The sequence below is a fragment of the Astyanax mexicanus genome, chromosome 7 (genome assembly GCF_023375975.1).
Source record: "Astyanax mexicanus isolate ESR-SI-001 chromosome 7, AstMex3_surface, whole genome shotgun sequence".
Taxonomy (NCBI): domain Eukaryota; kingdom Metazoa; phylum Chordata; class Actinopteri; order Characiformes; family Acestrorhamphidae; genus Astyanax; species Astyanax mexicanus.
The window spans coordinates 14920916-14993004 of NC_064414.1; the positions used below are offsets into that span (position 1 = coordinate 14920916).

Below are 72089 nucleotides of genomic sequence, written 5' to 3' on the forward strand. Positions count from 1 at the left end.
AGAAGAAATTGAAGAAATCAGTTTTTGCCGTGGCCGATGCAACCGGGTCCTTATTGCTGACAGTGTGGGGAGATGCTGTTGTAGAAGTTGGTAAGTGGTACAACTTGCAAAACGTGTCCGTGCGACTCTTCTACGGAAAAGCAGCGCTGACAACCACAATGCAAACTACTGTACAAGACGCTCCAGATGCTGGGCAAACAGTAAAAGCAGTCAGTGATGAAACTCAGACAATCAGTGGAGAAATTATAAGCGGACATGTAACAGTTCATCATTACTGCCCAAAATACCACATAATGGAGGGTGTAAATGCCAAGGCACTGATGACTAAATGTGAGTCTTGTGGAACATTCGTTAAGAATGTTAAACTGCACGTAGAAGTAAAAGGCAGAATTTCAGTTGAGGATGACAATGGAGAGGAAAAGTCATTTGAGTTAAATGACCAGATGGTGCGTTCTGTGTTGCACTTTAAGTCAAGTGCAATGCCTAATGCTGATGAGCTTGTGGCACAGTTGCTGCAGCATAACAGAGCAAAAATCACATTTTGCCATCATAGAGCCACAGAGCTCGTTCTGTTGAAGGATGATCTAGTTGGTGACCAACATACTGCACAGTTTAGCAAAGACTGTGCATCACCAGCATTGGCCTGTAATGACAATGATGAGTCTGCCAGTCAGCAGACTAAAGCAGTTGAAGCAGGAAAACTGCCACATGAAAATGAAGATGTGGAAGACATGTTGGTTATGCTTACACAACATGACAAAACAGAAATGAGTAAAGAGGCAAAAGAATCAGGTTCTGGAAGTTCTAAGCCGTCACTAAAAGCAAAAAAAAAAGGCAGATACTAAAGGTAACACGCTCAGTGACATTGGCTAATGTCTGAGGTTGATGGTGTTGTTTCTTACAGTCAGTACATCTTTTTGCAAAGTTTAGTTTTCTTGAATATGTACAAGTATTATTTTTGGTTTTTGGTGTGTTTGTATGTTTGTGTGATTTTGAAGATAATGCTTTTGAGTTATTGTTGAATTGTAAATAGTTTTCTTTTTAGGTGGTGTCATTGATGTCGACTGTGTTTATTGTTTAACTATCTGTTCATATTTTTGCAACATTTTTCTTGAAAGGGTAAAAGTATTATTTTAAATATATTTATTTTATAGTAGTTAAAAATTATCTTTTTTGTTACAAATGTTTATGTTGCACAGTTTCCACTGTTTCAGTGTTTCAGTTATCACACAGAAAAGTTACATAAACACAACACCTTTATATTATAGTAGGATTACATGTCATCAGCTTTTGTGTGTAGTTTGAGTTGTAATTATTAGTTTAAATCAGCTTACAAAAAATCTGATTTTCTGCTGCATTGCTGGTAGTGTTTCACACTGATGAAGATGAGTAAGCACATTAATACAAAGTGAAATATTGGTAGTCATAAATCTATGTTTGATACATTATTTACGCTGTTTGACAGTACAGTAAATAAAACGTAAACTTGTATAATTGTACAGTTGTTTGTATGTGTTTTGATAGTATAAGTGTTGCTGTGTGTAAATGAGCAAGCGGAGGTCAGTATCAGAGCAGTGTAGTTGGTGTTCCTCTCTAAATAAGCTAAATAATTGGGAGAAAAAATGTACCAGTGACGTCACTGGCACTGTGCACTGTCCTCAGGTGAGCATAGAACAGAGGCACAGCGTTACTTAGTGCTCTTTGTAACAGGACAAATGTAAAAAAAAAAAAAAAATGTGTAAACTAATTAAGTTGTGATTATTATTGGTGTATTAAACAACTTGTTAATTGTACAGGGTCATCTGAAAAAAATAGAATATCTTTGACAAGTTACTTTATTTTCAGTAATTCAGTGCACAATGTGAAACATATATTATATAGATGTGTTGCACACATGGTAATCTATTTTAACTGTTTATTTTATTATTGATGATTATGGCTTACGGCCAATGAAAACCCAAAAATAAGTGTATTAGAAAAGTAGAATATTATGTAAGACCCATTGGTACTATTGGCAGTGTGGGCAGTGTGCCAAGTGATGCTGGGAAATGAAATCTGCATCTCCATAAAAGCTGTCAGCAGAGGGAAGCAAGTGTTGTAAGATTTTGTGGGAAAACAAAACTGCACTGACTTTAGACTTGATAATAAAACACAGTGGTAGTTGTGGGTTAGAGGTGTTGTTATTGTGTGTAATATTAGATTAACTTGCTTGTCTTTTTTCCTCTGTTTCATGAGCAGTTGTCATATATGTGTGCAGGTTGTTTGTAGAGCGTGCTCAATATGAAATTTTCACATTGCGAACTATACACATTGCCTTTGAACTGTGTATGGTGTTAAAATGAGTCCAAAGTATACTTTCTTTTTTGTCAGTCATTTTCCTCACTTTTCCACTGTGTAGTCTGTGTAAAGCCAGGCGGACACTGTGCGATTTTAGCCCGATTTTAAGCCCGATCTGGTCGGATGCGACTGAATTTCATGATCGGGCCGAATTTTAGCTTGATCGTGCGTCGTTTGTCGTGCAGTGTGAGAGGGGAAGCCATGTCCGATTAATTGCCCATACGAGCTGCGAATGAGCAGTCGGACGCGACCAGGGATTTCTGACATGCCAGAAATTTTGGTCGCTTGTCTCACAGTGTGAGCTGTTTTGCGGGCCGATTTCTTAACGTCACGACCTGTTTTCCCAAAAATCTGCACAGTAACTATATATAATTATTAGTCATATTTATTTCTGTCAGTTATAAGGATTTATATTTATGTTCGGTACACAGACTTATAGCTTAATATAGCAGACACAGGCATTCTGCTGTTTAAGAATTTCAACAGATGCTTATTCTCAGTCAATAGCTGGAGTTTTTGAAAAGAAAAATTAAAAGAGAAAATATCTTTGACAAACATAAATTTATTTTATTTCACTTTGCTATTATATCTGAAAAATAAAGCACATTGTCAGCCTCTGATGCTGCCCGTCAATTATATAAAACCTAAAACATGCACAGACATATAAAGCTATATTTTATTATTCGTTTCTTTTCGCCAGGGCAAATTTATTAAAATTATAAATATGTTAATTTATTAATTAAAATCTCGTCCAGTGCTCCAGAATATTAGCCAAAGCCAGCTTAGCGCAGCGCGTGGCATTGCGCGCGGCATTGCCCGCATAATAACCTCTGTCTTCTAAAATAAACGTTTTAATAAATAAGGTCGGAGAAGTGTAGTAAAATTAGTGCTATTAAACTTACTAAAGCTAATAAATGTACTGATAATTAATCAAGATAAATCAGACAAAATGCGCTGCGCCTCTCTCTCGCTCTCTTTCGCAGCGCGGAGCTGAATTCAGCGCGAGGCTACAGAAACTCAGTTCAGTTGAATAAAAATAAGTAAGGGCCTGTAAGTACAAGCAAAGGGCCTGTAAGTAAATATTGTCAAATATAAAGAATAGTTTGAGGTTTTGGTGAGCTGTTTTCATGATTTGAAACTGAAACTAACTGAAACTTTGATTAATCTGCAGAAAGCCTGGGTTATTTTAAACAAATTTTTAATGAGTTTATATTGTATATTTATTCATTTTAATTATTTTTCTTCTTTTATTAATCAAATCATTAAATATATATCTTTATAAGATATACATTTTTTACCTTTTATGTCAATTTTTATTATATTTTTTTAAGGTCCTATTTTTCCTTTTTTACGTATATATTTTATTCGTCTATAATAAATGTCAGTTTTTATTTATATTTTTTATATATTTTTTAAATCCCTTTTAAAATGTTAATGCTCAGCGGCACTGTAAATGAGGGTCCCTATCCAGTGTGAATAACCTATTGCTTGTTTAATATTCAGTGTTTCAAAACCAGTTTTTACATAAACAATAAACAGAATAAAAAATAAAATTATTTTATTTTATTTAAGCTGCTGGTGTTTCTTTCGCAGCCTGACGCGCAGTCATTTTTCTATGCGCTCTCCTTCTGTAAAACGGACAACCCGTAGAGTCCACGTCGCCTCAGCCACCTGCGAGTCCATGTACGTCTCTTCCGTGGACTTTCAGCGCACAACAGGGCACAAATAAGCAAAGCTAAGCGCTTTCTTTTGCAAGGCGTTGTGTTGAAGCGAGAGTTTGTACGCAAAGAAAGCTCCGCCTACGGGCTGCGTTTAGACGTGCAGTGTCAGCTCCCCTGTCGCAGCCGGTCAGTCGGACCGTACAGTGTGTGCAGATGAATCGCAGGCGTTGTTCATACACGACAAACGATTCAAACGTGCAGTTTGAGCTCTCCAGAACGCATCCGATTAAAAAAATCGCACAGTGTCCGCCTGGCTTAAGGAGTTCTCTGTTGTTGTGAGCTAACTGTGTTGTATTTGTAACCAGTGTCACGTGGTCCCTGTCTGTTCTCGTGTTTCTGTGTTTATTTACCTTTTCTGTGCCTGTCTCTGCTTGTGACTGTGAGTGTGTCTCCCGCGTGATCCGTGTTCCTCAGTGTTTCTTGTTCTCACCTGTGTTCATTTGTTACTCCGCCCCTTAGCCCCAGGTGTTTTCTGTTTCCCGTGTGTGTGTTACACTATTTATAGTCCATGCTCCCTTTCCCTCGTGTCGGTTCTTGTGCTTTGTTAGCCTGTTATGGTTGCGTCTCTGTGTCCCGTGTTTCTTGTTTTCAGTTTAGTTTCAGTTTATTTGTTTATTTTTGTCTTTTGTTTATTGTTTAATAAAATCTCTCGCATTTGCATCCGCTCTCCTCATCCCTCCTTCACGCACCCTGACAGAAGAACCGACCAAACAATGGATGCATCGAGTGGCGTCTACCTGGGTTCCAGATTGGCGATCCGCCGCACCTCCCTTTCTCGCGGCGTGCTGGAGGAGCAGCCTTCTCCTAACTCCTCAGCTAGCCGGCGCCGGAGGAGGAAAAGACGGCAGCGGCGTTCTCAGCGCTCCCGCTCGCCAGAGGAGGATCCTCTCAAGGGGGGAGCACTTTTTGGGGGGGCGCACCGTGTTGGCAGGGACGCAGGTTGTGAGGAGTCTTATTTCTGGGACTATGTAGACTTCCTCACACCTGCGTCCAGCTCGGAGGAGGAGGAGGGAGATTACCTCCCTACACCAGCCCGTCGGCCGTTGCCTCCAGGGGCAGTTCTGCCTCCCGCATGCCTTTGTCCGCCCTGGTTCCTGAACGGTCCCGAGCCGGACTTCACCGGCGATCCAGCGCCCTCCGAGCCGATCTTCACCGGCGACCCAGCGCCCTCCGAGCCGATCTTCACCGGCGATCCAGCGCCTTCTGAGCCGATCTTCACCGGCGACCCAGCGCTCTCCGAGCCGATCTTCACCGGCGACCCAGCGCTCTCCGAGCCGATCTTCAGCGGCGACCCAGCGCTCTCCGAGCCGATCTTCAGCGGCGACCCAGCGCTCTCCGAGCCGGTCTTCAGCGGCGACCCAGCGCTCTCCGAGCCGGACTTCAGCGGCGACCCAGCGCTCCCCGCGCCGGACTTCACCGGCGACCCAGCGCTCCCCGCGCCGGACTTCACCGGCGAACCAGCGCTCCCCGCGCCGGACTTCACCGGCGGACCAGCGCTCCCCGCGCCGGACTTCACCGGCGTACCAGCGCTCCCCGCGCCGGACTTCACCGCGGACCAGCGGTCCCCGCGTCGGACTTCACCGGCGGACCAGCGCTCCCCGCGCCGGACTACACCGGCGGACCAGCGCTCCCCGCGCCGGACTTCACCGGCGGACCAGCGCTCCCCGCGCTGGACTTCACCGGCGGGCCAGTGCCCTCCGCGCCGGACTTCACCGGCGGGCCAGCGCCCCCCGCGCCGGACTTCTCCGGCGGACCAGCGGTCACCGCGTCTATTCCTGTGCCCGTGGCTCCCGCCGCCACGCCCACTCCCAGGCCCCGCCTTTCCAGGCCTGCTCTGAGGCCCCCTGACTTTGCCCCCTGTGGTGTACCCAGGCTAGCCCCACAGACTTTTTCCAGCCCTGGGTACCCATCTATGTTTTTCGTGCCCCTGTCTCTTCCTGTCATGGTTCCTGTCTCTGTCTATGTTCCAGTCTCTGTCCCTGGTGGTTTTTCTGTTCCGGTCCCTGTCACCGTGTTTGTTTCTGTCCCTCTTACTGTTTTCATCCCGGTCCCTTTGCCCAGTAATGTCCAGTTCCCGTTTTCTGCTCAGTCTCCTCTCTCGTGTTCTCTGTCCTAGTCTTGTGTTCTGTTTTTTTTTTTTGGTTTCCACCCTCTCCTGACCGGCTCCTTGGGGTTTGTTTTTTCGCGCCCCAGGAGTTGCGTGTTAAGGGGAGGGTTCTGTCACGTGGTCCCTGTCTGTTCTCGTGTTTCTGTGTTTATTTACCTTTTCTGTGCCTGTCTCTGCTTGTGACTGTGAGTGTGTCTCCCACGTGATCCGTGTTCCTCAGTGTTTCTTGTTCTCACCTGTGTTCATTTGTTACTCCGCCCCTTAGCCCCAGGTGTTTTCTGTTTCCCGTGTGTGTGTTACACTATTTATAGTCCGTGCTCCCTTTCCCTCGTGTCGGTTCTTGTGCTTTGTTAGCCTGTTATGGTTGCGTCTCTGTGTCCCGTGTTTCTTGTTTTCAGTTTAGTTTCAGTTTATTTGTTTATTTTTGTCTTTTGTTTATTGTTTAATAAAATCTCTCGCATTTGCATCCGCTCTCCTCGTCCCTCCTTCACGCACCCTGACAACCAGTCCCCTCCTCCTCCGCTTATGCTCACTTGCTCAGTGTATACACACAAGCTGTACCACACATCTTGAAAGATCATGTGCGGCAAAAAACAGAATGTGCCTGTTGTTCAGTTCAAACAGCCGATTCTTAGAACCGGATCATTTGTGACCGACCCAACACAAGTTTAGATATGTTTAGGACTGCAGAGAGATCTCGTGTTTTGAGACAAACCAGGTGTAATGAGTGTAATGGTTTGAGGCTCAGTGAGGGACGGGCCGATTTTGTAAATCCACTGATGTACAACGAATGGCAAACCGACTCAAAAGGTGGAAGCATTGAAAAAATGGCAGCAGCAAATGAGTTTATTAGTAATTATGATTGTGTTTTCTTTAGTTTATGGTGAGTTACTTAGTACACAGGAAATTTGGCAGTGTTAAATCAACACTGTTAGTGTTAAATTAACACTGAGAGTGTAAAGTTTAACACTAGTAAGTGTTAATTTAACACTAACAGTGTTGATTTAACACTAACAGTGTTGATTTAACACTGCCAAATTTCCTGTGTAGTTCTGTTGTAATCAATCTTCCGTTTTAAGAAGGGGAGACACAGAATATTTGGCATCCAAGCATATTATGCTAACAAGCAGTTTTGGTGTTTGTTAGAGTGAAAAATAAAAAATGAATAATTTGCACAGAACAATAATATGTGTTGACTTATTGTTTATTGTTATATTATTATTATTATTATTATTATTAATATTATCAGGGCGCTTTTAAGTTTTGAAGTTTGGTGGGAGTTGTTCAGAGGGGGGGATTTCGGGGTGCACGCAGTTCTTCAGTTGTTAAAGGCGGGGGAGAGGGTGTTGCTGCCGTTCTTTGTGCCTGACACTCTGTCTGAAACTCCACCCTTTTTGACTAGGTCTGCCTAACAACAGAGCGATCTATATACTGATTGGCTCAACCCTTCTGAAGGGAAGTGCTCTGATATGTCCACAAGAAACCCCGCCCACCGGTTGCTATGGACCCAGCAACACCAATGGGATGCGTTTCAGTGGTGGAGTGATATGGAGCTTCCACCAATCACTGGCTTGCTTCTGGTCCTTGTCCAGGAGTTATAAGCCCTATATAACGTATAAAGCCCTACACAGGCTCGCTCCTGAGTATTTACAAGACCTCATCTCCTGTTATGAACCACCGCGATTACTTCGATCACAGGGTGCTGGTTTATTAGTAGTTCCTAAAATTCAGAGGAGCTCTGCAGGAGGAAGAGCTTTCTCTTATAAAGCGCCTCAACTCTGGAATAATCTCCCCGAATATGTTCGGGACTCAGACACAGTCTCAATCTTTAAGTCTAGACTGAAAACTTACTTGTTTAGTTTAGCTTTTGGCAATTAATGTTTTTCCCTTTAGATAAGGCTGTAGATTCAGGGGTTCATGGACAGAGGAAATTGTGGTAAACTGAGATGCTGGTGCTGCTGTTCTCCCACTGCACACGGTCACTCAGGTTTGTGGACGGTGGAGTGGGTGGACGCCAGTGTTTCAGGGAGCCTCCATGTCTATGTTACCTTCTGGCTCTCTGCCTTTAGTTAGGCTGTTTTATTCAGTTCTGCCGGAGTCATTAGCCACACTCTGATAATGTTTTATATTCTCTGTTTTACATAAATCCAGTCAAAACTAATTCCATCTCTCTGCCTTCCTCCGAGTTACTGACTGCCCACCTGTCTGACCCGATACCGAGGGATATTGGACCCTCAGGCTCTCATGTCCTCTGTCTGGCCAGACTGGAAGTTTCTGAAGTCAGCTCTTCTCCATCCACCACCACAGATCAGCTGCTCATCATCCATCTTACTCTATAAGCCATTAGTGGAGCTGCTATACACCTGAATATATAAAACCTATGTGGATGTATGAAAGACTTTTTAAAATTAATTTAAAAGCCATTTGACCAGTGGTAGGATGGTCCCCCCTTTAATGTGAGTCTTGGTCCTCCCAAGGTTTCTTCCTCCTCCTGCAGCTCTGAGGGAGTCTTTCCTTGCCTCCACGCTCACTGGCGGTTCTGTATCATGTATATTCTATGTTTAATGTTTTGCCTGATTCTTTGTCCTGTAATCATGTTTCTGTAAAGCTGCTTTGTGCCAACACCAGTTGTAAAAAGCGCTATACAAATAAATTTGATTTGATTTGATTTGAGTTATGAAGAGTAGTTTGTAGTGGATTAGGGCGGTTGAGTGTTGTTGGACTGGAAACCCCGCCCACAGGTTGCTATGGACCTAGCAACACCAATGGGATGCATTTCACTGGTGGAGTGATATGGAGTTTCCACCAATCACTGCCTTTCTACTGGTCCATTCCAGGAGTTGTGAAGAGTAGTTTGGACCGGATTAGGGCGGTTGAGTGTTGCTGGACGGGAACGTTAGCCTTGTCCGTTGAGATTGAAGGTTCAACTGTAGCAGTAAGTATATGTTTGCATCATTGTAAATTTTTGAGAAATGAATACAATGCACAGTATACGATGTTTTAAACAAACTACCTATTTGTTCTTGGGCTATAGATAAACCCCAAGTGATGAGGGGTTATCGTAATTTTTCAGGGATTTGCGTAATGTTCCGTGCTAGCATTAGCTTCCTCAGACAATTTAGAGAGAGAATGTCGCGTCTTGTGATACAGGTGGGACAACACAGATAAATGTACAAAGAAAATGATACATGAGTTGATAAACGTGTCTATGAGTGAGAGGGAACAATGTAGTTATAGTGTAAAAGATTCGCTGTGTGTGAATAAGCAAAGGTATTTTAATGAAATAGAAAGTACTCCGGGGTTGTGTAATGGCAGAGGTTCAGGGCTGTTTATTATGATAAGGTTGTGGTGCTGTATAAGAGACAGTGGTGTAAATGTTTATACATCCTCTGCTGTTCTAGTAACGTCAAAACGGCCGAAAAGTAGGAAGGATGCTATCAAGTCTCCGCGGGAACTGCACTCAAAATAATAATTCGTTGGATTTACTTAATCCAGTTATGTCAACAATTTCCACTAAACTGAGTTGTGTTTGATATAATTAAATCATTTATTTAGGATTCAAGTGACTATTTTTTGTAATACCAACATGGCTGTATTATGTAAACACAACATAACTGTATTATGTAAATTCAACATGACTGTATTAGGTAAAACCAACATGACTAGATTATTTACAACCAATATATTGGTGTCAAAGTTAGCTTGGATTAAATTAATAGGTTTGTGTATAGATAACTAAATCGACCAACATAAACTCAACAAAATGCTCTTTCTTTTGTTTTAATTAACTGTGTTGATTAATGACAACAGAAAGGTATTTCATTATACTGAACTAAGTCACTTATGTAAATGTAACATAACTGCTGGTTTACCAAAACTTAAGTCAGTTAAGTATATCTTATGAAGAAATAAATAATTTGATCAATGAATAATGAAAATATTTAAAATGAATAAAAAATAATTAATATAAAATAAAAACTCATTTAAAACACAATCAAACGTTTCTAATAGTGCGCAGAATAATATCAGTTTCAGTTAGTTTCAGTTTCAAATAATTGAAACAGCTCACCAAACCCTCAACCTATTCTTTATTTTTGACAATATTTTATTAACCTAACAGGTCCTGACTCATCTTAATTTATTTAACTAAACTGAGTTTTTATATTATTTGTTGTCTTGCGATGAATTCAGCTCCGCGCTGCGAAAGAGAGAGAGAGAGGGAAAAGAGAGAGAGAGCCCGCGCAGCGCAGCGCATTTTGCCTAATTTCTTTTGATTGAATATCAGTAAATATTTTACTCGCAATGCCGCGCGCGCGTTCAAGCTCGCTCTGCGTGACTGCGGCATTTTAAAGCGCTGGATGAAATTTTAGTGAACGAATTAATATATTTAATATTTTTATAAATTTGCCCTGGGGATAAGAAACAAACGCTAACATATAGCTTTATATTTCTGTGTATTTCAAATGTTTTAAGTTTTATATGCACTCAAAAAAATAACTCATTGGATCAACTCAATTGAATTGTGGGCAGGATTTCCACACATCGACTTTGTGTAGCCCCAACCCAACCTAAATACCTCCATGGAACACAACATAATTGAGTTGGTCGAACCTATCTTCATTAAATGTAGCCAAAATAACCGAAATACCCCAGTGTAATACAATGTAATTGAGTTTGTCAAACACTACTTTATCTAATGTAGCCACAACAATATTCATATATTAAATGGCCTAAACTGATTTAAATTTATGCAATGAAACTTAAAAGAGTTGATCCAAAATAAATTTGTTATATTACCTTAGATATTCCCCCCATCCCACTTCAGACACAACACAAAATTTGGTTGTTGCTTTTTTATTATTATTTAAAACAGCAAAGAGCACAACTCTGCCCAACTAGAACTTGGGCACCATGTGACATCAGCCCTGAAGTAAAAAAACACAAAATCCCTTCAAACATTTCAATACTTCAAACAAAGAGGCACTCAGGATAAAGGCAAAGCCAGGCCACCCTCATTTATCGTTTGTGTCTGTGTGTGTCCGAGTCTGTCTGTCTGTAGGTGTCTCTGTCTGCCCCCGTGCGTGTGTCTGTCTAGGCGTCTGTCTGTAGTGCGTGTGTATGTGTCTGTCTCTCTCACTTGTTCCCGGGTGACAAGTCTGTACACTACAAAAAATTAAATCTAAGCAAGCTTATTTTTCTAGTTTCAAGTATAAACATCTAGTCAATTTTAAGTAAAAAAAAAAAAAAAAAAAACTTTTTCTCTCCTTAACAATTTCAAAAATCTATTGTTTCAAGTAGAGTATTTAGACTTTCAAATTTGTCCAGAAGAAAGCAGGATGCTCCATGCCAGTGCCCTGCTACAGACTACTCACCAGCACACACGCACGCAGAAAAAATGGTGTGCGTGCGTGTGTGCTGGTGAGTAGTCTGTAGCAGGGCACTGGCATGGAGCATCCTGCTCTGAACATGAAGAACATCAAGAAAACACTTCTTCAGTGTAGCCCAAAAAGTGTTACCCACAGGACTCCATGGGTATAGCAAAACGGGTAACTCTGTGGTCTGTGTGCGTGTACGCTGGTGAGTAGTCTGTAGCAGGGCATTAGCATGGAGAATGCTTTCAACATCAATTAAGGGATGATTAAACACCACAAATAGTCAAAGAAAAACACAAGAACATTTGTGTTAACCAACCACATAGTAAATAGCAAAAAAAATTACAACAGTGTGCGTGTGTGCATGCACATGGGTCTCTGGTGTGTAGTCTACAGTGTGGCTTTGAATGTGAATGACTAATCATTACAAATAATCAAGAAAAACACTACATTTGTATGGACAAAAATGTGTTCCCCACATATCCAAAATTATAAGAGAGTGTATGTGTTTGTGTATGTGTACGCACTGGTCTCTGGTGACAAGTCAGGACATTGTAGCAGGGCATTGGCATGGAGCATCCTGCTCTGAACATGAAGAACATCAAGAAAACACTTGTGTAGCCCAAAAAGTGTTACCCACAGGACTCCATTGGTATAGCAAAACGGGTAACTCTGTGGTCTGTGTGCGTGTACGCTGGTGAGTAGTCTGTAGCAGGGCATTGGCATGGAGAATGCTTTCAACATCAATTAAGGGATGATAAACATCACAAATAGTCAAAGTAAAACACAAGAAAATTTGTGTTAACCAACCACATAGTAAATAGCAAAAAAAAATACAACAGTGTGCGTGTGTGCATGCACATGGGTCTCTGGTGTGTAGTCTATAGTGTGGCTTTGAATGTGAATGACTAATCATTACAAATAATCAAGAAAAACACTACATTTGTATGGACAAAAATGTGTTCCCCACATATCCAAAATTATAAGAGAGTGTATGTGTACGCACTGGTCTCTGGTGACAAGTCAGGACATTGTAGCAGGGCATTGGCATGGAGCATCCTGCTCTGAACATGAACATCAAGAAAACACTTCTTCAGTGTAGCCCAAAAAGTGTTACCCACAGGACTCCATGGGTATAGCAAAAAGGGTAACTTTGTGGTCTGTGTGCGTGTACGCTGGTGAGTAGTCTGTAGCAGGGCGTTGGCATGGAGCATCCTACTTTCAATGTGAATTGAGGGGGGGGACTTTGTAATACACAAAAAGCTGAAAGTGGATAGCCTCTTAAACAAATAGCTTGATTTTCAGTTGCTGAATTTTCACATTAAGCTTGTGTCCATCCAGGTTCATGAGAATCTTCTGGACAAATTCGAACGTGTACTTCATGCTGTCTGGGTAGGCAAGATCAAGGGCATAAATCAGCCCAAACAGGACAATGAAAGCGTTGATGACGGTACTGATGTTGTGCACAACTTTGACACCCTCGATTACCACTCCAACGTCATCTGGCTCTTGATGTCCCTGGCTCCTGATGCTGTAAATCCCCATGACTGTGGCTGTGATGTCCCCTTCTGCCTCCTCAGTGGACTGAACAAAACAGAACAAGTTTGACGAAAGCATTAAGAAATCAGAAAGTCATAAACTACAGTGTATACCAGAAGTGAGTACACTCGTCACATGTCTGCAGATTTGCAAGTATATCTTTTCATGGTACATTAAAGAAATATCACTGACAATGAAAAAGTCAGCGTACAACGTGAATTATTCTTCAATTTATTGTTCACTCAAAATAATAAAAAAATTCAGCCATTGGTGTAAAAACAACCAAAATGCAGCCGTTTTTTCTTGATCAGTTTTTTTTTTTACTCGTTTCAAGCAAGTATTGCAGTAATAAGTAAAAAGATCTCACTAAGAAAATATGACTCACCCAATGGACAAATGTCTTGAAACAAGTCTAAATAGTCTAAGTTCTAGTTAAAAAAGTACTAGTTATTAGGTGATTTTTACTTAAATTAAGATTGACTTTATTTGAAACTAGAAAAATAAGATTACTAAGATTTCATTTTTCCCTGTGTGGTGTGCCGGTAACCAAGTGAGTAGCACAAAGAAAAGTGTCCCACCCTTACAGTGAAGCATTGTAGTGAGACTGACATGGTTTGGGGCTGCATGAATGCAGTCAACACCGGGAAGTTGAATTTCACCAATAGAATCATGCATGGCATTGTCAACATGTGACTACTGAAGCAGATCTTGATCCTCTCAATGGGATTTTAACATATGGGTGTACTCACTTTTGTGGGTACATTTTGAGACCTTAATATTGAATTAATTTGCGTGAACAATAACTTGAAGCATTATACAAGCACTATACTACACAATAAAGAACTGAAAGACACTTACCTCATATTCCTTGAAAAACGCATCTGGGTCTTCATTTAGATAGACAACCAGACTGCGCAGGACGCACTCCCTCCTCAAGTCGATGTCGCTATACTAAAAGATGAATGACAAGACAAAGAAACAATAATGACTGTTAAAAACATTCACAAATCCCCAAATGATTGTGCAATTGCCCACAACTGAATTGTGCCTCATTAATTTGACCAATCCATTGATTTGACCATTTGTTGCAGTAAGAGTGAACAGTTTTGTGAAATACCAGTTGAGATGTGAGTAGTGAGCTGTTGTATAGAAGTGAAAGACAGCCTGGCCAAACAGTCTTTTAGTTTTAAGAATGCAATTGTCATTTCTGGAAATAAGCTAAATCAGAGAAAAAAAAAAATTCATGTAATCATACTAACCGAATCGGCCATTTCCAGGATGCGCTTGATCCTTTGTCCCTTGACACCTCCTTTGCTCTGGAGGATCTGCATCAGTTTCGCTGTGAAGTTGTCAAACTGGGAGAGGAACTTGGATCGAAGTGGTTTGGTTGTGACTCGCAAGAACTCTGCATTTACCTGGAAAAAAAGGAAGAAAGACTTACTTGCACTGCCATTAATAAATGGAAACACTGCTATTGCAAAATACAAATGACAACCATTGATTCCCCTGGAAAATAAAACACACACACACACACACACACACACACTTACTTCACTCTGCTCAAAAAGGGCAGGCCATCGGTTTTTGAAATCCTCTATCCTGGGCCTCTGGTTCACAACTTCTTGTCGTCTGTAGGAGAAGGTTTTCTCCATCTTGGCTTTTATTACAGCTTCGTTGTCACGCTTGGCTACTTCTGTCAGCAATGCAATTCGTTCACTCTCCAGACTGTCTTCAGTTTCACCTTTGGGATGTAGTGGGATGTAATTCACTTCAGCCTTTCTAGGCTTTTTGATATGAGCAGCAGATTTCCCTTGGCCTTCGCGTTTATGTTTTAAGGAATTGACTCGAATTTCGGGGTGCCCAAGTCTCCCAAGTTTGGTTCTGTAATTTTGCATTTTGTATTTTAAAGACTGCTTCCATCCAGAAAACCCTGACTTGCATCCTAACTGCCCCAAGCAAGGATGGGCCTTTGTCAAAGCAGCTGCTACTTCCTCACACTGGTAATCCTTCGGATACTTGGTGTATTTCATCATCTCTTGTGCCAGGCCATCAAGGATGATTCCTTTAAGTTTCGGGCCAGGATTGAAGTATGTTCCCTTTGTTTCAAATTCAGTGTTCTTTTGTTGTAGCTCCAGTTCCGCTTCATAGGAAAACTTTGGGACAACAAAAACCAGGGGCCAGGACAATCCTGATGTATGAACCTCTGGGGAAGAGTGTGGAGTTGATGTACACAAGGTGGCATCACTGCTTGATGAGGCCAATGATGAACTCTCAGTGTTCGGGACTGGGGAACACAAAGCAGTTGGTTCCACTGTGTATAAAGAGATGTAGGGCTCCTCGAGTGGTGTGTAGATTACTTTGAGTGTCCCCATATTTTGGATTTCAGACACTGAGGTGAGATTCATGAACTCTTTGAAGTCAGAATCCATATACTGCAAACGAAAGTCTTGATGCAATTGAAAGCTTGCTTTCACAAGATCATGTACTTCGTCCACAGTTTTTGGAATTCCAGAAACCATGTGCAATTTCCTGGAGTCAGTTCCATCACCAAAAATGACCCGTAGAACAGCTGGATTGGACATAGTTAAACACCTCCTGTCCTGATCTAAAACAAAAGTAGAACACGAAAATACTACATTAGTAATATACAGTATATTAAATGCAAATAGTTCATACTGTACAAGAGCAAGGTAAACACCTAGGTTATTTAGTGGCAACCAACTGATATTAAGGTCTGAGACCAAAGCCACACACAGTTTTGACAATACAGTCATCAATAAAAAAATTTAAAATGACCCTTATCGTTTCCAACCTAAAAATATATTTTAAAAGCATCCATTTTCACCATTATCTTCTGTACAGAGATCCAAAAAATTATCACCACATTGGACAACACTAATAGCGATGTATTTATTATTGGGCTAATATCAAACGATGCATCAGTTTGGCTACACCGTTTATTAACAATGTCACTTACCCTTGACAATGTTCGCAACAAGTGAAGTCGGGTCCTTCAAGTCACCAAGCTCAATCAGGCCAACCTCTCTAGTGGGGAATCACAGTTCAAAGCCAACGGAATGCTCCCTGTATGAAGCACCAACACCTTCAGTTCTGATCTGAAACAGAAGTACAACAAGAAATACCACATTAGTTTTATAAACATATATATTAAATGCAATGCATTTATGATTGGACTAATATCAAACAATGCATCAGTAGGGTTACACCATTTAACACTAATAATAATAGCCTTATTTGTATAGCACAATTCATACAATACATGGCACTCAAAGTGATTTTACAGTTTGTGAAAAAAAAAAGGTTTGTTAGCAACTTGTATGCAGGTGGATAGCTCAACAGTATTAAGCTGTTGAATAATAAAGTCAGAAAATAACATTGATGTCACCAACCTTTAATAATGACAAAGTACGCCACAAGCGGAGTCATGTCCTTCAAGTCACCAAGCTCAATCAGGCCAACCTCTCTAGTGGGGAATCACAGTTCAAAGCCAACAGAATGCTCCCTGTTCCAAACACCAACACCTTCAGTCCTGATCTGAAACAGAAATACAACAAGAAAATGTTAGCAACATACAGTATATTAAATACAAATAGTTCATACTTTAAATGAGCCAGATAAAGACCCAAGGAATTTAGTAGCGCCCAACTGCTAATGTTTGAGGCCAGAGCCACACACAGTTCTGACAATAAAATGTTAAATTTCCGTTACAGTTTGCAACTGTATTGGAAAATACAATTGAAAAAAAGTAAACAGAACATCAATCAGCATATTTGGAACCAAGATTTTCACTTACCTTTAACAAGGACAAATCTTTTCAAAATGACCATGCGCAAACCCGCTACGATGTACGCCACAAGGGGATATGGGTCCTCCAAGTCACCAAGCTCAATTAGGCCAACCTCTCTAGTGGGAGACTCCGATAATTCAAAGCCACCGTAATGCTCTCGGTACCAAGCACAAACACCTCTAACTATAAAAATTGGATTATCCTTTACAATGCACAGCTGAATTATCTCATTAAATTTCGGAAGTCCATCTGCAGATCCATGCACAATAAGCATCCCTGTTTTGTAACATATGCCACTGTACGACAAATGTTTTGCCATATGAACCTCAGTAGTTTCTGGGTATTTTTGATTTAGTTTTGACCTAACTTCCTCACTAAGGACATCCATAGGCAGAACTGAAATATCTGAGACTTCCAAGGATGACTTCTTTAAGTTGGAGCCATGCGTTTCATAGGCTAGCATAAATTGATGTTTAGTAGCTAGTGAACGAGGTATATTTTTAAAACAGTTTGTATATCGAGCAACCTGTTTAAAGAAGCTATGCTTAGCCTCGAACCTCATAGTCCATAGTGCTACCAGCGGCCCAAAGCAGCGTATCATTTGCGGATAATGCTCTAAAAAGTGATGTTTTGGCAGGAGCTTTACATGTGGAAAGAGTTCAAGATAGCGTTGTCTGTGATCATAGATCTTAGCCTCAAGATATGCAATGGTTTCACTTGTGTGTACAGGGGCTACTGCCAACTCAACAATGTCCTTCAGGTCCAGAATCAACAGCCATGATGGTTCATTTTCTGGTACAATAGACCCAATGAAAAAGGGAAGAAATCGCAACAACGTCCAATTTTCATGAGCATTTCCGCCTATGGTGTTAGTGGATGTGAAAGAACGCGGTATGGCATGTGGGCGATTGGTTTTGTCTCCCCATTTGAATGGAAACGTCTGAATCAATGTGTTAAGTAAATCAAGAGTGAAGTATTTTTTTGAGATCAATAAGGAAATACAGCGTGCAAGTTCAACTGGCACAATACCTTCAAAGAGGTCGTGCACAATATCAGGAGGATATCCAGTGCTTACATGAAAATGGGAGAGGTTCTCTGTTAAAACACACTGTTTCTTTACACCGCAGCAAATTGCTGCACTTTCCTGGGCAGATTGGACATGAACATCATGAATATCTCGGGTTCTAAGCCGGAAGGCACCAGACTTCACATCTTTGGTCTGAAATTCTGACTTATCTCCTGTACAAAATCTGCAGACTGACCCACCAGAAAAACTCTCAACAAATCCAGCTAATCCATGCGCACCAAGATTGTCAGCAATAACACATTGTACTGTACCTTTAACAAACTGACCAATTTGGGAAATAAAAACTCCGTGCTGCTCTAGTATACTCAAATCTTGCAAGAGTGGTTCTAACAGTTTTTCATAGCCATATGTCTTAATGTCATCAGATTTGGAAAGAACAGCTAAATAAATTGAGCTTAATTTTGAATGTGAACCTGGTGGCAAATTTCCCAACACCCAGTAGACACCACAGAGTTTGTGCTTTTTACGAGATGTCCCCAAAGGATTGCAGACTTCAAAATCATCTACATAAAGATGTAGTGCTATTCTAAAGCCTTCACCTGACAGAAAGTTGTTTTGTTTATAGTAGTCCCCATCTCTTATGCTTCGATACTCTTGTAAACAAGATGTGGTTGGGTTGTTTTGCAAACCTGGAGTTTTAAGATGATCACAGATGCCTTCGTCAGAGAGCAAATTTTGCAAAGATTGTAACAGTGGTATATATTGAAATGACCTTTTCTTTTGGGTATCTAGTATGTATTCAACAGGCTCCACAATCCTAAAATGAGCTTTATAATATTCTTTACGCTTATAAGCAGTAGCAAGAGGACTATCCTTTGCAATTGCTACACCTAATGCATTAGTCTTACATATGACATTGGAAAGCTCGTCAACGACTGAATCTTCAATTTGTAGATTATGGCTCTGAAAAACATCAGAAACTGTAGCTTTTGTCAAAGGCAGAGATTCTGTACTTAATATAAAGTGAAGTTCAGAGAGGACCTGGTCTATAACAGTCTTTGGAGTGTAGCGGCTCAGTGGTTTAATACCTGGTGCTAATTGAGATGTTGAAATATTTTTTAATTGGGCGCCAGTTATTAAATTAATTTAATTAGATTAATTAATTAATTAATTAATTAATCAAATTAATTAATAACACAAGACATCTCAGGGTGTGGTTTCTACAGGTGACAGAAATTTTCATAACCAAGTTATCCAGAAAAACACACTGAAATGACAGGTTTTGTAAAATAAAAGTATTTATTAAATCACACAGATATGAGTAAATAATTCATTAAAAAGTCATAAATGTAGCCATTAGCTATCAAATCATAGTGTAGAATGATAAATGAGAAATAAAAGAACAAACACGTTATAATGCTGATATGAAAGGAATAAAGATTAATATAACTATTAAGTGAGTATTTCTAAATAAGGGTCTAAGGCATTTTAAGTCTACGAAACCAATTCTTATTTCCAACCAAGACACTCAAAATGAGTCATCTATACTAAAGACGCTCTATTAAAGACCCGACCCAGACCATGACCAACAGAACACCATCTGCCGAAAGATTAAACCCAGCTCTGCCTTACTCTGAGTTGTTGAAGTGGGCCTTGGTGACGTCCGCCTGGGTTGGTCGTCTGATGCTTCACCCCGAAAAAGGATCACGTGAGCCTGTCTGCAGGGTGGTTTGACTTCCTGTGTCAGCACGGAGCCCCATTAGAACCCACAGGGTAAATCCCCACTCTCAGCTGGCTTGCTGGTGGCCTCCGGACCGCAGGTTTCTGGGTTGGATCTGGCGGATCTCCTTTTCAGCTGTACTTTAGCTAAACTTAGATGGAATAATGCTTGGCTTCGTAGATTGTAAAATAACCTTAGATATTTTAACTAGGATAGCTAATATTAATATACTTGAAGATTAAATGCACTAGTCTAAGAAAACTAACTTAAGATGACTAAACTAACAGTCTATCCTTTCTCCATCTCTGGGCTCCCTAACCTCTCTCCTCTAACTGTTTTCCTCAACTCATCTTCTCCAACTCCTTCTCCCACTCCTTCTCTAACTGCTTCTCCTCCAACTCCTCCGAACTGAACTCCGAACTGGAAACTCTAAACTGGAAACTGAACTGTGTCTGCCCAGTTTAACTATTAGTCTCTGTGGCCTGTTTGGCCCCTGAGCTATGATTGGCCCTGTGGCCCAAATGTCTGTGTTTTGATTGGTCTAGGAGCAATTTCAAACTTTGGTGGGGATTCACAAAGGGCCATAAACCCCCCCTCGCTCACATGGTCAGCATGCATCAGCTAGTGGTCTATTTTTCTAATAGACCCAACCAAAAGAAAACTCAACTAAACAGTGGATCAAAATACATTTTTCAGCATATCAGTTTGTGATGATAAATTCAGGAAACACAATCTTACAATTGAATCACAATAAATGTAATATATATATATTGCCCACAAACAGTTTTGTAATACTCAAGATAATCTTAGAAATACAATGATGGATGGTACTCTGTCAGAAAGAGATCAAGAGTCATGATATTATTTAAACCCAATTAAATCACTTAAAAGAAAATACATGGTTAAACCACTGATAACCAAATAAAGCTAAATTATCAAATGCTAGTTAAACCTTGTTGATTCAGACTTGAATGTGTAGGAAAATTTAAATCAGGACACATCCAGACACATATACCATATACCAGACACATATACCATTATTTAGTAAACATTCTATAAAACACCTTTTTATATAGTCAATTTATATGTATTTTCAGCAAAATCTTCTTAGTGAGAAATTTCTCCCCCCTCTGCTGTGTTTAGATAAGCGGCTGGTCCTTGCCTGTCTGAATTTACGACGGTGGGGGAAGGAGTTCTTTCTGCACCCCACAGAATTTGAGCCTGCAATGTTGAAAATGGAATCCCAAGCTTAGAACATTTCTCTTAATTTCATTAATCTTATTTCTAAGTGATTGCAGAAATAACTAGGCACAAACCCCTAAATTGGTACAACATTTGGTGAATTAACAATTTCCAAGGCATTAATTAAGTTTTGACACTCTCTTAAGTCCGCAGTCCCGTCCTAGTGATGGTGTTGCAAATGTTCCAAATGTTTACATTAACTCCGAGGTTTATGACTTGGAGGAATGTAAACAGAATTTTACCCTAAACTCGCATTTAGGGCTCTTGAGCGAGGCTGAGTGAAGAAATAGTCAGTAAATGTCATTTTGAAATTTAAGGTTGTTTGAAAAAAAGATTACTCCAAGGTTTTTTTTAGAGTGTTCTGGGTTCGAAGTTTCCTTATAGGCCGTAAAGTGGGGGTAGTGTGTGTTTGTGTCCAAGCAATGAAGAAATCCTCTGGTTAATCCACTACATTCCCCCCCATCGATCGATGGGCCACTGGACGTTGGGTCATCGGTCGATGTCAACGTGGATTTCTGTAGACAGAGCACGTTAGGGTACATCTTTCATGCAATTGGTGTCTTGTTGGTCATGCTTTCTTAAGACAATCTACTACAAGGTCGCTGACAGAGTTTTTGGTCTAATGGATATACAATTTCTCTGATGATCAGTTTTTTTTTTTTTGTTGTAGCTATTGGCTTTTGGTTCTGAATAAAATAGTTAATTTAATGTGATAGGGTGGCAACAAGCATATGAAAGGGTCACAAATAGTTTGCTAGCTATTTGTTCCTTTATAACTTTATCAAGACAACCTACCCATAAGGTATGCTTCAATAATTAGCCACTACTTAGTCAACAATTGAGAACAATATAGCAGAACAAACGTAGTCAGAAGGGAAACAAAATATGTTTTGGGCACCTGAAGAGAGGAGAAGAAAAAAAAAATTGGCACCCCCCTTTCTCCACGTATTTATTATACTGCTATGCTAATGGTTTGAAATGGTGATTCAAACTCTAGGTTTAACAAAATATCCAATTTGTTGTGGGTTATGCTACTCGGATAGGTGAGCTCCAGACAATGAATGTGTGGTACGTTCTCAATTTAACAATTGCGTCAGGCCAGAAAATGGTGGACAATGAACAGTATTATGATTTAACCTAGGGCATTATTGGTCCCGACTTGTCCCATGAGGCTTTTGCATAGTTTAATTGGGTTACAGTGAACTTGTTTGAGAATCAGTTTAATAAAACACTGACGATGCGGGATTTGGTTCCAGATGCGAGGCAGTTTGTCTGCCTTTGCCTGAGGACCAAACCAATGAGACCTGAGCTCGCGAATTGTTTTGCCAGTGCTGTGCTGGGACCTCACCAGTAGCTTGTCAGCAGTGTAGCACAATGGTTGGTATCCAAGCGTGCTTTTTCCCAGTTTTGGGTGTTTCCGCAGTTCACCGCTAGAACGGTGAGATATACCAACACCTGAGAAAGTGTGGTTCAGCGAAAAAGTTGTGGCCTGAGCCATTTCAATAGGGTCTGGGGGACGTCCCCCCCATCTGGCAAATGCACCTGCCACAGTGATGAGATGTTTGTTCCTTCGGACAAATTTCATGAGTCTTTCGACCCAATCCATTTGTGGAATTGGCCATATACCACACAGATCTTCTGAAGATTGGGGCTGAAAACACACTAGCCTTTTTCCAACAAGTGGCAGATATGTCAATTGTGGGAATGCTTGGTGTGTTTCCCCCATCATTTTGTGGTCCACCCATGGGTGATCGAGGGCCTGGGCCAGGCTCTCCCCCCCATGGCGCTGAGGCACCACGAATGAAGATGAAGCGTGTGTATCTGGGGCATAAACAAACAGGCCCTTGAGCATCCTGAAAGACGCACAGTAAGTGGCAAGTGGATCAAGTTGAAATGCCAGTGTTCTGAAAGAAGTGTTGCCACATGCACCAATTGTCATGTTAACTTTCCATTTGATCTGAGCATTCTGAAAAGCACATCCATCTGTGTAGATGGTGGGAATGTTTTTACATTCATAAGAATCCAAGGGACTGTGTTTGTCTGGAACCACTGGTGCAGGAACAAGAAGAGAACAATCCTTTTGGTGCACGAACAGAGGATCACAGTTAGTCCGTGGCAAGGAACCTGCAGGTGTTCTGTGAACAGCTGACTTGTCAGCCCATGGAACAAAGATTTCACCGTTGACCGTTGTGTTAAGAGTGAATGACTTTCCAGCTTTTGGGTTGTACTCATCTACAGCCGTAGAGGGAGTCAATGCCCATGAACAGGTGTTTTGTTTTAGAATCATGGCAGGGGATTCTGAGGATGGTGGTTTCAGAACCCTGACAGTGAGCTTCTCATTGATTCCCGTGGAATTTGAAGGTTCAATGAGCTTGTGTGGCTCAATGTTGCTAGCAACATGATAGCATTGAACTCTATCCTGTGCCTTAGGACAGGGCAGGGGTTCGCAAACCTGTGCCCAGATTCTACGATGCTGAAAGTCAATCAATGGTTTGACCCGGTCAAGGAGGTCTTTGCCAAAGAGCAATGGGACGTTCTCCAACGGAGAAATGTGAATTGGATGGGTGAGGCTCATTGGACCGATGGTAACGTGCACCAGGGCTGCAGAATGCAGAGTGATACCAGTGTGCGAATATGGTTGAAGGTGAAGAGCACACTTTTTCAGAGGTATCTCTTTGTTGTTTCGGCGGGCTGTCGCCCTCACCTGGTCAAAAAGTGAATTTGACATTAAAGAAATGTCTGACCCCGTGTCCAAAAGAGCTTCATACCCGAACACATCTTCCAGCCAGGTGGCTAGGTAGAATTTTGGTGTTGAACCTTTCTCGGTTAAGAAACCCAAGAAATGTTTAGGTGGTGGATCCTCCAGGCTGAGGGAAGAAGCTTCCTCAGTGTGGTTGTTTTCAGCGTCTGGCTGTACCAAGGCTGCATTGGGGTGGGTGGATTTCGCACCCCCCCAAGCAGGTTGATCTGGAGCATGGACAATTGGCAAGAATTCAGATTCAGCATTGTCCTGCTTGCGTTTTTCGTTACGAAATTGTCTGAGCAGACTGCCGTCTTTAGTGCTCAGGTTAGTTGGATATGTCTCATGCTTGTGCCCTTTAGGTGGACACCAACGTTTGTGGTGCTTTGGGCTCTTTCTCCTGAGCGGAGATTGAAGTTTGCTGGAGCTCTGTGCTCGAGCATGGTGCTGTGAGTGTTTGCCATTCCAACTGCGTTTTATCCTACCTTTCCTTCGAAAGGAGGGCTTGTGGTCACTTTGCTGGGCCCAATGTAGGGACGAGCGACGCCAAGAGTGGAACACTCTCTGGTTTTTGTGGTTTAACTGGGTCTTAGGTGGCATTGGAGCCTTGTGTGCCCCTTTTTGCTTGACGTGGGAGGACTGCTCATTAATTATCAGGATGTCATTTGACTGATTTTTTATTAATGTTTTGTTGGAACTTAGCAAATCCTCTGAGAGCCAAATCACGCAGCTGCCGGCTTGTTAGCGTACGAGGGCAGGCTGCGACTCCAAAAGAGTGACTGGTGGAGGGATGGAGGTTTCTCACGAACAATGTTTTGAAAACTTCCTCTTCCTCCATTCCAGGCTCATTTCTATAGCCGAAATAAGCGTGCCTGAGGCGGTGATAGTACTGTAGGGGTGTTTCCTGGCGACTCTGCTTTATTGCAAGAGCTGCAGCAAGGCCGGTTTGAGCAAGGTGGTTGGAGAACTCATTCTCCAAAGCCTTGCAAAGAGCAGGATAGTCTCTCTTAACCTGGGGTGGTTGGCGCTCAATGAGACGTCCAACTTCCCGACTAGAGGACACCTTAATGAGGTAGATTTTATCATCTACCGTGGCCTTGGGGAAACGGCGTAAGAAGAAGTCAATGTCGCGAAGATACTGGTGGACATCATTAGAACCGTCCGGTTCTGGTTCAAAGCGTGGGATGTTACGCGCAATTTTGTCCAAATCTCTATCAGAGGGTGCTTGAGGTTGCACAGAGGTCCCATGTGGCTGAGAACGCTGAGTGAACCTTGGTTCTACTGGCGCTTCAGCACCTTTAAGGGAGACTAGAGGGAATGTATTTGTGGAGGGTTGTTGCTTAAGATCCGGAACCCCAGGGGTTCCTGATTTACCAGCTGGATTGATGGGGGAGTCTCCCTCCATCATCAGCTCAAATGTTAACTCTGTTTGGTCTCGAGTTAATTTGACTGCATTGTTAGCATGTGCTAATTCAGTTTGTAGCTCAACCTGTCTTGCAATAGCATGTTTTAGTTTTTCCTGTGACTGAGCTGCAAGTTGGGTAGCTATGTTGGCTTCCTTTTGAAGCAGCTGCACTTCGGTTTTGAGGTCTCTTTGGTTCATTTCAGACTGTACAGTTTTGTTCTCTAGGTCTGCAACTCTATCATTTAAAGTCACAATCTCTGCTTGGAGATTTTGAATGGTTTTGGAGGAAGCAGCAAGTTGATCCTGTGACAACAGCAGTTGTTTCCACAGTATTAGGGAAATCGGATCCACTTGTTGCTTGCCCTCAAGGATTTTAGATACACACTCATTGAGGCTTTTGGCAATTAGTGCATGGAGACCCCCACTGTCCATTTGTTGGACTGGGACGGTAAGTCCTGGGGGTAAACCAGCTGTAAGCTCTAAAAGAGCTTTTTCAGTGACACACATTTTGATTTACGTAAAGCACGTGGAATCAAACAATTTTGGTGACAAACAAGTTTATTTTATGTACGAGTTAATTAGCATTGTGCCTTTTTTTTAAGAAGAAAATCTGTAAAAGTGGGTGACCTAAGGTTACGATTAGTAGATTAATTTTAAAAGAATGGTTAGATTTGTTGTCAGTGGTGCTAGTGAACAGTTTAATAACTGTAGGCCACTATATGCAGTAGATCTAAATATGGGTATAGTTATTAACTATGTACAGGATGGGAGAATTTAACTATGTATTAAGCACAGGTGTGCTGGGTATATGGTTGAGTAACTGATAACTGGATACGTTTTTTTTTTTTTTTTTTTTAAATGGTTAATTAATTAATTAATTTCAATTAGTTATTAATAATTGATCTTAATCGATCAATAATTAATCTTAATTTATTTGAAGATGGTTGAATTAAATTGAAAATAATTAATTAACAAAAATTTAATTAACTTTACTTAATCAAATTGATTAAAATGACCAGTTAATTATTTTATGTTGTGATTAGTTACTCAATGGAGATAGCTATTTAGCTTGGTTCAATGTAACATAAAGAGTAATGTTTGAGAGAGCAGACCTGAAACTTAAATTTAACTATTTAATATAAACCGATTAAATTAATGCAGTTATTTGTTTACTTATTTACAAACCATTTAACCCAACCACAATGCAAATTCCCTTTATTAACTTAACAAAAAGTTTGTTTGAAATTGGCACCCTCTGGCGACAGAAACTCTAAATGCACTCTACAGGATGATAGCAATTACACAAGTACAACACCAGGTGGCGACACAGCTATGTGGCTAAGTGGCTCCCTCTGGTGGTCAAACAAATGAGATGCACCTTCTGCACTGTATGCAGTTACCCAAATCAAACACCAGATGGCGATGTGGCAGTGTACCCCCCCTAGTGGTGAGGGGTAGTAAAACACGCTTTGAGTTTGAGTGTAAATAGTCAGGCTGTCCACCAGATGGTGGCAGAGGCCGACTGGTGGGAGTGGTCACGCCCACTGATGATGCCACGTTAAGGACCGCCCATTGGGTCTGGGACCTGGTCAGCAGATTTGACTGACTCAGTCGACTGTGAATAGCAGAGGAGAAGGACTCGGCTGTCCGAAAGTTTAACACAGCAGCAACACACTTCACAAGATGAGCAAAGAGGATTTACATCCTGGCGTGGTTAGTTTAATCACGCACACAATAAACTTCCTGCCACTCAGGGTGGTGTTACGTAAAAGTTAGCTACTCTTTTACGCACGTGGAAGTATCCAGTACTGCAGGATTTTACGGATTTCGCGCAAAAACCGGCAGTTTTAACTGGAGCGCGGAGTCAATGAGCCGGAGATCCGCGACTCAGACCTGCGCGAAGGCCTTATCAGATCAACACTGGCAAAATATGTCTATTTTACCGGAAACAGTTCGAACTTTATGTACACACGTATATACACGTATATACACCCGGGTTTAAGGTTGCCCACACACGGCGGTGTGTCAACCAAGCTTATTTTACAAATAAGAGTAATGTTTTCAAGAGCGCTCACGTACCACACACACAACTGTACACGTTATACAGACACACAGGGGACCGTGCGCGCGACGCGCACACACAGCGGGGGACTGGCCAGTCCTGAATTGTAAACAAAAGCACGTGTAGAACCTGTGCGTGTGTTTCTAACACGCTGGGTTTATGCAGTTAACTCCAGCTAGGCCAGCTAGCCAGCAGCTAACGCATTTAGCAATAAAAACAAAATACACTTTATTCTGCAACTTACAGCGCTATTTTCTGGAACTGGTTATGAAATGTGTATATTCTGGTCTCGCGGCGGAGAGCCAATAATAATCCTGCCCCACGTTGGCGCGCCAAATTATGTAGCGGCTCAGTGGTTTAATACCTGGTGCTAATTGAGATGTTGAAATATTTTTTAATTGGGCGCCAGTTATTAAATTAATTTAATTAGATTAATTAATTAATTAATTAATTAATCAAATTAATTAATAACACAAGACATCTCAGGGTGTGGTTTCTACAGGTGACAGAAATTTTCATAACCAAGTTATCCAGAAAAACACACTGAAATGACAGGTTTTGTAAAATAAAAGTATTTATTAAATCACACAGATATGAGTAAATAATTCATTAAAAAGTCATAAATGTAGCCATTAGCTATCAAATCATAGTGTAGAATGATAAATGAGAAATAAAAGAACAAACACGTTATAATGCTGATATGAAAGGAATAAAGATTAATATAACTATTAAGTGAGTATTTCTAAATAAGGGTCTAAGGCATTTTAAGTCTACGAAACCAATTCTTATTTCCAACCAAGCCACTCAAAATGAGTCATCTATACTAAAGACGCTCTATTAAAGACCCGACCCAGACCATGACCAACAGAACACCATCTGCCGAAAGATTAAACCCAGCTCTGCCTTACTCTGAGTTGTTGAAGTGGGCCTTGGTGACGTCCGCCTGGGTTGGTCGTCTGATGCTTCACCCCGAAAAAGGATCACGTGAGCCTGTCTGCAGGGTGGTTTGACTTCCTGTGTCAGCACGGAGCCCCATTAGAACCCACAGGGTAAATCCCCACTCTCAGCTGGCTTGCTGGTGGCCTCCGGACCGCAGGTTTCTGGGTTGGATCTGGCGGATCTCCTTTTCAGCTGTACTTTAGCTAAACTTAGATGGAATAATGCTTGGCTTCGTAGATTGTAAAATAACCTTAGATATTTTAACTAGGATAGCTAATATTAATATACTTGAAGATTAAATGCACTAGTCTAAGAAAACTAACTTAAGATGACTAAACTAACAGTCTATCCTTTCTCCATCTCTGGGCTCCCTAACCTCTCTCCTCTAACTGTTTTCCTCAACTCATCTTCTCCAACTCCTTCTCCCACTCCTTCTCTAACTGCTTCTCCTCCAACTCCTCCGAACTGAACTCCGAACTGGAAACTCTAAACTGGAAACTGAACTGTGTCTGCCCAGTTTAACTATTAGTCTCTGTGGCCTGTTTGGCCCCTGAGCTATGATTGGCCCTGTGGCCCAAATGTCTGTGTTTTGATTGGTCTAGGAGCAATTTCAAACTTTGGTGGGGATTCACAAAGGGCCATAAACCCCCCCTCGCTCACATGGTCAGCATGCATCAGCTAGTGGTCTATTTTTCTAATAGACCCAACCAAAAGAAAACTCAACTAAACAGTGGATCAAAATACATTTTTCAGCATATCAGTTTGTGATGATAAATTCAGGAAACACAATCTTACAATTGAATCACAATAAATGTAATATATATATATTGCCCACAAACAGTTTTGTAATACTCAAGATAATCTTAGAAATACAATGATGGATGGTACTCTGTCAGAAAGAGATCAAGAGTCATGATATTATTTAAACCCAATTAAATCACTTAAAAGAAAATACATGGTTAAACCACTGATAACCAAATAAAGCTAAATTATCAAATGCTAGTTAAACCTTGTTGATTCAGACTTGAATGTGTAGGAAAATTTAAATCAGGACACATCCAGACACATATACCATATACCAGACACATATACCATTATTTAGTAAACATTCTATAAAACACCTTTTTATATAGTCAATTTATATGTATTTTCAGCAAAATCTTCTTAGTGAGAAATTTCTCCCCCCTCTGCTGTGTTTAGATAAGCGGCTGGTCCTTGCCTGTCTGAATTTACGACGGTGGGGGAAGGAGTTCTTTCTGCACCCCACAGAATTTGAGCCTGCAATGTTGAAAATGGAATCCCAAGCTTAGAACATTTCTCTTAATTTCATTAATCTTATTTCTAAGTGATTGCAGAAATAACTAGGCACAAACCCCTAAATTGGTACAACATTTGGTGAATTAACAATTTCCAAGGCATTAATTAAGTTTTGACACTCTCTTAAGTCCGCAGTCCCGTCCTAGTGATGGTGTTGCAAATGTTCCAAATGTTTACATTAACTCCGAGGTTTATGACTTGGAGGAATGTAAACAGAATTTTACCCTAAACTCGCATTTAGGGCTCTTGAGCGAGGCTGAGTGAAGAAATAGTCAGTAAATGTCATTTTGAAATTTAAGGTTGTTTGAAAAAAAGATTACTCCAAGGTTTTTTTTAGAGTGTTCTGGGTTCGAAGTTTCCTTATAGGCCGTAAAGTGGGGGTAGTGTGTGTTTGTGTCCAAGCAATGAAGAAATCCTCTGGTTAATCCACTACAGGAGTGTGAACAATATTCTCTAACCTCAGTAAAATGCACGCAATTTTCTCTTCAATAAAATTTCTCTGATGTAACTCTGAAAGACCAGTACAACTAAGAGACTCGTGTTCATTATCTGTGTCAATGGAGTCTATTTGACCATCTGCACAATGATCTAACTGATGTAAATCATCATTACTACAGATTATGGTCGCTTGAAAGTCTGTTAATGAATATTGGTTGTGTTTCCTGTTTTTGTGTGTATTAAATGTACTGTAAATATTGGTTTTAAATGTACATCCTGAAAACACACATGGGACCGTTTCGTTTTGCTTGAGATGTCTATTTAGATGATGAAAAAAGTCTTTCTCTGTTGTTAGCTCTCTGCAAAAACACACATGGCACTGAAATGTAGAAACTTCCAATGGCTTTTGAGATAACTGTTTAGCGTGACTTTTGTATGTGTGATTTAATAGCTTATTCCATGTGTTAAATGTACAAGGACAATCTGTGTATGCACATGGAAAACGACAATTACCTCTAAAATGGCCATGCGTCTGTCTGAAATGCTGCAATAACAAATACCTGCTAGCTAGTTCCAGAGAGCATTCTTTGCACTTCCACATTAATTATCCTGCAAGGAAGAGTAAAGACAGTTAGCAAAATTAACTCTTGTAAGGTCTTGTGTTACATAGGAGCTCTTGCTTGGGTCTGGTGGACCCATGGTATTTTGAGGCTTTTAGATCTTTTTTTATTACTGATTTGGGCCCATGTTCCTCACAAAAACTGAACCAAGTCCAGTGAATCACAGTGTGAAAATTATTTTCATACTATTTTTCTAAAGCTAAAATTGTAAGAGTCAAACAGATCCTCACAAAGGTTCAAACTGAATGACAATGAATGAAAATGATAGATATCCTGTGAAACAGATGGTCAATTACTTACCATCACTGAGAGGTTGGCTGCTGTACGGTGCCATTGATGTAAACTGCAAAAGATAGATATAAAATCAGTGCAAGTGTAGGGATTAACAGCATTTAATTTGTCAACATTTATTTGTTGCTTATTATGACATCAACTAAAATGTAAAAATTTACCACTTATGCATCACACATCCTAAACAAGCATACAAATAAATTGCTGAGATTTTTGCCACTGGCTTTCACTGTTGTAGGCGGATTATGACGTGTTTGCATAATAGCGTAATTTATGGCTACTGACTGCAGCATGTGAGATTTCCAAGAGTTTCGAGTAAACATAGGGAACTGGCCACACAAATCCCATGCACGAAACTGAGTTCAGCCTGCATGAGTTTTGCTGCTTACATCCATGCAAAAGGTTCCTGCGAAACGGATTTTCGTACCAATTACAATATATTTAGGCAAGCTATTTACGTTTATTCAGCAATAAAACAATAAAAAGAGTAAAGTAATAAAAGATTGTGTTTTGCCGAAATACGCTGATTCACTAGCTACACCTAAGACTAAAATGGGCGGGAAGACATCCCGTAGCTAGCTAAATCACCAGTCTCTAGCTAGCTACCTAGCTATCGAATTAATTTGGCCAACAGTAAGTTAAGTTAGCCATTTGAACAGCTTAGTTAAGCTAACAAACAGTCATTGTGTACATTTTATTACCTTAAGACCAATGTATATGTACAAGGCCCCTGGAAAAAAGCTAATTTTCAGTTTCGCTAGCTAGCCAGCACTAGCTAGTTAGCTACCCAATCTAGCTGAGAGACGTCGGCAAACCAAGCTAACGCTAACTATCTAGTTACCAGTTTTGCTAGCTAATTAGCTAGCTTAGCTTGGTTGCCGTCTTTATAGCCAGTCATTTTTGCAACTTGGTTAAGCTAGAGTTAATAAAACAGGCGTCTTGTAAACATTTTATTACCTTAAGACCAGTATATTGTATGTGTAAGTACAATGAACCTGACAAACCAAATTATCAGCCTCTCTAGCTAGCTATCTAGCTAATGCTAACTAGCTAAAGACGTCGACAAGCCAAGCTAACGCTAGGTGCTAGCTAGCTAGAGAAGCTGAAAATATGTTTTTTTAGGGGTTTTGTACATATACATTGGTCGTAAGGTAAATAAAATGTACAAGATAACAGTTTCATTAGGGAACTGCGCAAAAGGCGGAACTGGACGATAGCAAGTATGTATTGCTGCAGACTGGAGCACCTCCAAATGGGAGGAGCATAACCTCCAAATGGGCGGCGCATAACCTCCAAATGGGTGGAGTTTATCTCCAAGTAGGATTGCGTTTTTTTTAAAGACATTTTGTGCTCATTGTGACTGCAGATGGCTGACGGTGTCAGCCAGAGCCCGTTCTCTGGGTTCAGCATGGTGGTAAGGAGTAACTTGTTCAAAGATTTATGTACTTTTGTTCGACATATACACGATTAATTTGTTTAATTAAGTCAATAAAATATTATAAGCTGGATATATATAAATCCGCTTGCTGAACAGCGAGTTCAGTGTCTTCAGTGTAACGTGTTGAGTTAGTTAACTAGCTAGCTAACCATTTTTGCCATGGCTAACTTTATACACACCTAGCTAGCGAAGACATTAACTTAACAATAGTGGTAAACGGACACACGGCACGATTAGGTTTTATAGCCTTAATCGCCTGTAATGACCTAAGTGCAACATATTTTAGCTAGCTATCTAAGTTAAGAATGTACTTTGGGAGAGTCTAAAACGCTTAACGTGAAATCAGCTTAATGTACTAAAACAATGAGCTAAGAAAAACAAATGTCTCTCATTTATTACTCTTCATTAGTACTCTCTACTATTCGCTATTAATTACACTGTAAATTACCCCATAATAAATCATCCTTTAGCTATTAATTAAAAACTAAATACCCCCACAATCAATCATCTTTTACCCATTAATTAAACACTAAATACCCCCCACAATCAATCATCTTTTACCCATTAATTAAACACTAAATACCCCCTCAATCAATCACCCTTTACCTATTAAGTAAACACTAAATACCCCCTCAATCAATCATCCTTTACCTATTAAGTAAACACTAAATTCCCCCCACAGTCAATCAACCCTTCCCCTCTAATTAAACACTAAATACCCCCATAGTCAGTGGTTTGTGTTTAGAAAAATATATATATCAACAACAAATGCTGAAGTGAACTTCAGTTTACATAACAATGACTGTGTGTTATGCATTGAACTTTAATATAGTTTCTTTGTTGTAATACTTGCTTTTTTTATTTATTTTGAGCAGAAGATATACAATACAGCTACTCAAAAAGGAGTGGGAAGAAGAAAACTTATTTAAACCCACCCCTTTCTTCAAAATTAACATAACTTACATAGCTTACATAGCCACTTCCCATCGACTTACATTAAATGAATTTAACAACAGAGAAAATTATATTTACAAATACTTAGAATCCACTAACCTAGATACCAACGAAGGTAGTAAAGAAAGTTCTAATACTATAAACAAGCAGCGACGCATAACAACATACCAACAATGGTAAGAGGGCAACAATACTAGTTACGGTAACAAAGAAAAAAAACAACAACAAAACAAGCGTACAAAGCACATACCAACAGTGATAAGAGAACAACAAAACATGCAATGGTAAGGAAAGGAAACAATCATAATAGACAGATACCCACAATAACTTTTTTTTTTTTTATTAAGTCCCAATCACTCTATACTGATCCCAAACCTTCTTTTTATTATGTAACTTAAATTTATGAATACTTTGGCAGTGCTTGTGTTTGGAGTCCAGGCTATTCCATTATTTAACTCCACATACAGACAATTTTTTTTCCTGGTAGTTCTAGCTTTGCATGATGAAAACTTAGCAAAACCTCTAAGATTATGAGCACACTCTTTAACTATGAAAAACTTCTGGATATTACTTGGTAGTAAGTTGTTAAACGCCTTGAATAGAATCTGAACTGTGTAATAGTTTACGATGTCATGAATCTTAAGTAATTTTGATTGAATAAAAATATTTTTATTTCAAGAATTTTATTTAAGAACTTATTTCTGTCCATTCTTCTATTTTACTTAATTTATCATTTACAGTATTTATTCATTGATTCATTATGATTGTCACTGCTATAAAAAATATTAGTATCATCTGCAAATAATATTAGTTTTAGTGATTTTGATACATTGAACATATAATTAATATACACGTTAAACAATTTTAATAGAATAGTATATATAGTATAGTATATAATAGTAATAGAACAAAGAAACATACATAAATAACAAAAAGCCCACCTCTGTTTGTCCCCAGCATTGGAGGCAAAGAGCCTGTTATTGAGCCTCGACTAAGGTGGGCTACTCAACAGAAGTTTGCACTTATCATGTTGCACTAAACCCCATTTGGTGATCCTAGCTCATTGTTTTAATACGTTAAGCTGTTTTCTTATAATGGGTTTCAATGGGAGGAAAAAAAACTTAACGTAACATTTATAACTTTCCTATCGGAGAACAGGTTCATCCTTAGAGTACTAATGAAGAGTAATAAATTAGTGACATTTGTTGTTCCTAGCTCATTATAGTACATTAAGCTGTTTTCAAGCATTCTAGACTCTCTGTACACTTTTGCTGTTTTACCTGCTGATAAAACCTTTTCACGTTTCATGTTTTATTAGTTAGACGGTGGTGTTTGCTTTTTATTTTGCAGAGCCATGTGAGTGTTCGAGCTGATCATCTCAGTTTGGATGAGCAGTGTTCAAAATGTGGACTCTATCATTGTCCACTGTGCTCTACAGAGGTTTTTAAGCCTTCAGATCATTTCAATGCTACAAGGCACATCGAATCCCACAAAGGTCGATGTGTTTACTATGGAGGTACTTAATGCCTTTTTTTAAATGTTATTGTTAATTATAAAAACTAATTCATAGATGAAAACACATTGTGTATTTTTGTAGTATGTGTTCTGAGATTTTTATGTCCTTTTTTCCTGTACCCTGAAATGTAAAATTCTTCCAATTTTTTTCATTAATATAACATTCTTTTGCCTTTTTAGGGTTCACAATCTACAAATGCCACCTGACTTGCAGAACAAGTCCACATTTTCACTGTTTTTCTTGTGGGAAAACAGTCATTAGAAAAATGTGCTATGTAAAACATCTTACATCATGTAGTCCAAATTCTCCCACTGAGGGACAAATGGCTAATTTTGCCAATCCTCCTGACACGCATAGACTCCTTTGTGCACCTTCATCTGCCTGTCCCTGCGTCCCTGCGCCTCCGTCTGTCATGCTTAAAGACTTCCCTGCGCCTCCATCTGCCGAGCTTAAAGACGTCCCTGCGCCTCCATCTGCCGAGCTTAAACACCTACCTGTGCCTCCATTTGCCGAGCTTAAACACCTCCCTGTGCCTCCATCTGCCCAGCTTAAACAAGTCCCTGTGCCTCCATCTGCCCAGCTTAAACACCTACCTGTGCCTCCATCTGCCGAGCTTAAACACCTACCTGTGCCTCCATCTGCCCAGCTTAAACACCTACCTGTGCCTCCATCTGCCGAGCTTAAACACCTCCCTGTGCCTCCATCTGCCGAACTGCAACAAGTCCCTGTGCCTCCATCTGCCGAGCTTAAACACCTCCCTGTGCCTCCATCTGCCCAGCTTAAACAAGTCCCTGTGCCTCCATCTGCCCAGCTTAAACACCTACCTGTGCCTCCATCTGCCGAGCTTCAACAAGTCCGTGTGCCTCCATCTGCCCAGCTTAAACACCTACCTGTGCCTCCATCTGCCGAGCTTAAACACCTCCCTGTGCCTCCATCTGCCGAACTTCAACAAGTCCCTGTGCCTCCATCTGCCGAGCTTAAACACCTCCCTGTGCCTCCATCTGCCCAGCTTAAACAAGTCCCTGTGCCTCCATCTGCCCAGCTTAAACACCTCCCTGTGCCTCCATCTGCCCAGCTTAAACAAGTCCCTGTGCCTCCATCTGCCCAGCTTAAACAAGTCCCTGTGCCTCCATCTGCCGAGCTTAAAGACGTCCGTGTACCATCTTCTGCCGTGCTTAAGAACGTCCCTGCGCCTTCTTCTGCCATGCCTAAATTTAGTTCTAGCATAACGAAAGAAAACTCTGCAGATGTCCATAGAGCACCTATAAAGCATTTGGCAGCTCTTCCTTCTGCACAACATGCCAAACAGCCTCTGAAGATTCAGAATGTTCAAAAGAAAATGAATTGCCCCCATTGTAACATCTTGCTGTATTTCAAAAATTTTAAGAAGCACCTCAAAAGGAAACATGGTACAATGGTTAAGGACATAACTGCAGAGACCCACCTTTCCAGTCAGTGTGTTGACTCTGAAAGAGGAATCTTTGCTGTTACGAAAGCTTTCCATGGCCCTCCAACCCCTGTTCATGTTATACAGAAATTGTGGGGCTCAAATCAGAAGAGTATATGTGAAGTTGATGAGTGCAATGTGAACATGGATGTGGCTATCCGAAGTGGGCATAAAGTGTTTCGTTGTTGCCATCAAAGATCACTTGACTACTGCTCTTTACATGGCACTAAGGAAGATGAGGACTTGAAAGAAGAGGTATTAACAGAAATGGTTTCAGCCAGGTGGTTTGGTGAGTCCAAGAAACATCTGTGTCTTCAGAGGAAAAAAGAGGCAGCCGATAAAGGAGCTCCTTTGGCCGTGTCCATAAACATTGGTCCACCTAAAAAGCACTATGTTTCTGTATTTGAAAATAAACTTTCTTATTATAGTCGACTCGGGCGAGTGATGGTGTTCTACGATGCACAGAAAAACAGCTGGCATTGTCCCTGTGTTAGAGCAAAAGTGTCCTGTCCACATAAATATATAGCTAAATGGTTATTGTTTCAGACCAAAAAACATCTGTTTCGATCAGTACGGTCAACAGAACCATTGGATGACCGGACAGCCCCCGAAGTTCAAGAAGAGGAAAATGGCAAAGCGGAGAGTTTTCTGTATCCACCTCAAGGCAAACAGTTGGAGCGTGTTGTTAGATACATCTTGCATAATAAAAAATTGCCAGTTGAGCTTCCTGAAGATTTAAAAAAACCAACCACTGATGCACTTACTTCTCTAATTCCCTTTGAAGAGTTCTGCACTGAATGCCATGACCAAGTTCCTTTGAGTGACCCCATTCTTATAACAACCAAGGCAAAAATGGTTACACTTACCAGTGTATTTGAAGGTAAGGTACATTGTTAAATAGTCTTTGTAAAACATGTTTTTGTAATCATGAACAATATACACATTTCATGTTTTTTTTGTGTCTGTTCTAGGTATATCTACGTTTTGCAAGAGATGCTACAAGTGTGGGATGGTTTACAGATACCAAGAATGGTGCCAGGGTGTTCATAATTATAATGACCACATCATACTTGATCTTCATTTGTGTCTCTATTTGAGAGCCTCCCTTCAGGTAAATCATGTTGAATTACTGTTCAGTTCTTGCAATTCAATTATAATATCTGGATGAGCTTATTGTTTTAATTTACAGACACATAACGCCACAAGCAGAGTCTTTGAGGCAATGGAGATGACATCAGGTGTAAAGCTGCCACCTCATAACAAACTACTTCATGCATATCTTCAGTTCGAGGCATTAACTCAGCATGAGTATACGTATGCCTGCGTCAAATGTGGCTATTACCCAGCAGTCGTAATAATGGATCTTCACAAAAAGGGCGTGTTTAACATGCCAGGTTGGGAAAATACTCTAATGCAACCCATATCCAGTACTCAGAAATTGTATTTATGACTAATGATTTGATTGATATTATGTTTGTAGTAAGTGAGATCCCAGTACCAGTTCAGACCTACAATGGGCAAGTCAACATGACCGAATTCTGGAACTCTGTAGCACTGGAGATGGTTGCCCATGGATTTGTTTCTAGTAAGTGATGAATTCTTTGTGTGTTTATGTATATATAGCTTCAATTAAAATGATTCAATGCCCATTGAAAATTAGGTTTAATAACAAAACATACAGTTATGTGCAAAATAATAGCAGTGTGTTTAAACTGAGAAAAAGCTAAATTCTCATAATAGCATTTATTTCCATATACACAAAGGCACTAGTAGCCCTGTACTTCCACATTAAAACATGTACAAAAATCTACTTAAAACTGTCATAGCAATAAAGAAAAAAGAACAAGATGTTCTTAAAAAATATGTAACATTGCATAGATTTTCTCTTGACATTGGTGCAAACCCATGAATCTGAGAATACCCGCTTGAGTCCAAATTGAATGGGTTCATGTGGTTCAATTGAGTAAAATCAGTTTCTAAATGTTTAGTAATTTTTCACACTGAAACATTTACGAACTTTCTCTACACAGAACTATTATCAAATGTTTCAGCACTGCAAACAAATGTTTAAACCTAATGTTTAAAAGTGCTCTGCCTATCACTTTAGCTTCAGCTCACCAACCAGCCTAGAAGTAGGCTAATGTTAGCGGATCTGTTGCCTAAAAAATTAAGTTAACAAAAAAATCAAGGTCAGTCTTGAGGTCATGTTCTTAGGTTTGCAGGTGGCACCCATCTTTTTCAAATCCTGCCTAAGATTTTAAGTGGGGTTTAAGTCAGATAATTAGAACAGCCGCTCAAGAATCTTACAGGACGTCTTCTGAAAACAAGGTGCCAAAGGATAACTGACCCCGAGCATTACTAAAGCACTGACATAACTAACTGTATGCAGAGCGTTCTTTTCAGATAAGTATGGTGGTTGCACCTGATATAGCATATTGATCCCAAGCATACCACAGAGTCTACCAGGGCTTGTTACAGAAGACATTCTAGAAGATTCTGGAGTGGTATGACTGAACCCCACTGAAAATATTTGGCTTGATTTGAAAAGGTGGTTGCAGCAGCAAACCCAAGAATATTAGTGATCTGGAGAGCACTGCTCATGGGGAATAGAATAAGAATACTTAGAAGCTGGTGTCTAGCTGAGCATCATGTTTGCCGCAGATCATAACAGCAAGACAGGTGCCCTACAAAGTACTAAAGATGCTTATTATGAAGGGTTTAATAATTAATTGAGATTGCAGTAGTTCAGTAGTCAAGTACTGTTTTACAATAATTATCAATAATTCCTAAATGTTCCCCATGTACAGTTTTAATATTTCTAATACACTTATGTTCTGATTTGATAATCAGGCACTCAGCAGAACCCTTTTGCTGTCCATCCAACCTTTTCATATTGGGCACCATGGATTGGACCTCACACGAGAAAGACTGATGATGTTCTCAATACAGAATGGGAAAAAGTGCATCATTCTGCAAAGCAAGCAGAAAGGGCAGATTTGGATGTTTCAGAGGACCGGCTTCTCAATGAAGTCTTGAACCTAAAAGTTAGTATAATTTAAAAAAACTAATCTTACTGAAATAAAAAAAAATGTTTTAATAACTGTAATTTCTAAAAACAGGTGGAGGATGTAAGAAAGCTATGCAAAGTGAGTGGTGTAGATTCTTCAGGTTCAAAAATTGACCTTGTTCTTCGACTCCGTGAAGAAATCAAAAGCAGGAATGCTTACAACAAAATATTTGAAAAGGTTTGGGGAGCATCAGGTACTTTTTTTCTGTTTTTATAAATACAGTATATGTCACATTTAGCGTTTTTAAAATGCATGAATTTGTTTAAATGGGTGGTTTTATTTTTCCATCAGGTGGCTGGGCTACTATCATGTGTCCTTGTGGTGTTGTCTATAGCTTGAAATTTAATATGAGAGCTGAAAGTCCAAGAGATTACATGGATTTATTACTCTCCTGGAAACATATGCCCAATGTGACTGTGTATGACTTTGCCAGGGGGTTGGCAACCCATGGGAACTTGAGATATCCAGCAGTGTTGCCATTTACTCCAAATGAGGGAAGACTGTTAAAGCCAACAGAAGAAAGCATTCAGCTTGCAAAAGAAGGAAAAATCAAAGTGCATCTTCCATGGCTCAAAGAAAAAAAGAAGATTCCAGATGATTGTGGTCATCCCATAACTGGTTCTGCAGATCACTATGTTTTATACGACACCCTTCACGAATCAAACACTAAAGATAGTAAGGATGTTCTCAGAAGAATCGCTCTTGTCCCCGAGCTCGCAGGATGGATGAATAGCCAAGTCGCTGAGCAACTTTTTGCACAAATGGAAAGGAACAACTATTTTTTAAATATGATGACTCCAAGTGTGCAGATCTTCCTAATCAGAAATATTGTCCATCACAAGAACCAACTATTGAACAAACATATAACAGAAAAGATTCAAAAAGCAATGGGAAATTTCAACGTCACTTTAAATGCATTTGGCCAAGCAGTCATATGTAAGGAAGATTCATCAGTGAGTAGGAGTTCAAGTGATGGTATGTGCCTGCTTTAAGTGTTCAAATGAAAGCTTTCATCAAACTTTAATCCAGTGGTTTAATCAGTTTATCATCTGTTTTTGCTTTTTAGTTGCAACACAAAAAACATTGTCTGAGGATCCAGTCAAAATTCCAGTGACTGCTGCACACACGTTCACTGGTAAGAAGATTTTTGGTATAATTAATTACTTAATTACTTTTTTTTTTTTTTTTTTTTTTTTTAACAAAGAAGGGTTGTTAACACTACATCTAACTCCCAACCTGGTGAATTTTGGTGTAGAAGGGGAAAAAGTGGAAAATCATAAAGTGACTGAAAATGATGATCTCTAAACCTTTTTGCTATTCAGCACACTCATCCAAACAGCTGTTTGTCTATTTTAGGTACCAATTCTTGGGCACCTCAGGATATGCTGCCAGTATGGGGTCAGCCACTACATCCACATCACCAGAAAATGGTATTTTTCTGTTATTTTGTCATTTTTGTTTTTAAAGAATTTCAACATGTGTATTTGCATAACTTGAATTTGTGTAACCTTCTTTAGCTGACATATGTCCTGGACCCCATTAAAGATCCAAATGAACATATTGCCGGTGTAGGAACAACTATGCTGACGCGGTCAGATTTTTGGACTTTAGGACTGGCCAATGATCTTGAGGCGACGGCAAGTGTCTCCTTACTCTAAGCTGGGTTCACCTTCTAACATTAATAAAACATGTTCAATCAAAGGTGTGCTTATCTTTTTACTGTTTTCCCTAGATTGCAAATTGCTGCTTTCGAGTCATAGAACACCTCGCTTTCCAGCAGGTTAGTGTCTAAAAGTTTGTCTGGGGTTCCTTCATGTTTCTGTATATTTACATAAATTATCTTCTTGTTGTTGTAGGACATAAATGTGTTTGTTGCAAATTGCTACATAGTTGCGACTTGGATGCCACCCCTTTGTGCAGAGCCACAGTTGTCCTTTCCTGTAAGTCTCCATTGTATGCATTTCATGGTTCTGTCAGTTGAGTATATACCTCGATAAAATTTGTAAATGAGCTGTTGACTTACAGGCTGATATTGCCCAGAAAGACGTTGTGGCCTTTCCCTCTTGGATGTCTGGACACTGGATGTTATGTGTAAGTATGTATAATGTGTAATTGTACAATTTTATTTGTTTTGTAGCAAAGTAACATTTTCTTAATCTCTCATTGATTTAAATCATTGTGGTTTGCAACATTTTTCAAAACAGTCATTTAATTCTGCCTTCCTCAAATTATTGCAGTGTGCTATATGTTGCATGTTTTGGATCAGTAGTGTCAATTACATTAAGTCAAAATTGTATGGAAGAATATGTATATACATTTTACAGATCTTGAAACCAAAGGAACGAGAAATGTATTTTCTTGACCCTATTGAGCAGTCTGCATTTGGACAATACATTGCCACATTCAGGTTCTCTCAAGTGTTCTGCATCTGTTCTGAGATTACAGTAGTTCAGTTTTAAACTGTAATCTCTTTTTTTTCATCCTTTATTTTTTTATGTTCCATATTAATTTTCTGTTTATTCTGTGTTCTGCATTGCTGTTCAAGCAATTGTTTTGAAAAAACAGTGACAGCAGGAGAATTAAGAACCAAGAGCTTAATAATATTAAGAACTGTTACTAAAAAAAAACATTCTCCTATTCATCATTGAAGATGTTACCTGTCTAGACTAAAATATTAATATGTGCAGAGTAAAATATTGTATGTTTTTTAATTGTTTGTAGAAAAATAGCAAAAATGATTGATGACAAAACTTGGACCGAGAGAACTGCAGATTCATTTGAGGTAAAATGAGGATTGCACTATGATGGTTAAATTAAAAACTCTCAATTGATTAACTGTGATGGTTACATTGCTGACTTTGCATAATTCTAATAGGAAATCCCAAGACAAAAAGGAGGCAACAACTGCGGTATATATGTGCTGATGGTGGGTAGAAAAGATTTTTACTAATGTCAGCTTTTAAGTTGCACATTATCTCTGTAGCCTTTCATTTGAAACTATATTTCTTTTCACTTCCGATAGTATACACTTTACATTGCTCTGGGTCAGAAGTTTGATTTTACAGAGGCAAGTCCTTAATTATCATAACTTACTTTCAAAGTACATTCTGTCTATTGAGTTGGACAAAAAGGTTATTTGTTTATTTCAGGAAGACATGCCTTTCATCAGAAGATGGTGGTGTACTCTGCTGATGACTAACTTCGCTGTGCAAATGTAGGTGTATATTATTTAATGGTTCTTATTGTGTGCGCATGTGTATATTTTGTTTGTTTTTTATATTTTTACTTTTTGATTTGATGCATTAAGGCCAAGATGTAAGTTATCTGAAGGAGAGGATGGAAGTGATGAGCCTCCTTTTAAGAAACAACGCCTCCAGGAACAATCAGATTGCAGAGGTATACATTGATTTTTTTTTATTATTTTGAACAGTGTGATAGATTACAACCAATCCATTTGCTCAGATAAGATGATGTACAAATTTGCTTTATACTCATGCAGACATTATTTGGTTAGGTACACCTAACTAACTGATTAACAGTCGACTGCATGGTAGTTGCTATTAAGTAAATGCTAAAACAGATACCCACAGAAAAAGATTTTGAGTATAAGGTGTTCTGCTCTAATTGTGTTCTACGGTGTAAAGAAATAATTCATATGGAACCAAGGAATAGGATAATATGAATTTAAAATAATTTATTCAATGCTTTCATTAGATCAGAGCTTATGTGGCATAGTCAGTGCTGATTGCTATTTATTTGCCTGACAGCTGCAGTCCTGACTAGATATCTTCATGTTGTGATTGAGAGGTGTTTTACTGTTCACAAAAATGTTATATCACACAAATTTATATACAGGTGCAAGAAAACCTGAGGACTCACAGGAGAATGCAACAATCCTGCAGGTTTCTATTAAATATTTTAAATATTTCATATTTTTAGAGGATGAACAACTTGCAGGATAATGGTCATTAATGTGTTGTTGAACAACTCAATCAGAGTGAAAGGAAGATGATTAAGTATGCAGAGAAACAGAAGGACAAAAAAGTATAGTTTATAGAACTCATTCTGTTGTCTGTGTGTCCGTCTCCCTGTCTCCCATAGATCCCAAATGAAATTTTACAAAGGATCCTCCTGGAGGTGGTTCTAAGTCAGGGTGATTCTGCATACTTGAACATATCTTTGGTATGCCGGAGATTCAGGGACATTGTTGGACATCCAGGATTTAAACAAGAGGCTCACTTTTCCTGGCTTGACAGTAAGTTTTGCCCATACTATGCCTGGCACATAGATTTTAGAAATGAAGATGTAAACTGGATTTAAAAACAGTATGAATATTTAAATGATTAGTTGCCATTTTTGCCGTGTCCTGCTTTGTGACAGGTGTTGTCAACTGGAACAACTTTTCAAAAGAGTTCTGTGAGGAATACAGGGTGAATTACACCATCTCTGAGTGCTTCACCTGCAAGACCCTTTTCAAGTCATGTCCACCCGGCTACAAAGGAGGAGGCAAACGAGGAGTGTTGGAGGGGTTTTATTCCACTGTGGACTGGCCAGATTTTTGTTCCCAGGACTGTTTTTGTGTGTCAGGGGGACAGTTGTAGCTTCTTTAACCAGTGTGCCGTGAGGTATTTTAAGGTGTGCCATGGAACATGGTCAATAAATTTATTTTCTTTTGTGTCAATGTGTTAACATTTTAGTGATCTACAGTATATATGTGAGCATATTTTGGCAATGAAATAAATATTTTTGCTGAGAAGTATGTTGGTGTAATATGCTTATTTGTTATTTTAGTATTTGGAGGTTGTTGTACAACTCAGGTTCACACCATTAGTTAATATTTCTACTTAATGAAACAGAAATAATACAAAAAATATTAAATTATATTAAGCCATGTTTAATCATAGATTTGTTTATGTTCACTACTCCCACTCCTGGGCGTTGTCTGCATTCTTACCCCTGGACACTAGCCACTTGCTACTAAATACAACATTTAAATGATTATTCAGTATTGTCATATACCTGCACCTCTTGCACATTGTTTATTCATCACTGCAGTGCAATTCTTTTTTTAAATTATTATTTCCTATTTATAATCAACAGGGCTATATGCAGATGTTTATAAAGATTTTAATTATATACATTCATTTTTGTAATAAGTTATGTTTTTCTATGTTCTTATCTTATTTTAGGTGTTATATTACTTTTATAGATATAGTTAATTATAATTTGTACTTTATTTTAATTGTATGTACAGTACATATAAATGTCTACAAAATAATTCAAACGCTGATCAAGATGGCCATAGGACTTTCAGGTAGGAGGTGGGCACCCAATGATGAGACATCAGTCTCAAACATTCTGCACATCTAAGTAAGGTGACATGATAAAATTAATACTAATACATCTCAACTAGTGGGTCAGGACTGTTTGTAAAGAATAAATTAATTATAAAATATAATTCGGCAGAAAATCTGAAAAAGGTTAGGTAAAAGAATATTGTTCTGTAGCTTTATTTATTTATTTATTTGGGTTCTGATATTTAATTTATAGTTTAACTTTTAAACAAGCAGTTTCTGCTCCTCCTCAGTTTCTTAAAAATGCTTTTAAATTCACGTTGTTTGTTTAAATGTGTTTTAAGTTTTTTTTTTTTTTTTTTTTTTTTTTTTTTTTACAATAAATTAGTTTGGTTTGTATTTTTTAAAAGTGGGTCACGATCTAATGACCATGAGAAGATGTGGGTCCCAGACTGAGACCAGTTGAGAACCACTGCATTAAAATATTGTGGGTTGATGTGTATAGGAAGGCTATAAAATTATTTGTGTCTGATACATGGTCTGAACATATGTTTGCTGACAAAGTCACGTAACTCAAAAGGATGGAATATACCATTAACTATACATTAATCCTATATTTATCGTATAAGTATTTTATAAAAGTTATAGAATTGCAACAATTAGGGGAGAATGGTAGGATGATTCATAAAACTTTTAAACAGTTAACATTAAGATGGAAAAGCAAGTAAACTATTTACATTTAAACATTTTAGTTTTTTGTAATCATGCATGACCCACAAATGTATAGAGTAATACAATCCGAATTTATTTATATCAATAGAATAATTATTTTTACTAAACTATACAGCTGGAAAACGAACGTTTCACTGAAAAAAAAAAACAGAATATTCCATCAACTAACACTGACGCACTGTTCCCACCCATTTGGAGGTGTGGACCTCCCACTTGGAGGTAGGCCCCTCCCATTTGGAGGTGCTCCAGTCTGCAGCAATACCCTACTCGACGATAGGGGTACGGCCGATAATAGCTTTGCTTGTTAGCGTTAGCTAACTAACTATCTAGTTAATCTAATAGAACAGGCATCTTGTAAACATTTTATGACCACATGATAATTTTATTGTATGTATAGGTGCAAGAAAACTCCATTATAAGGCTGGTTTTCATGGACAATTCACTGCTTTCACACTTACCTCACGCTGCTTGGCGACGGTCTCTTTCCCTCTGGCTTGGCTGTGCTTGCATTCGTGGTCCCGCTCTACACATTCATCCGCCGCCTAGATTAGTTCCCCAAGGTTAATAGTTGTTTAATATGCACATTCTTGGTTTGTGATTTTCTTCTTCTGTATTATAAATTATTATTGCTTCTGGAATATTTGTAAGATACGTACTATGAAAAAGGACACTTACTTTTTTCAACCGAAAACAAAGTGCTTCTCCTGTGGCGCATTAATACAATGACACACCAAGACTAGACACAGCCAGAGAATCTCTGGTATGGTCATAACTCACAATATGAAGTTCATTTGACTCCTTAAAATATCTGCTTCATTAAATTAACTTAAAAATACTTGTTGAAAGACTAAAATCTCACAAACTATAGTTGAAATCCGAAAACTCATATGAATAGTAAGGCTAAATCATTTTTTACATTGTGGGAAGGCGCATGCGCACGAGAAGGTGCCGAATTTAAATGAACAGATTTGTATTGAGTTCATGAATGATGAGTAAATGTATTGTGTTGAAACAATTATATCTAAATGCATTTAATATTTAACCAATTTGTTTGAGCAAATCAAGCAAAAACATAATGTGACACACCAAAGGAGGGCTTGGGTCATTTTTTTGAGTGTGTCCAGTCAAAGTTCTTTTCTCTTTTAATTTTTTATTTCAAAAACTCCAGCTATTGAGTCAGAATAAGCATCTGTTAAACTTGTTGACAGCAGAATGCCTGTGTCTGCTATATTAAGCTAGTTATTAAGTCTGTGTACTAAACATCAATATAAATCCTTAAAACTGTTTGATCCAGTTGTTAAACTGTTATATTAATATCATTTTAACAGTTTTTCATTTCTATGTTTTGAAATTCGTTAGATTATATATTTGTCAACATTTTGGATTTATTTTTGTTTGTTATTTTTCTAATAATAATGGAAATTACATAATTTATTTTCTTTTGTTCATTTTTTACTGGGCGAGTAAAAAAAATAAGGCAACAGTTACTTTTACTGGTAACTAATTACTTTTATAGTGCAGTAACTCCGTTAGTTACACAGTTACTCTTTTGGAGAAGTAACTATAACTACTTACTTTTATAGTGCAGTAACTCCGTTAGTTACACAGTTACTCTTTTGGAGAAGTAACTATAACTAATTACTTTTTCAAAGGAAGGTGGCCAACACTGGATGACAATGAGCAAGTTTCCCGACGCACAACCAGCAGGCTTATTCTATTTGTGTGAATAACATGAAATGTTTAAAATGAATACAGACATGTAGAAAAAAACAAAGACAAGCTGTAACCTAGATATAAATATTAATATTCTAATAATAATAGAATAATAATATAATCATAAATAATATAATAATATGCCAATTAGGCATATTTGTAGCAGTAGGGTATTTTAATTTTCATCCCTGACTCTAATTCATATAAGTTATATACCTGATTTGATCATTTTCCATACAATCCCTGCTAAAGTTTTAGGTGAAGGAGACCTAAAGATGGTCAGTGCATGTTTCTGGAAAAACAAAAAAGTGGGCTGAGTGCTGCTGCTCATTGCAGCCACAACAAGCTATAAGATTGCTGCCACAACAAAGAAAACAAGAGAAATCCCAAAATAATAAAATAATATTTCACCAAAATAAATGAAAAGAAAGTATTTAGTTCAATAGGCATACATGTGAGTTCTGCGTGGTAGGAAATGGAGCAGCGCACAGGCTCATTCAGCATCAAGATTCCTACATCTGAAAGTCCTTTTCTTGCTCTTGTATCTCGCTCTCTGTAGTTGCTACTGTAGATGCTTCAACGATGCGCTAAAGTGCATTTCAGGAAGTTGTAAGTCAAAAACAATAAATGATTGTAGATGTAAAAGAGAAAGTTTGTTTGCCCGTCATTAACCATTGGATCAACTAAACAGCCTTCGTATATCTACAAACAAGCCCATGTGCTGAGGAAGAGGCATCAGCACAGGATGATTTTTAATTTAACTCTTGAATTAATTTATTCATTTATTGTAATTTTTGGTAAATTATGAAGATATTGCATATAGAAAGCCATACTGCCTGTTGACCGGCGTCGAAAAGCGAAAATGTCTCCGCTTACCACTGGACCATGTTGTAGCTGACCGTAGCGCACCGTCGCTCTTGATGCGCATCTCCACATTTTTAAATCTTGATGCATCCTGCTACAATGAACTTTACACCTCTACTGGTCTACTTTTTGACTGATGTATGTGTCCCTAGTGACTGTTTGGCTGCTTGTGTGGTTTTGATACAAAGACTTATATATAATTTTGTATAATATAATTTTGTTTGTTTTGTATGGTATAAGGTCTCGGACGTATTGTTTACATATTCTTCTTAAGCTCAAACAAAGACTGTGTGATGTTCGGTTATTTGTAAGGAGGAACTTGATTTAGCTTAAGAAATGATCTATGTTGATATGTGGTCATGTTCGTTGCATTTCTAAGCTGAACCTTCATCTCAGTTTCTGTTTCTTGAGTTGCAGTTTATTAGAGGGGGGGGGGGGGTCTTTGAGTGACACTTGTCACTCAAAGACTCTTAACAAAAAGTGCAGAGCGTGGAATATAATAAACATAAAAATGCAAAAATGAAACAATTAAAATGACAAATGCAGTTTAGTCAATCAGATGAAGGCGCAACTGTAGCAGTAAATTTGTGTTTGCGTCATTGTGAATTTTTGAGGAATGATTACAATGCACAGTACAGGGGTGGAGTGGGTGCCTTTTTCAGCCCGGGAGTTTCATGCCCAAATCCGGCCCACTTTTTCCATGGAGGAGGATTTTGAATAAATTAAACAGCAGCTAGATCTTACAATGCCTTTTTATTGCATATAAGTTCAAGTATATGTTGGTAATTTAACAGAACACCCTTCACTTAAGTATGTTTAGATTTAAACGGTAAAACATGTAATTTTATGAATTAATATTACTTAGAAGCCTTTACAAAATTTATTGAAAACACTTAAAATGATTTATTTGAACATGTAATGGTCAAAATATGGAAAAAAAGAGGACATTTTTAGGCGCTTTTCAGATTTTCTATTTTAATTTTTGTATTTTCAGATCCATAAAATGAAATACTTGTATGGATCAAGTGTTTTTGCAGCCCTATACTTTAAGTGTTTAGAATCACCATGTAAAATTATAAACTGCTACCTTTTACTGTTTAGATATTACAGATATATAAACTTGGAATGGTACTTTCTTTCTCTAATGGAGTGGAAACTTTATAAGATTCAAAACTATTTATTTTATAACATACTTTGCAGTAAAGGTGTTTTTGTTTATTCTAATCCTAAAGAAGGGATATTTAAAAGCCCCCTCTTTTCTCTGAGTGTCGGGTAACAAGCCCCCACCTCCCCTCTCCCCCTGCAGAACTCGCCACCTGATTTATCAGACAAGACTTTAAACTTTCTGTCCATATACGTTATATACGTGTAGCTTAGGGAAGGGAAGTTGTGTTACAGCAAATTAAAAAAGATATTCATTTTTTATGGCTCAAATTTCTTCAAGCACAATTGTGAGATAAATGAGTAATATCGGAGACTGGTTTGTTGGATCTACTGATTTGTGGAGCGGTGTTGAAGACTCTGAGGTGACCCCGGCTGTTCAAAGAGCCTGTTTTTAAATCTGCTGTAAAAAGTATAAGCACTCTAAAACTCTAATTCAGGAACTGTAATCTGGAGGTTTAGGGTGTTCGAATGATGTATAACATGTCTGCATTGGTCTGCACTCTGTTTACTGGCTGCAGCTGGAGTCTGTCCTTTGCAAAACAAGTTTATTCATTTTGCACATTTGGCAGCTTCTTCTTTCATCTTCTTTCTATTTTTTTAATTTGGCCTTTTCGGCTCCACTTGGCCTGTTTTTAACCTCCATCACAGCCGACTGACGCTTTGTGCTATTCTGTTGCTATATTTAATTTTTAGCTTCGGAAAAGACCACTCATGGGCGCAACCAACTTAAACATGTGGGAGGGGAGAATACCCTCTATTGCAAAGTAGGAGCTGTGCTGTCAGACGAATAGAGAATGCATGCGTAGTTGAATGGAAATAAATGCAAGAATAAGATTAGATAAGGGACTGATAAGTGTCAAAGTTATTTAATCCATTGATCTGGCCCAAACTCGAGATTGACATGAGCCAGCCCATTGGATATCCTTTCAAATCTCCCGATTAGCCACTCTGGGCCTGGCACAGTATATGATGTTTAAACGAAGTAACTATATATTCTTGGGCTATAGATAAACCCCAAGTGATGAGGGGTTATCGTTATTTTTCAGGGATTTGCATATTGGTCCTTGCTAGCATTAGCTTCCTCTGACTGTGAGTCCCCAGAGAGAATGTCGCGTCTTGTGATACGGGTGGGACAACACAGATAAATGTACAAAGAACACGATGAATGAGTTGATAAATGTGTCGATGAGTAAAAGGGGATAATGTAGTTATAGTGTAACATATATGCTGTGAACCAGTAAGCAAAGGTATTTTTATGAAATGGAAAGAACCAGGGAGTTGTGTAATGGCAGAGGTTCAGTGCTGTTTATTATGATAAGGTTGTGGTGCTGTATAAGAGACAGTGGGGGAAATGCTTATAAATGCTCTGCTGTAACATTAAACCGGCCAAAAAGTATGTAGATGGTATGATAAGTCTCGGCAGGAACTGTAGAACGGTATTAGCTAGTAATTTTGTGTGCTCTTTCAGCTTCCAGTGGTTCATTATAGTTTATTGATTGCTTAAATCATTTTATTACCAAATGATTCATACAAAAAACAGTTATAAAATACTGGTCCAATTTCTAAATGTGTATAATATTTTTCAATTTGCAGTAGACACACTGGCACCTTCGTTAGTAACAGATTGACTTGTTTGCTTTTCTCTTCTGATTGCACTGTATGATGAACAGTTCTCATATGTCTGTGCACATCATTTGTGGAGCCTAATATGAAACTTTTACTTTGTAAATTATACACTAAATTAGATGTGTTTGGGAGTGCAGAGAGATAGCATGGCTTGAGAGAATCCAGGTGGAAATAGGTGGGAAAACAGAGATAAATGTACACAGAACGCCATAAATGAGCTGATAAATATAGTTGCTGGTTAGAGTTGATGTTATTGTGTGTTGCATTCAATGTAAACGAGTAAACAGTATTTTTATGGAGTATAAACTACTCTGAGTGTAATGGCAGTTTGGGACTCAGTGAGGGACAGGCCGTGTTTATAAAACTGATTATCAATCAGACCCAAAAAGTGGAAGTATTGTAAACAGGGCTGCAGTAAATGAGTGTATTAGTAATTATGATCGTGTTTTCTTTTGTTTATGGTGAGTTACTGCATAGTTCCGTTGTCGTCTGTTTTCCGCTTTAATTGGGGAGATACAGAATATTTGGCATCCGAGCATATTCTGCCAACAAGCAGTTTTGGTGTTCGGCAGAGTGAAAAGTGAAAACACTGAATAATTTACATACAACAATTACTCTAATGTATTGACTATATATATTATTGTTTATATTATTGTTATTCTAATTTATTATTATTATTATTATTATTATTATTAGTAGTAGTAGTAGTAGTAGTAGTAGTAGTACTAGTAGTAGTCTTGGACTTGTTTGCAATTAAAGAAAAGCATACAAAACAAGGGGTTTAAAGTCTATTTGTTTAACATAAATCATAAGCAGGGAGATATTAGATTACATATACTAAAGTGTACATGTGACACGCTGTATGAGTGTTTACATTTATTTTAATACCTATTTTATAGGTGTTTATTGTTAATATGCCCAAGTATTTAGTTGAAGCTGTTAACTTTACTCTAAAAGAATAGCTACTCCCTATAAATTAAGGGCAGATGTTAAACAGTATGTGTTGCTAAACAGGAGTTTTTGTGATGAGATTTCCAGCTCTTTCTAGAGAGCTTTTTATTGGTTGCTTAAAGCAATGTATTATTAAATTATGTGTAAAATGAATTACTACTGTAAAAACATACAATATATAAAATATATATTATAATATAATTCATTTTTAGAGCATGCTCAATATGAAAATTTCATTTTGCCAAGTATACACTTTCCCATTGAACCATGTGATGTTAAAATGTTTCCAAACTATACTTGTTACCTGTCACTCATTTTTTTCACATTTCCAGTGTGTAGTGTGTCTAAACAACTCTCTGCTGTTGTGGGCTAACTGTGCTGTATCTGTAAGCACTTCTGTACCCTGCCTACTTGTTTGTGATATGCAGTGTAAGAGTTATTTTTATGGAATATGTTAATTAATATATCAATTACATTTCTCATGATTTTCCTATACTCACACAACAGGCCCCACTACTATGTAAAAGTGTCAATCCTAGGCAATCACCTCACAAATGTGGGCAAATGTCAATGTATTGTTTATTTTATATTATTATTCCTCTTTTGTTTTTCATGCTTAAAATAACATTTTCCATGATTTTCCCATGATGATAATGCCATAATGGGTCCTCTACTATTTAAAATATATAGTTCTATTTTATTACCCCTTCAAGTGTGGGTAAATTTCACTGTATTGTTTATTTTATATGAATACTTTTTATAAACCATGCTTAAAATTATGTTTCTCATGATTTTTCCATAATGCCACAACATGTCCACTACCATGTGAAAGAGGGTGTTTCTAGGATATCACGTCTGCAAGTGTGGGCAAATTTCACTGTATTGTTTGATTTAAATCACGTTTGTCATGGTTTTCCCATAATGCCACAACAGGCCCACGTGAAAGTGCCAATCCTAGGCTATTGTTCCTGCATGTGTGGGCAAATTTAACTGTATTGTTTATTTTATATTCATAATTATTTTATAAATCCATGCTTAAAATGACATTTCTCATGATTTTCCCATAATGGCACTACAGGTCCACTACCATGTGAAAGACATCCAAGGCTATCACTCTTGCAAATTTCAATGCATTTAAAAAACAGTCATTGCTCTGGACCATCACCTGTCCAGCATAAGCAGTTGTACACAAAACTGATTTGAAAATCATGAGAAATGTATTATGATTACTTTTCAAAATAATATAAAATAGACAATCCAGTGAAATGTGTCCACACGTGCAAGGGTGACAGCCTAGGACAACCTCTTTCAGTGGTGGTGAAGCTGTTGTGTCATTATGAGAAAATCATGAGAAATTTGGAATTAAATATTCTTAATATATATTAAATATGGATTAAAAAAAAATTATATAAAATAAACAGTACAGTAAAATATGCCATCACTTACAGAAGTAATAGCCAAGAGCCACCTTTTTCACATGGTAATGGACCTGTTATTGCATTGAGGGAAACTTCTGAGAGAATTTATTTTATGCATGGATCAAAAAGAAATTAATGAAACATTTCAGAAATTTTATGAAACACTTTACAAATCTGATTTCTCAGCGGATACAACATCTTTAAATGGTTTTCTTGATGCCCTGAACTTCCCAATTCTTTCCCAAGAAGACATGGAAATTCTGGAGAGACCATTTGAGTTAGAGGAACTTCATAGTGCCCTTATGTTTATGCAGAGTGGGAAAGCCGCTGGCCCAGACGGGCTGCCAATTGAAATATATCTCTATATATATATCTATATATATCTATATATACAGTAGATATATAACTATATATATATCTCACTCTGCTGACTCATGACTGTACTGCAAAGTACAGCTCAAACCACATCATCAAGTTCGCTGATGACACAACTGTAGTTGGCCTCATCAGCAAGAACGACGAGTCAGCATACAGAGAGGAGGTGCAGTGGCTGACGGACTGGTGCAGAACCAACAACCTATCTCTTAACGTGGATAAAACCAAGCAGATGGTTGTTGACTTCAGGAGAGCGCCAGGTGTCCACCACCCGCTGAACATCAACGGCTCTGCTGTGGAAATTGTGGATAACACCAAGTTCCTCGGTGTTCACATTGCAGAGAACCTCACCTGGTCCCTCAACACCAGCTCCATAACCAAGAAAGCCCCTACAGCGGATAGTGAGGACAGCTGAGAAAATCATCGGAGTCTCTCTTCCCTCCATCGCAGAGATCTACACCACACGCTGCATCCGCAAAGCCACCAGCATTGTGGACGACCCCACCCATCCCTCACACGGACTCTTCGGTCTGATGCCGTCCGGCAGAAGATACAGGAGCATCCGAGCCTCCACTACTAGACTCTGCAACAGCTTCATCCACCAGGCAGTCAGACTTCTCAACGCACAGAGACAGAACTGAACCCCCACCCCACACACCACTCACCCAACACACTCACACAAAACTAAACTGTACACCCCCCCCCCTTTACACTCACACTTTATTTGCTGCACTCTTAAAAACTATAAACTCTACCTCAGTAACTGCTGTGATTATATATGTTCTATATGTTACAGTATGTCACACATCTCTGCACCTTCTCCCCACTATACACTTATTATACCGTATCGGTACTGCACTGTCCTGTCTTTAAATTGTCTCGTCCTTTGTATTTATTGTATTTATTGTTATTTAGTGTTATAATTTTATGTTGCACTGTCGTCACTCCTGCACTTTATGTTGTCTATTGCTTGTTGTTCTATGTTGCACCATGGTTCCGGAGGAACGTAATTTCATCACACTGTGTACCTGTACTCAGATGTAATGACAATAAAAGCCTCTTGACTCTTGACTCTTGATATAAGACCTTTAAAGATATGTTGATACCCCACCTATTCAATATGCTTGAAGAAGCCTTCAGAATAGATTCTTTACCACCCTTTTTCTCTACAGCTCTTATCACGACTAATATTGAAACCGGGCAAGCCACCTACTAAATGTGAATCCTATCGACCCATATCCCTCCTTAACTCGGACATGAAAATAGTTGCTAAAGTCATTGCACTGAGATTGGAGAAACTCCTACCTAGTCTGATTCACGAAGATCAACATGGATTTGTAGTAGGTAGACAAGCTTTTCACAATCTTAGGAGAGCCTTAAATATTATTAATATAGAAGAAGGATGCCATGATGCGGCCCTACTCTCCCTGGACTGTGAGAATGCCTTTGATAGGCTGGAATGGCCATATCTATTTGATATCAAATGGGTGAAATTATTATACAATAGACCCACTGCAGAGGTATTGACAAACTCTATAACGTCCAAGCCATTAATACTTACCAGAGACACGACAAGGATGTCCATTGTTGCCCCTTTTGTTTGTAATGTCCATAGAACCATTGGCCCTAACAATTAGATCACACCCTCTGATACGGGGAGTAACAATAGGAAGCTGTGAACACAGAATCAGCCTTTTCGCAGATGACATCATAGTCTTTTAAAAAAATTTGACACAATCTCTTCCTGCCTTTCTCATGGTAATAACCACCTTTGGGAAAATCTCCGGCTATAAAATCAACAAATCCAAGTCTAATATTATGTTCCTAAATGACAAAGAAAGAAAAAACCCAACAGTGGGGAATGAATTTCATAACGCATCCAGGGGTTTTAAGTACCTGGGGATACAGGTCACTCCCAAATTACATGATATCGTCTTAGGAAATTATAAACCAATTCTATCTGCTACCAGTAACATGCTGAAGAGATGCTCAGATCTCCCCATATCTTTAATTGGCCGAGTTAACATAGTTAAAATGAATATTCTAACAAAATTCTTGCATCTTTTTCAATCCATCCCACTTAGTCCCCCACCCACTTTATTTTCCAAATTGAAGGAACTAATAACTAATTTTATTTGGAATAACAGACGCCCAAGGATTAGGATGTCCCTACTTTATCTGCCATAAGATAGAGGGGGCTTGCAAACTATCTATGGTACTGTTGGGCAGCTCAGATCTAGGCTAGAGGTTAGATCGGCCCAAAAACTCCGACCCAACCCGAGCCCGTTCTGCCCGAGCCCGAGCCCGACCCGAACCATAAACTGTCATCATGAGCCCGAGCCCGACCCGACCCGCCCCATAAACAGGCTGTTTTCGGGCTGATTGAATGAGCGAAATATGATCATAATTATGTTAATTAACACTGTAACATAGAAGCATACAACTATTATTTAATTAAAATGATTTTTAAGAACAGCTACACACAGTGCTACAAGTCAAACGCGGAGGAGTTCACGTGCGAGAGAGAGAGAGACACAGAGAGAGAGAGAGAGAGACACAGAGAGAGAGAGAGAGAGAGAGATGTGCATGTTCTGATGTGAGCTACTCACAGGTAAAGGTTCTCTTTTATCTCCTCATGCTCATATTCTAGTCCCAAACATAATTCTGCAGCTCCCTCAGTGTTTTCTGTCGTATTTTGCGGCTAGCGCGAGCGCTTACAACACCGGACCGCGAGGTGCCGCCGCGCTTGTGCCGAATCCGACTCTCTGCTGAATCCGACTCCCGCTTCGCGGACAGAATCGGCACAACACCCCCCGCTGTTGAACTGCGGTAGTGAAAACAGCGCTTATAAATAAATTAGTTTAGTTTCACTTTCAGTTTTCGTTATTTTCGTTATTTTATTTAAAAATAAAAATATAATTAAAAACAGATGCCTACATCTAAGACTATTTTCTGGAGCCCGACCCGGGCCGAGGAATGTGGTGGGAAATCTCGGCCCGGGCGGGTCGGGCCTCGGGTCAGGTCGGGTTCGGGCAGAGAATCTCTAATCTAGCTCTAATCTAGGCAACTATGCATTGGTTCTCTAGTGAACCTAAAAATTCATGGGTTTAGATAGAAAGTTGTACTACATCCTCCTTGCCATTAACGTTATATTTATTCTCTGATTCATTTAAAAACCTGTGTAAAAAGACACACAACCCTTTTGTTAAAAACTCCATTATAGTCTGGCACAAAGTGCAGACACATTTAGGCATTGACTCAGATCTATCAGAGTTTACCCCAATTTAGGGAAACCACCGATTTCCAGTAGGGGAAAAAGATCCAGGGTTTAAATCTTGGGCAACGAAAGGCATCAGTAAAATTAGAGACATGTACAGTGAAAATAAGGTGTTGTATAGCTTTGAGGAAATACAGGGTGCTTACAATAGACCCGGGACTCATTTCTTTAAATATTTACAAATTAGGAGTTATATTTTGAAAAAATATAAACAACAGCTAAACAAACCACCATTGTCCAGTCTTGAAGAGGTTATACTGTGCATATATATCATATGCACAGTCGTGGTCAAGTTTCTGTTGCTTGTAGCTTAATTCTGGAAAACTCTAATGAATCTTCAACTGACAAGAGAATAAAGTGGTCTAGTGACATGGGCACAGAAATTTCTGAGGACGAATGGAAAATGCTGTGTCACACAGCACAGACTCAAACTTTCAATACCAGATTTAAATTTATACAGTATAAATGGATCATGCGTACATATATGACTCCTTCCCTTTTGCACCGCTTCAATAACAATAACTCTGACCTTTGCATTAAGTGTGGTTTAGAGGAGGGTACATTATATCACTGTTTGTGGACCTGCCCTAAAATTAGGGAATTTTGGGAAAAGGTAATAGATAGAGTCTCTGACATTAGCTCCACCAGATTGCCCCTTTGTCCTAAGTTGTTCATTCTTGGACTTGTCCCATCAGACTTAAGATTGTCTAATGCAGAAAAAAATGGTATACATGTGCTCATTACAAGCTAAATACTGTATTGCTACCTCGTGGAAAGCTATGGAGGCACCTTCTGACAATGTATGGTTCAAGAGCCTTTCCAACACTCTGGCCTTGGAAAAAATTACTTATGCTAAAAAGGGGAAGCTACGGAGTTTCTACAAAGTAAGGGAAAAATTTATAGACTTTTTGGAAAGCCAGCAAGATGGACAAGATGCATAGGATGTTTTTTTTTTTTTCTTTCAAATTTGTGATGGAACTTTTTTCTTTAAGGTTGTTTTGTTCTTGTTTTCTTTTTCTAATTAAAAATCTATTTTCCCTTACATGTTGTTAACCATATGTATATATGATCTATGTTGTAAAAGATGGAAAAATTTAATAAATAAAATAAAATAAAAAATAAAAAAGAGTCACTGTGTTAGTTATCTAGGTTAAATGTGTGTGAGTTAGTTTGCTAGGTTAAATGTGTGTGTGTTAGTTAGCTAGGTTAAATGTGTGTGTTAGTTATCTAGGTTAAATGCGTGTGTGTGTTAGTTAGCTAGGTTAAATGCGTGTGTGAGTTAGTTTGCTAGGTTAAATGTGTGTGTGTGTTAGTTAGCTACGTTAAATGTGTGTGTTAGTTAGCTAGGTTAAATGTGTGTGTTTCTGTGTGTGTGTTAGTTAGCTAGCTTAAATGTGTGTGTGTGTTAGTTTGCTAGGTTAAATGTGTGTGTGTGTGTGTGTGTGTGTGTTAGTTAGCTAGGTTAAATGTGTGTGTGTGTGTGTGTTAGTTTGCTATGTTAAATGTGTGTGTGTTTGTGTGTGTGTTTGCAGGGCCGCTGCTAAGGTTTTGGAGGCCCTAAGCATAACTGGTCAGGGAGCCAAAAAACACACACAAACACAAAAGGTTTACGCAAAATTTTACTATTTATTAAAATTACACATGTAACTGTGAATATTTACAACGTTATAAGTAAGGCCAATAACAGTGAAGAACAGCACAAGAGTACTATTTATAATGTATAAATAATAAATGAAACGATGCATGTCTATTTTAAGCAGTGGACACGTCATTTACACAAGCCAGCCTTAAAGGTTATAAGGTTATAATTATCGTTTATATTCGTGATGTATTTATATCAGCCTGTCAAAATCTATAGAGCTGTCTGATCCTGCTGTCATACAGACCATTAGTGCACTGATGGCATTAGTCAATAGGTAGGCTACTCTGTTTATTAATTTTTTATTAAAGTCACTAAAAAATCTTCAAACTACACTACTACTATTTGCAAACGTGCCACGTGCCTTGCAATACCCAGATTAGTTTCTAGTTAAGCGTTTAAAGCTACCAAATCAGCAAAGCCAACGTAACTAGCTCAGGCAACACCACTGAACATGAAGTAATCAAAACTATTTAAACCTTTAACATCGAAGTTACTCACCAGAAAGGGATGCATGGGCCTCATCTTTCTGCTTCTTTTTCTTCTTCTCAGCTCCAGACTCAAACCGTCGCTTCATAGTTGAATTACCATTTAGTAGCAACTTCGCGCGGTGAACTTGTCTCCTGCCAAACTCAAGTAGCGTTGCTACTTTAGTTAGGACTAAGGTTGCCAGATAAGTTACGATTTTTCATCCTATTTGTTTATTTTATTTTAAGTTTTTAACTTACACAAATATTGCACTGGACAAGTTTTTGTATAGAATGGCCACATACACTTTAAAAATGGTTAAACATGCGCAAGATTTAGCGCCTCCATGCATTTTTTGATTATTTATTTGACTGGAAAATGTCACATCTGGCAACAACCAACAGAGCAAACCGAGCCGTGCCATTTCAGGCAATAGGGGTGGGGGCATTATATTATGCACAAAAATAATAACGTGCCGCTTTTAAGTAGTAGAGTAGGTGCCCCATGCAATGTTTAAAGACAAAAAAGATGAGCGTATCATAAATAATTCACATTGGGTTTTAAATTTAATAATGTCATCATTTCAACACATTTCATTCTCAGTCAATTTGGCTCCCTGCAACTGCAAAATGGTTGAGGCCTAACGCTGGCTGCGTTGTCTGCGTATGCAGAGCGGCGGCCCTGTGTGTTTGTGTGTTAGTTAGCTAGGTTAAATTTGTGTGTGTTTGTGTGTTAGTTTGCTAGGTTAAATGTGTGTGTGTGTGTTTGTCTTTATTACATTGTGGGCTCCACGACCTGTTAGCACAGTCACGGTGTGGGGACCAAAATACTTGTGGGGACCGAATTCCCGGTCCCCACAAATATGTATCTTAAATCATCATAAATTCAGTGAAAGAAATTAATTGGGATGCCCAGTCATGTTTAAAGGTTCGGACTCCCTCACAAAGAACCATAAATCACCATACAGCAATTGAATAGATGGCCATGTAGATATCTAGGGATGTTTCAGCATAACCCCCACAATGGACAAAAACCAACTGTATGTGCTTAGGTGTGTGTTCATGTTCTAACTCAGTACTGCCCTCTAGTGGTAGGAGATGGTATTACAGAAACACACACTTGAAGGCTAACTCTTAGAAACAAGCTCAAAGCCCTTTTTACAACAATTATCATCTACTAGAATTCAGCGTGTTGGCTCTAATAAACTAGCCCGCTAGCCAGTTAGCCTCTGCTAGCCTTTATTCATTAGCAATAAGCTCATAAGTCTCACTAGCACCAATTAGCATCTATTAACATTTGCTTTCTTGGTTTTAAGAAAAAAAGCTCACATTCATACTAGCACTAGTTAGCCTTTGCTAGCATTTATTTTGTTTGTTTTTAAAAACAAGCTCGTAGTCCCACTAGCACAATAGGCCTTTACTAGCATTTAGCTTGTTGGTGCTTAGAAACAGGCTCAAAAGTACCACTATCACCAATTAGCTTTTTTAGCATTTATTCTAGATATTAGCACCATTTTTACATCTACTGGCACTACCCCACTAGCACCAGTTTGCCTGTACTAGCGTTTAGCTTGTTGGCTCCTAGAAACAGGCTCACAACCCCACTAGCACAATTTGCCTCTGTTAGCATTCATTCTATTATCTTCCATTACCTCCAATGTGCATCTGCTAGCATTAGTCCAGTAGTACTATATAACTTTTGCTAGCATTCAATCTGCTAGCTTTTAAAAACAAGCTCGTAGTCCCACTAGCACAATAGGCCTCTACTAGCATTTAGCTTGTTGGTGCTTAGAAATAGGCTCACATCCCCATTTGCACTTGTTAGCATCTGTTAACAATTATTGTGTATTTATTTAGAAACTATGCCTTAGTATAATTAGTACCAGTTAGGACCTGCTAGCATTAGTCAATTAGCACCAGTTAGTCATAGCTAGCATTTGTTAGCTGTTAGCTTTTAGAAACAAGCTCAAAAGTCCCACTATCACTAATTAGCTTTTTTAGCATTTATTCTAGACATTAGCACCATTTTTAACATCTACTGGCATTACCCCACTAGCACCAGTTTGCCTGTACTAGCATTTAGCTTGTTGGCGCTTAGAAACAGGCTCACATCCCCATTTGCACTTGATAGCATCTGTTAACAATTATTGTGTATTTATTTAGAAACTATGCCTTAATCTAATTAGTACCAGTTAGTCCCATTAACACCAATGATCTACTAGCATTACTCCATTAGGATCAGTTAGCCTTTATGAAAATCCCTCCTGTTGGTTCTTAGACACGAGCTCACAGATCCACTAGCATCAGTTTGCCTCTGTAAGAATGCATTCTGTTAGCTTTTAGAAATAAGTTAGCTTTTGATGGCATAAACATTGTGAGGGCTAGTGCCACTAGTGATAAACTGCTAGTGATATCAGCAACAACCTACAGAGGGCAGAGTATTCTCAGATAATTGTATGAACAAAAGTACAGAGGCTTCACCAGATGATACAAACCTAATTAGCAACAATAATAGAATTGCAGAGACAAGATTCTGATGAGACAAAGATTAACCTTTATCATGTGGCATGTAAAAGTTTTCATCTGAGCAGTTAATGTTGATTTGAGCAGTAATTAATGAATAGTTGTTATAAAGGAGACATATTTAGTAAGTAGTTCTCCAGGAGATATGTAACTCTTAGTAAATAATGTGGAGTTAATTGTGAACTACTATAATCATTAGTTCAGTAATATCTACTCAGTAATTATTCAGTACTCCCTGGTAGTTAATAGAAAACCTTTAGGTGTTAATGCAGCACTATTACTTAGTTATTGCTTAGTTCCTGCTTGGCTGCTATTAACTATGGAACAGTATTATAAAGTGTTACCCCAGATTACTTTTAACAGCAGAAGCTGCTGCACTAAACTCAAAGAGAGGGGGGGGGCTTCCCCATTCACACTGACTCTCCTCTGTAAAACCAGCAACTGATTGGCTGTTTCTTCTTGAACTGGCTCCATGATTGGCATTAAGAGATTTCACTTTCACACAGTGGTCAGTGCTCTGGCTCTCAATTAATTAAAAAAAAATAAGAAAGAGAAAAAGAGGGGTAAAATACGGTAGTTTCCAGGCCAAAACGTGTATACAAAAAATAAATAAATTGACAAAAGGACACCTTGGGGAAGTAAGAGCCAAATGGTGCCAAACAGGTGCTCCACCCCCCTCACCAAAACGCCAACACGCGGAGCTGCCCGGCCTGGCCTGAGGAAAGTGGTGGGAAATCTCGGCCAACACGGCCCGAGTTATCTCTGAAAAAATCTCTGAACAGTTTGCATATAGATTATAGTTTGTTTGTTGGTTACATGCCCTTTAAGGCAATATTTGTGTAGACCACACACAAAAAATATTGCTTATTAACTACAAATATACTTCACATAAAACGCCACTTAAATGTCATAATGTAGAGTTTTACTCGGCAAAGAATACAGGGTAAATTAACATTAAAAACTTCAACAAAATCCTTGTTCAGACAAATGTTACTTATTTAATCCACAGTATGAGCTACCGGGCCATAAGTACTTCAGCAAGACTGACATGTATAATAATGTTCGTGGAGAAGTCGAGGGTTTGATCAAGGACGGGGACTTTTTCTCACTAGCATATGTGTGGTCAAGTATTGATATGACTCTGAAATTACAATAGAAAGAAATAATAATTAATAATAAAGTAACAAAAAAACAAAAACAAAACAACAGCAACAATACTATAGGCTACTACTACTAACAAAATAATAATATTAATAATAATAATAATAATAATAATAATAATATTAAACTTTAATAATTTATAAAACAAAAATGCACAAGGATGACGTTTTAAGAGTTATAATTAATTGGAAAAATGAAAAGTTCATTTGCAAAAACAGATAGGTGCTATTCTTCAGGAAAACCTTTATCTGTTTTTCCTAATTAAATTCTTACGTTTTTTTTCAGGTGTCCACACAGCATGCGGGAAGCGAGGCAGCGGGGACAAGTGTTAACGAAATATATGAGAAATATATTAACTGACTACCAACTAACGAAAACGTGTGTGAAATCTCATCCCGACACGGCCTGAGTTCGGTTCCGGCATCAGGGTGTAAATTAAAGTGTAAATAAATATTTTAGACAGATTCAAATATTTACAACGCAATTCACAGCACTATCCAGTGTGTTACAAAATAAGTAACGTCTCTTCTTTAGAGACAAAAACAAAACAAAATTAACAATCAAATTTTGTCAGTATTCAAATAATTTTTAGTTAAATGAAACTGTTTTTTTTATTTAATTTCTGGGATGGGTTTCAATCTTAGTGAATAACGAACAAACTAACATATGACATGGGTAAAGAACGAGTCAGTTCTGAGAGCTTCGCAAAGTGAAAATTAAGGAAAACGTTTAAAGAACGTTTTTGTTAACTCCTCCCCCCAAACTGGGTGCTCAATTGAACCATAAACATTGAATCAACACTGTCAAATATGCAGTATTTATTCACTATTATGCTCGAAAAACATAGAATTGTGTTATCAATAACATTACACATATTCGGAAATTTAAATTACAAAAGGATGTACTTTGACATTGATAAAATACTACTAAAGATATTAAGTCCAATCTATTTTAAAACATTAAAGATTGTTTTAAATAGATTGTTTAATGTTTTAATATATACAATTTGTTCATTAATTTATTTATTTATTTACAGGAATACATGATTTTATCAACAAAATATTAAACCAACCAGATTATGTTTTATACTTTATACATTTATCTTTGAGGACAGCAAACTCTTGGTATTTTAATCTCAGTGTTTACATGAGGCAGAGTCACCTGGAATAGTTTTCTCAGCATCTTGAAGGAGTTCCTGGAGGTGCAGCTCATCCCAAATCACCCATCTGGGTTTTGGTCAGGTGATTGAGAAAACCATGCACTTTTTTGTTTACTACATAATTCCATATGCGTCAATGAATAGGTTTCGTGGTTTTAATATTTATCTACTATGCAGAAAACAAAAAAAAAACAACAAAAAAAAAGAAAAACATTGAATGAGACGTGTCTAAACTTTTGACTGGTACTCTATATGTATTTGCAAGTTGATACACCCCTGAGTTTGCCCAGATGAACGGCCACAATGTTGAAAGCACCTTAAATATTACCTGTGCATTCACCCCAGATCAGGGCCGGAGTGGGCCCCTTTTTCATCCCGGGAGTTTCATGCACAAATCCGGCCCACTTTTTTCATGGAGGAGGAATTTGAATAAATGAAACAGCAGCTAGCTCTTACAATGCCTTTTTATTGCATGTAAGTTCAAGTATATGTTGGTAAGTTAACAGAACACCCATCACTTAAACATGTTTTATTCAAATTTAAATCAGATAAAGATTAATTTTATGAATTAATATTACTTAGAAGCCTTTACAAAATTAATTGAAAACACTTAAAATGATTTAATTGAACATGTAATGGTCAAAATATGGTAAAAAAAAAGGACATTTTTTAGGCGCTTTTCAGATTTTCTATTTTAATTTTTTTATTTTCAGATCCATAAAATGAATCCATAAAAAGCCTGTCTGATCAAAGAGCCTGTTTATAAAGCTGCGGTTAAAAGTATAAGCACTCTTTCAGCTCTAATTCAGGAACCGTACATCATACAGTAAAAAGGTTTACTGTTCCGTAATCCTGAGGTGATTCGAATAATGCATGTCACTGGATCAAATATAATACGTACAAAACACGCTAACCAGCTAAATAGGCTAGATAACTGAAAAGCAGAGATTCTAAACTTTAAAATTGCATATTGGGTGTCTATAATTATTCATAAACACAGCCAGATATTATTTATGACATATTTCTGGCCCACTGGCGGGCCAGGGCTTGTTAATGGTTAATGATGTGTATTGGGCTCTACAAAATAAACTACGCTAAGTCGACGTTGCAAACGTTGCGCAATAGCTGACAATTCAGGATTATTTCCATATCTCTGTTTACTGGCTGCAGCTGGAGTCTGTCCTCTGGAACACAAGTTTGTTAATTTTGCACATTTGGCAGCTTCTTCTTCCATCTTTTTTCTTTCTTTTAATCTGGCCTTATCGGCTCCACCTGGCCTCTTTTTACCCTCCATCACAGCAGCCGACTGACACTTTGAGCTATTCTGTTGCTATATTTAATTTTATCGCTCCAGAAAAGACCACTCGGGGGCGCAACCAACTCAAACATTTGGGAGGGGAGGAGTCCCTCAGATGGTTAAACCCATCTAATCTACTGTAAAGTAGGGGCTGTGCTGTCAGATGAATAGAGAATGCATACGTAGTTGAATGGAAATTAATGCAAGAATAAGATTAGATAAGATTAGATAAGACTGGATGGAAATATTTTTCCATCCAGCTGGCCCAAACTCAAGATTGACATGAGCCGGCCCATCGGGAATCCTCCTGGATCTCCCGATTAGCCACTTCGGGCCTGCCCCAGATTACCCTTTAGGTGTGTAAAAAAGCTTGGCTACAGAATGCACAGACTTGGAGACAGCATATTGCTTAGACCGTGAGCATCATCTGCACGAATTCATTGATTGCGGTCATTGCAGCATTAATGTCAAGAGCTCTACCTGGATTTAATTATTTATTCGTGGGTTTGATTCAAATATGCCCAGTTAGACTACAAGCTACAGACAAAGTTGGCATTATAATATAATATAATATAATATAATATAATATAATATAATATAATTTTAAAATAAAGTTTTATAATATAATACAATACAATACAATATAGATTCTACCACGGAAATATTATTTTTTCTCCCTCAAAATTGGCGGCCCCTGGTGTTTAAGGTGGTGAACTGAATGCAGATTCCCCCTTAAACAGAACTTTTAAGATTAACGAGTGCGTCAGGGGTTACCCATTAATTTGCTAGCGAGTTTACATAGTACTTTAGTTAAGGTGCTTGCACACTGAACGCGGTATGCCGCGCGGCATTCCGCTGTGCCGCCGCTCAGCTGGACGCTGGCCAGTTGTTGTTGCGTTGGGCTGCTGCTGACGCCAAGCGTCTTCTGCTGATAATAGGCGGAGTTTTCTAAAACCCATCACCTCTGCGAGCGGTGTTTTGTAGTTTTGAGTCTCTACAGCCTCTGTGGATCTGTATCTGTTTCTCAGCCTCAGAACAAAGCTCTTATTCTTCTCTTCCTCCTGTTATCTCTATATGAGTGTAGGGAAGTGATGTACAGCTGAGGGGATTCACTAATCGCTATTATTAGTCTCTCGCGCACGTTTACTGTTGTTTGGACTACAGTTTCTCTCTAGTCGCGTGAGTTCACGTCATGCGTTTTCTGCCGAGGTACCGCTTGCCGCAAGGTCAAAGTTAAACCATGTTGAACTTTGCCCGCGGTAAGCGGTAGCGCGGTGGAGGCGTGGTTATGGGCGGGGAAACGCGCCGCTTTCCGCTCTGCTCCGCGGCAGCGACGCACCGCTCTACCGCTCTAGACACTATTGAATCCTATGGGGGTCAGCGTACCGCGCCGCACCTACCGCGTGCAGTGTGCAAGCACCTTTACGCATGGGTTTGGGAAACCCACCCCAGAACTGTAAAAAAAGAAATTAATACAAATAATGTATTTATTATTATTATTATTATTATTATTATTATTATTATTATTATTATTATTATTATTATGGTTTTATTATTATTATTATTATTATTATTATTATTATTAGTATTATTATTATTATTATTATTATTATTATTATTATTATTATAAAACTGGGCCCATATGGTCACAACATTTTTTTGTTCACAACTTTTAAAGGATAATATTGTTTATAGCGATGATTTTGCTGACTATTATCATGTGACTGAATTAATATTATCGCCCAAGCCTATTGAAAATAGGATAACTGTTCATTAATGTGCACTTTTAATCTTTACATTATTTGTTATACTGTACAAATTAATTTTAAAAAATGAATTGTACCAGTACATTTTCCATAACATCAACAAAAAAATCCTATTATTATTCTTAAACAGATTTTCCATTACAGTACAGTAGATGTCTTCATGATGTTTTTTTATGAATTCACCCTCTTTTTCAGTATAAAAATGAATTTATACTGTAGAAACAATCTGTAAAAAGGGACATTTCTATTAAAATTCAGGTGAAGAATATCCCGTAAAACATATTGAAAATTATTATTTTATTTTGAACTATCAACTGTTTTCTTTATCTTTTAATTTACGAATCAAATTTGCATTCTCACTTATTTGTATATCTCTACAAGAAGCACGCAGCTACTGTAATACACTGTTTAGATGGTGTAGATAGCGCAACCAAGCGTTTTCTAAGTGCAGATGGCATGACCACGGTCTAAAATTTCTACCAAAATCACATATATTCAGACGCAGAAATTATTCAGATCTGATTGGTTGATGAGATTAATTTATTAAAACACACTGGACTTTTATTTTAGTGTGACTGTAGCCCTGATTGAGCTGGATGTTATGTAAGGCTTCACTGGAGAAAGTTTTTTTTTTTAAAGCAAACACACTTGCTATCTCAAAATAATGAGATAGCATCTCAAAATAATCATTTAGAATCTAAAAATAATGAAATAATGAGATAGCAGTTTACTTAATACTAATAAAAAATGTGCTGGATTGTTTTAGGTGGCGGGAATGGGCTTCCATAATATTATGTACTGTTTGGATGCAGGATGAGCTCTGTTCACCTACACTGTATACTATGTAGGGAGCGCGGAGACATTTGAGATTAACCCATCTGACCGCAGCTCCCCATAACGCAGGGGAGACTGCACGAGCCTTCACTCGACGCGCTTTCACTCGACGCACCTTCACTCGACGGAACATCGAGAGCTGGGTGAATAGAGACGGTAAGTGAAGCCTTTCATAGAGTAATAGAGAAGCATATTTAATAGAGATAAATAACGTTACACATATACCACAGCGTGTGCCTGACTTAGCTAACACAAAGACAACTAACGCTAGCTAACCTAGCTGGGTAGTTTAGCTTGTGTAATCTAGCTAGTTAAGTAGCGTTAGCAAACCTAGCTAGTTAACTAGCGTTAGCTAACCTAGCTGGCTGAATAATTTAGCGTGTTATATAACTTAGATCGGTTAACTAGCTAGTAAATTAGCCAACCTAGTTGGCTGTATAGCTTAGCTAGTGATAGCTAACTTAGCTAGTTAATTAGCTAACCTTTATTTCACTCTGGGAGCGTAGCTAGGTTAGGTAACTAGCTAAACGAACAGGGGCAAGCTAACTGGCTAAGGCGGGAAATGGCCGTGAGGGACTGGGCGGACATTTTACACAGGTGGCTGTAGTGATTAGGAGTGTTTTGGGGGCTGCTCTTGTGTTAGACTAGGTGGGTTATCTTTATCTTTATGTTGGTCAGTCTAAGAACTTTAAGAGTAACTTAGGTTGCTCATTATTGCTAAAATGCAAAAAAGCGTAACTAGCAGCAGTATACTGTGAAAATGTGGTTTTCTAATGTTTAAATTGTGATTTTAAAGTTGAAGAAATACAGTGCTTAGTTATTTGGTTGAATAAAAAATGTTCTGTACTTTAATTCTAGATTTGACTCAATGGCCACAACAAAACGAGGGAAACCCCCTCTAAGAGACGCAAGGGAGCATGCTGCCAAGGCTGTCAACAAGACAGCAAAATTGGAAGTGAAATTTATCAGTTCTATTAAAGGTAACTTATGCCAAATGTACATTTGTTGAATGATATGCCTCATTATTTTTGTTTTCCATATATAATATTTTAATTGCACATAAGATTCTGTGTTTTGTGTGTTGTGTCCAGTTTTTTCTTTTAAATCTAATCAAATTTACAAAACAAATGCTGCACTTCTGCAGTAGCCCATAGTGATCCACAAGTTCCTTGCTATGAGTACAATCAAACTAACTTGGTTTGGGCATGATTGACTACTTTGCTTGGATATGGATACGAGTTAACACACTAATCAAGCTAACCATTCTTTTGGGACAAATTATGCTGTGGCGTGGTACAGATGGTCTAGTGTGGGCACATCCGAAATGGTACCACTTATGTGCTTAATGACGTGGTTTAAATTTGGTTCTGTATCTATCTTGTAGGGGTCACAGTCAAAGAAGCTTTGTTCAGTCTAATGGTGTCTATATTTGCACACTAGGTTGAGGTGTGTTTGCCACGGATCATTTCCAAAAAGGAGATTTTGTTGTGGAGTACAGGGGAGAATTGATAAGTTTCAGTGAAGCAGAAAAGAGGAGGACAACGTACGATGACAGATGTGCTGTCTTCTTATTTGATTTCTATTGGCAAGAAAAATGGTGGTGGTAAGTGCAGTTTTTAAGTTGCATTGGTGAATTTATAAATCTGTTAACAGTGGTGGGATTTTACTTAAGATTGGTTCGTTATATAAAGCAGTATCTTTTTTAGGTTAGTCCGTTATCAGTGGTTGGATTTCACTAAGCCTGATTATAGGTTTATTATATTTCTTTCTGAAGTATTGATGCAGCTATAGAAGACGGAAGTCTTGGAAGGCTTGTGAATGATGATGACAAGAACCCAAACTGCAAAATGAAGATCATTGTGGATGGTGAGCCACACCTCTGTCTCTTTGCTGTAAGGGATATTAGTCCTGGAGAAGAAGTAACTTATGACTACGGTGGAACTGATTGGCCATGGAGGACAAAGGTTTGTCAAACATAGTTATTGAAATATTATAGTTTTCATTTTTAATATTAAATAAAGTTAAATTATATTATCATTGGTTGACTTTTGTTTGAGTCAGCTCTATATTTCGCATGTATCTTGGAACATAATCATAGCTTACTCTTTACCTTACTTTCATACCACTGCTTGTATTAACTTTGGTTCTGTCCTGCTACGCTTCACAATTACTTGTAGTAACCAGAGTAGTGCTATATCTGGTACCACAGTATGCACTGAAATAATAGAAAACTTGGGTCTTTTGAAACTAATAATGACTTTAGATTACAAACAGGAGCAGCCATTTTTCCTTGATTTTTGGATGTTTCCGATTAATTTTATTAGACTGAAAATTAATATTGCAGGTCAGCTACTTTGTAATTATTCATTGACAATGTTTTTCAGGGAGAGCAGTCAGCTGCGATTAGTTGTGTAGAAACTCAAGACTGTGGAACATCTGAACATCAGGTTCCTCCGAGATCATCTCTGTCCAAGAAAAAGGCAATACGATTTGCAAATAATGAACTTGTTTTAGTATTGCATTTCCACCTGGAATTAAATTCAGATCTAGTTTAGACCAGTGGTTCCCAGCCCTGTTCCTGGAGGTCCCTCTACTCTGCACATTTTGGTATTTAATCTGATCCAAGCATAACTGAATCACCAAATCAGCTAATTAACAAGCCCTCCCTTAGTTGTAGGTGGTGGGATGAAGCAGTAAACCAATAAAATATGCAGTGCAGCGATCCTGTAGGTCCATGCATGGAATCCACTGGTTTTCTTCCATTGTAATACAAGTCTCAGTTATTCTACACAGCACTGTCTGGTGTTTATGACGTCATGGGGTCCAGAAGAGTTGCTGTTAGAATACGATTATTAGTTATTATTAATCGTATTATAGATTTATTATTAATATTGTACACACACACTTGTTAGGTCTGGTGTAGTTGTGGGGTTCATTATTAGGGTTCAAGCACCGAAGGTGCGTAGAACCCTATTGTTTTTGCTAAGATTTTTCTTCTTCTTATTATTAGGGGTTCGAGCACGTAGTGCTAGAAACCCTATTGTAATTGTTCTGATTATTAGGGGTTCGAGCACGTAGTGCTAGAAACCCTATTGTAATTGTTCTGATTATTATTAGGGGTTCGAGCACGTAGTGCTAGAAACCCTATTGTAATTGTTCTGATTATTATTATTATTAGGGGTTCGAGCACGTAGTGCTAGAAACCCTATTGTAATTGTTCTGATTATTATTATTAGGGGTTCGAGCACGTAGTGCTAGAAACCCTATTGTAATTGTTCTGATTATTATTAGGGGTTCGAGCACGTAGTGCTAGAAACCCTATTGTAATTGTTCTGATTATTAGGGGTTCGAGCACGTAGTGCTAGAAACCCTATTGTAATTGTTCTGATTATTATTATTATTATTATTATTATTAGGGGTTCGAGCACGTAGTGCTAGAAACCCTATTGTAATTGTTCTGATTATTATTATTATTATTATTATTATTATTATTCTTATTCTTTTTCTGCCATAGAAGTGATCGGGCAGAAGAAACCGTAAGGCCTACAGGGCTGAGACTTGGTCATATGGTAGTACTTCTCACCGCTACTCAGATTCAAAAGATGAGCCAAATCGGCCTCAAGGGGGCGCTATGGCGAAGGTCAACGCGTTAGGCTTCGTAACTGCCACGCCCTGATAGCTAGAGCAAAAATTCTTGCACTAAATGATTCCTTGGTTAATGGCAAATCAAAAAGGTCAATAGAACCACTAAGCTCCGCCCACTTAGATTTTTTGCTATTTAGCATAATATGCAAAACCTACTTTTGAGAACTTGTCCTAGGGTCATTGACCAATCCTGTCATATTTGGTGTCAAACAACTCAGCAGAGTCCCAACCTCAATAATTATCAAAAAAATTGTGAAATTTGTAAACAATATGGCCGCCACATGCAAATTAATCTTACCGTGGCACACCCAAATTTACTCTAACAGCTGTAACTTTTGAATGCTTAAACCTACACTAATGCCACTTTAGACCTTTGATGCCAACATGATTCTGAGGTAGCCCGTCAATCTGTGTAGACATACGCCCCCAGGGGGCGGAGCCAAAGCTAAAAATCTGTTTCTCAGGAACCGTACAAGCTATGAAGCTCTCCTTTGGCATGTATCATCTATGGCCTATGTCCTAATGTTTTACAGAAGGAAAATTTGATATGCAAATTTTTGCGATCGTTATTAGCCAATCAGATTCCAGCAAGCTTTTGACATGCTAAACAATGACCAATCAGGACGATACTTATACCCTACATGTATCTCAGGGCCTTCTATCATCCATTAAAATATGGCGTTGATTGGCCTCAAGGGGGCGCTATAGCAGAAAATCAGTTATATCTAAAGGTACAAGTGGCCTAGGCTTGTTATTCTCTTTTAATTGTATACTTTGCTGTAGCCTTTACAACTTTGTAATTACAAGTATTTACCAAAAATGCAAAGATTTTCATCAGTGGCCAAAAGAGTAAAAATTGCTCTTTTTGAACTTGTCTTTAAGTCCTTAATCAATCAAAACAAATTTGGTCTTGATGCAATCTTGAGACACTGAAGGTAAATAATTATCAAAAAAATCTTGACATTTTAACTATTTGAGGCCCATAAACCTTGATCAAACATGTACGTGAAAGCCTTTTCAGAGTTATTTGGCCAAAACTCTGTCAAAGTTTAAAACATGCCAAAACTGTTGAAGCT

The 72089-nt window shown here is 38.5% G+C and overlaps 2 protein-coding genes and 1 long non-coding RNA gene across 6 annotated transcripts; 2 read left to right on the forward strand and 1 right to left on the reverse strand.

Moving 5' to 3' along the window:
* Nucleotides 1–11003: 11003 nt before the first annotated feature.
* On the reverse strand, nt 11004–46246 carry si:ch211-193k19.2 (uncharacterized). Of its 4 annotated transcripts, XM_049481301.1 has the most exons (10): nt 45810–46246; nt 45593–45676; nt 30695–30737; nt 30335–30383; nt 16487–16631; nt 16054–16192; nt 14627–15681; nt 14336–14491; nt 13935–14027; nt 11004–13121 (listed from the first exon to the last, which is right to left on the reverse strand). In XM_049481301.1, the coding sequence occupies exons 7-10, from the start codon at nt 15656–15658 to the stop codon at nt 12819–12821; spliced, it is 1584 nt and encodes a 527-aa protein (XP_049337258.1). In that variant the 5' UTR covers nt 15659–15681; nt 16054–16192; nt 16487–16631; nt 30335–30383; nt 30695–30737; nt 45593–45676; nt 45810–46246; the 3' UTR covers nt 11004–12818. The 4 variants fall into 4 exon arrangements, with proteins under 4 accessions (XP_049337258.1, XP_049337257.1, XP_049337259.1 ...); XM_049481300.1 differs by having other exon boundaries at nt 45593–46246; XM_049481302.1 differs by lacking the exons at nt 30335–30383; nt 30695–30737; nt 45593–45676; nt 45810–46246 and adding an exon at nt 16891–18972.
* Nucleotides 35226–43867, forward strand: LOC103031382 (uncharacterized). The gene is made up of 21 exons (XM_049481298.1): nt 35226–36920; nt 37012–37151; nt 37230–37434; nt 37521–37625; nt 38891–39084; nt 39160–39301; nt 39400–40083; nt 40175–40243; nt 40465–40538; nt 40626–40745; nt 40841–40888; nt 40965–41048; nt 41134–41199; nt 41433–41515; nt 41830–41890; nt 41984–42034; nt 42131–42322; nt 42416–42504; nt 42964–43010; nt 43210–43363; nt 43489–43867. The coding sequence occupies exons 1-17, from the start codon at nt 35798–35800 to the stop codon at nt 42185–42187; spliced, it is 3306 nt and encodes a 1101-aa protein (XP_049337255.1). The 5' UTR covers nt 35226–35797; the 3' UTR covers nt 42188–42322; nt 42416–42504; nt 42964–43010; nt 43210–43363; nt 43489–43867.
* A 22521-nt stretch (nt 46247–68767) lies between the features above and the next one.
* Nucleotides 68768–70208, forward strand: LOC125802933 (uncharacterized). Its single transcript, XR_007439971.1, has 3 exons — nt 68768–68971; nt 69143–69332; nt 69753–70208. It is a non-coding gene; the product is annotated as an uncharacterized LOC125802933 (long non-coding RNA).
* Nucleotides 70209–72089: the final 1881 nt, after the last annotated feature.

What these genes read in the sequence shown, in the direction of transcription:
- LOC103031382 (XM_049481298.1), top strand. Translation starts at nt 35,798, where the DNA reads ATGCCTAAATTTAGTTCTAGCATAACGAAAGAAAACTCTGCAGATGTC. An exon ending in TGCTGCACACACGTTCACTG is followed by an intron (nt 40,244 to 40,464) that starts GTAAGAAGATTT and finishes TGTCTATTTTAG; the next exon opens with GTACCAATTCTTGGGCACCT. An exon ending in GCGGTATATATGTGCTGATG is followed by an intron (nt 42,035 to 42,130) that starts GTGGGTAGAAAA and finishes CACTTCCGATAG; the next exon opens with TATACACTTTACATTGCTCT.
- si:ch211-193k19.2 (XM_049481301.1), bottom strand. Translation starts at nt 15,658, where the DNA reads ATGTCCAATCCAGCTGTTCTACGGGTCATTTTTGGTGATGGAACTGAC. An exon ending in CCCTTTTTGAGCAGAGTGAA is followed by an intron (nt 14,492 to 14,626) that starts GTAAGTGTGTGT and finishes CTTTTTTTCCAG; the next exon opens with GTAAATGCAGAGTTCTTGCG. An exon ending in CGTTTTTCAAGGAATATGAG is followed by an intron (nt 13,122 to 13,934) that starts GTAAGTGTCTTT and finishes TGTTTTGTTCAG; the next exon opens with TCCACTGAGGAGGCAGAAGG.